Source organism: Carcharodon carcharias, chromosome 15, assembly GCF_017639515.1.
Source record: "Carcharodon carcharias isolate sCarCar2 chromosome 15, sCarCar2.pri, whole genome shotgun sequence".
NCBI lineage: Eukaryota > Metazoa > Chordata > Chondrichthyes > Lamniformes > Lamnidae > Carcharodon > Carcharodon carcharias.
Genome location: NC_054481.1, coordinates 110,000,863 through 110,072,951, shown reverse-complemented (window position 1 = coordinate 110,072,951; position 72,089 = coordinate 110,000,863). Strand labels below are relative to the sequence as shown.

General features: G+C 45.1%; 1 protein-coding gene across 3 annotated transcripts; it reads left to right on the top strand.

Annotated features, from left to right (window-relative positions):
* Positions 1-37,782: 37,782 nt before the first annotated feature.
* On the top strand, positions 37,783-68,799 carry nol9 (nucleolar protein 9). 3 transcript variants are annotated; one of them, XM_041207504.1, is made up of 13 exons: positions 37,783-37,909; positions 47,965-48,556; positions 48,817-49,036; positions 52,774-52,904; positions 55,587-55,731; positions 56,183-56,279; positions 57,532-57,629; positions 59,759-59,920; positions 61,795-62,104; positions 63,152-63,263; positions 64,539-64,716; positions 66,383-66,516; positions 68,389-68,799. In XM_041207504.1, the coding sequence occupies exons 2-13, from the start codon at positions 47,966-47,968 to the stop codon at positions 68,509-68,511; spliced, it is 2,301 nt and encodes a 766-aa protein (XP_041063438.1). In that variant the 5' UTR covers positions 37,783-37,909; position 47,965; the 3' UTR covers positions 68,512-68,799. The 3 variants fall into 3 exon arrangements, with proteins under 3 accessions (XP_041063438.1, XP_041063439.1, XP_041063436.1); XM_041207505.1 differs by having other exon boundaries at positions 37,824-37,909; positions 47,942-48,556; positions 56,186-56,279; XM_041207502.1 differs by having other exon boundaries at positions 37,825-37,909; positions 47,942-48,556.
* Positions 68,800-72,089: the final 3,290 nt, after the last annotated feature.

The window sequence follows — 72,089 nt, the reverse complement described above, 5'->3', positions numbered from 1 at the left end:
ACCTTTGGTCTCTCCAATATAGAGGAGACCGCATTGGGAGCAACGAATACAGTAGACTAAGTTGGGGGAAATGCAAATGAAATGCTGCTTCACTTGAAAGGAGTGTTTGGGCCCTTGGACGGTGAGGAGAGAGGAAGTGAAGGTGTTGCATCTTTTGCGTGTGCATGGGGAGGTGCCATAGGTGGGGGTTAAGGAGTAGGGGGTGAAGGAGGAGTGGACCAGGGTGTCCCGGAGGGAATGACTCCTATGGAATGCCGTTGGGGGGTGTGAAGGGAAGATGTGTTTAGTGGTGGCATCATGCTGGAGTTGGTAGAAATGGCGGAGGATGATCCTTTGAAAGCGGAGGCTGGTGGGGTGATAAGTGAAGACAAGAGGACCCTATCATGTTTCTGGGAGGGAGGAGAAGGCATGAGGGTGGATGCGCGGGAGATGGGCCGGACACGGTTGAGGGCCCTGTCAACGACTTTGAGTGGAAAACCTCGGTTAAGGAAGAAGGAGGACATGTCAGAGGAACTGTTTTTGAAGGTAGCATCATCAGAACAAATGCGACGGAGGCGAAGGAACTGAGAGAATGGGATGGAGTCCTTACAGGAAGCGGGGTGTGAGGAGCTGTAGTCGAGGTAGTAGTGGGAGTCGGTAGGCTTGTAATGGATATTGGTGGACAGTCTATCACCAGAGATTGAGACAGAGAGGTCAAGGAAGGGAAGGGAAGTGTCAGAGATGGACCATGTGAAAATGATGGAGGGGTGGAGATTGGAAGCAAAATTAATCATTTCTCCACGTCCCGACGAGAGCATGAAGCAGCACTGAAGTAATCATCGATGTACCGGAGAAAGAGTTGTGGAAGGGGGCCGGAGTAGGACTGGAACAAGGAATGTTCCACATACCCCATAAAGAGACAGGCATAGCTGGGGCCCATGCGGGTACCCATAGTCACACCTTTCATTTGGAGGAAGTGAGAGGAGTTAAAGGAGAAATTGTTCAGTGTGAGAACAAGTTCAGCCAGACAGAGAGTAGTGGTGGATGGGGATTGTTCGGGAAGAAGCTAAGGGCCCTCAGACCATCCTGGTGGGGGATGGAGGTGTAGAGGGATTGGACGTCCATGGTGAAGAGGAAGCGGTTAGGGCCAGGGAACTGGAAATTGTTGATGTGACGTAAGGTGTCAGAGGAATCATGGATGTATGTGGGAAGGGACTGGACAAGGGGAAAGAGAAGTGAGTCAAGATAACGAGAAATGAGTTCTGTGGGGCAGGAGCAGGCTGACATGATCGGTCTACCGGGACAGTTCTGTTTGTGGATTTTGGGAAGGAGGTAGAAGCGGGCCGTCCAAGGTTGGGCGACCATCAGGTTGGAAGCTGTGGGAGGAAGATCTCCAGAGGAGATGAGGTCAGTGACAGTCCTGGAAACAACGGCTTGATGTTCAGTAGTGGGGACATGGTCCAGGGAGAGGTAGGAGGAAGTGTCTGCGAGTTGACGCTCAGCCTCCGCGAGGTAGAGGTCAGTGTGCCAGACAACAACAGCACCACCCTTATCAGCGGGTTTGATGACGAGGTTGGGGTTGGACCTGAGAGAACGGAGTGCAGTAAGTTCAGAGAGAAACAAATTAGAATGGGTGAGAGGAGCAGAGAAATTGAGACGACTAATGTCACGCCGACAGTTCTCAATGAAAAGATCAAGAGAAAGTAAGAATCCAGAGGGAGGGGTCCAGGTGGAGGGAGAATTTGGAGGTGGTAAAAGGATCCGTTGATTGGGGAGAGGACTCCTGCCCAAAGAAGTGAGCACGGAGACAAAGACGGTGGAAGAAGAGTTCAGCATCGTGCCGAGCCCGAAATTCATTGAGATGAGGGCATAAGGGAAGAAACTAAGTCCTTTGCTGAGCACTGAACGTTCAGCGTCGGCGAAGGGAAGGTCAGGAGGTATAGTGAATACACGGCCGGGGCTGGGATTGGAAATTGGAAGATGGGGTGGGGACGGAGGGACAGGCAGGGGTGGAGGGTCCTAGATGGGTGTTGCTGTCGATCCAACACCCATCCAGGACCCTCCACCCCTGCCTGTCCCTCCATCCCCACCCCATCTTCTAATCCCAGCCCCGGCCGTGTATTCACTATACCCCCTGAGCTTCCCCTCTCCGACGCTGAACGTTCAGTGCTCAGCAAAGGGCTTAGTTTCATACCCTTACGCCCTCATCTCAATGAATTTTGGGCTCAGCACGATGCTGAACTCTTGTTCCGCCATCTTCATCTCTCTGCTCACTTCTTTGGGCAGGAGTCCTCTCCCCGTTCAATGGATTCTTTTACCCACCTCCAATATTGTCCCTCCACCTGGACCACTCCCTCTGGATTCTTACCTTCTCTTGATCTTTTCATTGAGAACTGTCGGCGTGACATTAGTCGTCTCAATTTCTCTGCTCCTCTCACCCATTCTAATCTGTCTCTCTCTGAACTTACTGCACTCCAGTCTCTCAGGTCCAACCCCAACATTGTCATCAAACCCGCTGACAAGGGTGGTGCTGTTGTTTGGCACACTGATCTCTACCTTGCGGAGGCTGAGCGTCAACTCGCAGACACTTCTTCCTACATCTCCTTGGACCATGACCCCACCACTGAACATTAAGCCATTGTTTCCAGGGCTGTCACTGACCTCATCTCCTCTGGAGATCTTCCTCCCACAGCTTCCAACCTGATAGTCGCCCAACCTCGGACGGCCCGCTTCTACCTCCTTCCCAAAATCCACAAACAGAACTGTCCCGGTAGACCGATCGTGTCAGCCTGTTCCTGCCCCACAGAACTCATTTCTTGTTATCTTGACTCCCTTCTCTTACCCCTTGTCCAGTCCCTTCCCACCTACATCTGTGATTCCTCTGACTACCTTACATCACATCAACAATTTCCAGTTCCCTGGCCCCAACCGCTTCCTCTTCACCATGGACGTCCAATCCCTCTACACCTCCATCCCCCACCAGGATGGTCCGAGGGCCCTTAGCATCTTCCTCGAACAGAGGGCCGAACAATCCCCATCCACCACTACTCTCCTCTGTCTGGCTGAACTTGTTCTCACACTGAACAATTTCTCCTTTAACTCCTCTCGCTTCCTCCAAATAAATGTTGTGGCTATGGGTACCCACATGGGACCCACTATGCCTGTCTCTTTATGGGGTATGTGGAACATTCCTTGTTCCAGTCCTACTCCGGCTCCCTTCTACAACACTTTCTCCGGTACATCGATGATTACTTTGGTGCTGCTTCATGCTCTCGTTGGGACTTGGAAAAATTTATTAATTTTGCTTCCAATCTCCACCCCTCCATCATTTTCAAATGGTCCATCTCTGACGCTTCCCTTCCCTTCCTTGACCTCTCTGTCTCAATCTCTGGTGATAGACTGTCCACCAATATCCATTACAAGCCAATCGACTCCCACAGCTACCTCGACTACAGCTCCTCACACCCCGCTTCCTGTAAGGACTCCATCCCATTCTCTCAGTTTCTTCGCCTCTGTCGCATTTGTTCTGATGATGCTACCTTCAAAAACAGTTCCTCTGACATGTCCTCCTTCTTCCTTAACAGAGGTTTTCCACCCACGGTCGTTGACAGGGCCCTCAACTGTGTCTGGCCCATCTCCCGCGCATCCGCTCTCACACCTTCTCCTCCCTCCCAGAAACATGATAGGGTCCCCTTGTCCTCACTTATCACCCCACCAGCCTCCGCATTCAAAGGATCATCCTCCGCCATTTCCGCCAACTCCAGCATGATGCCACCACCAAACACATCTTCCCTTCACCCCCCCACCCCCGGCAGCAATCCGTAGGGATCGTTCCCTCTGGGATACCCTGGTCCACTCCTCCATCAGTCCCTACTCCTCAACTCCCACCTATGGCACCTCCCCAAGCACACGCAAAAGATGCAACACCTGCCCCTTCATTTCCTCTCTACTCACCGTCCAAGGGCCCAAACACTCCTTTCAAGTGAAGCAGCATTTCACTTGCATTTCCCCCAACTTAGTCTACTGTATTCGTTGCTCCCAATGTGGTCTCCTCTACATTGGAGAGTCCAAACGTAAACTGGGCGACCGCTTTGCAGAACACCTACGGTCTGTCCGCCAGAATGACCCGAACCTCCCTGTCGCTTGCCATTTTAACACCCCACCATGCTCTCTTGCCGACATGTCTGTCCTTGGCTTGCTGCATTATTCCAGTGAAGCCAACGCAAACTGGAGGAACAGCACCTCATCTTCCGACTAGGCACTTTACAGCCTTCCGGACTGAATATTGAATTCAACAACTTTAGATCTTGAACTCCCTCCTCCATCCCCACCCCCTTTCTGTTACTTCCACCTTCCTTTTGTTTTTTCCAATAATTTATATAGATTTCTCTTTTCCCTCCTATTTCCATTATTTTTAAATCTTTTATGCCCCGCTAGTCTTTCCACTCCACTCCCACTAGAGCTGTGCCTTGAGTGCCCTACCATCCATTCTTAATTAGCACATTTGTTTAGATAATATCACTACCTTCAACACCTCTGTATTCTTTTGTCTGTGACATATTTTGATTATCTGCTCCTATCACTGCTTGCTTGTCCTTACAACCACACCACCCCCCCCCAACTTCTTTCCCCCCGCCCCCCACCACCTTAAACCAGCTTATATTCCACCCCTCTCCTTATATTCGCTTAGTTCTGTGGAAGGGTTATGAGGACTCGAAACGTCAACTCTTTTCTTCTCCGCTGGTGCTGCCAGACCTGCTGAGTTTTTCCAGGTAATTCTGTTTTTGTTTTGGATTTCCGGCATCCGCAGTTTTTTGTTTTTATCTCTATGCATAAATGGAAACCTATGGATGCACTGTACTTAGATTTCCAGAAAGCATTTGACAAGGTGCCAAAGGTTGTTATGCAAAATAAGAGCTCATTGTGTAGGAGGTAACCTATTAGCATGGGTAGAGGATTGTTTAGCTAACAGGAAACAGAGTAGGCATAAATGGGTGAAAGCAAAATATGGCAGATGCTGGAAATCTGAAATAAAAACAGAAAATGCTGTAAAAACTCAGGAGGTCTTGTAGCATCTGTGGAGAATGAAACAGAGTTAACGTTTCAAATCCATATAGCTGTTCTTCAGAGCATGCATAAGTCATTTTCAGGTTGGAAGCTGTGACAAGTGGAGTTCCACAGGGATCATTGCTTGGGTCTCAACTATTGACAATTTATATCAGTGACTTGGATGAAGGGACCGAAAGTTGATAAATTTACTGATGACACAAAGATAGGTAGGAAAGTAAGTTGTGAAGAGGACGTAAGAATCCTGCAAAGGATATAGATAGGTTAAGTGAGTGGACAAAGATTTGGCAGATGGAGTATAATGTTGGAAAATGTGAACTTGTCCACTTTGGCAGGAAGAATAGAAAAATAGTATATTATTTAAATGGAGGGACACTGCGGAACTCTAAGGTACAGGGGATCTGGGTGTCCAGGTACATGATTCACAAAAAGTTTGTGTGCGGGTACAGCAAGTGATTAGAAACCAAATGGAATTTTGTTGTGTATTGCAAGGAAAATGGAATATAAGAGTAAAGATGCTTTGCTACAGTTACACAGGGTGTTGGTGAGACCATATCTGGAATGCTGTGTACAGTTTTGATCTCCTTACTTAAGAAAGGACAAAATTGCATTCGAAGCAATTCCGAGAAGGTTCACTCGACTGATACTAGGCAGGGGTTATCTTGTAAGGAAAGCTTGAACAGGCTGGGCCTATATCAACTGAAGTTTAGAAGAATGAGAGTTGACCTTATTGAAACATATAAGATCCTGAGGGGACTTGACAAGGTGAATGCTGAAAGGATGCTTCTGCTTGTGGGAGAGACTAGAACTAGGCACACAGTTTAAAAATAAAGGGCACCCATTTAAGATGGAGATGAGGCGAATTTCTTTCTCTCAGAGGGTCATGATTTGTTGGAACTTTTTCCCTGAAGAGTGATGGAGGCAAGGTAGACAGGAAAGTGATGTTGAGGTCACAATCAGATCAGCCGTGATCTTATTGAATGGCGGAGCAGGCTCAAGGGGCCGGTTGGCCTACTCTTGCTTCTAATTCGTATTTTTCAATGTTTCAGACAAATACCTATGCAAACTTACACACAGCTATACAAACAAATACGCTAACATCTATTTTGCAGTAATCATACAGCTCTGCACCAGGGTGACCTACTAGTGGAGTAAATGGCCTTTTTGTGCCATTTTTTTTGTTTAATCTCTCCCTCCCATGTGGTACATTTGCCTCTTTTACTGAGGGAGCTAGTGCACTGAACTGGTCAGAAACCAGCAAAAGATGGCTGCAAAACCCACTGAAGAAAGAACTGTTTCCCCTACTCCATACCCTTCCCCTGGTACCCCAGGAAATGGTGTGGAATCACAGGGGCTGGAATAACAGCAGAGAATGCTGAACAATGTATTCACAAAATCTTGAGAAACTTTATCTCAATAAAAATAGGATAGGGACTAAAACTGGCCATGCAGCTGACTGCTGCCCAAATTGGCTCCAGATAATTCCCAATCACTATCAGACTCATGTCTAAACCCAACATCAGCTTTAGTTTCACTTTTCACTAACATACCTATCACACGTGCCCGGGACTTCCCCTCCCTCCACCAGTAAGTCGAGGGATTGCTGATGGTGTTCTGACTTAGCTCTGGAGTCAGACAGTAAATAGCGACAGGAGACCCTCTCAATGGAATCAAAACTTCAACTGAAAAACAAGATGAGACACTAGTATGTTTATGTGACAAATTTTAATTATTTCCACAATTTTCCAATGCTTCCCTTCTCTCACAAAGACCAGCTGAAGTAAGGCTCCACAGAAACCCTCTCATATATTGCCCAGGTAGCCATGCTTCAGATGTACATCTGGACAGTAAGTATTGATTAATTTGAAGAAAAAGATTACTTTCATTTTATCGCGCCTTTCACAATCTCAGGATGTCCCAAAACACTTCACAGTCAGTGAAGTGCTTTGGAAGTGTAGCCACTGCTGTAATGAAGGAAATGTAGTAAATGTAGTAGCCAATTATACACACAGCAAGGTCCCACAGTCATGTGATCATAGCGAGATAGTCTGTTTTGGTGATGTTGGTTGCGGCAGAAATATTGGCAAGGAAACAGGGAGAATTCCCCTGCTCTTTAAATAGTATCATGGGATTTTTTTTGTCCATCTGAAAGAGCAGATGTGGCCTCAGTTTAATGCCTCATCTTAAAGACAGTATCTCTGACAGTGCAACATTCTCTCAGTGCAGTATTACGAGAATCAACATAGATCATGGATTCAAGTGTTTGGAGTAGGACATGAACCCATGACCCTCTGACTGAGGCAAGTGAGTTAACACTGAGCTGAGGCTACAGTTATACAGAGTGAGACCATATCTAGAGTACTGCATACAGTTTTAGTCTCTATATTTAACAAAAAATATAAATGTGTTAGAAGCAGTTAAGAGATGTTTTATTCGACTGATACTTGTGATGGAGTGGGGGGGTTATCTTACGAGGAAAGGTTGGACTGGCTGGGCCTGTATACATGGAATTTAGAAGATTGAAAGGTGATCTTATTGAAACATATAAGATTCTGAGGGGACTTGACAGGGTGCATGCTGAAAGGATATTTCCCTTTGGGGAGAGACTAGAACTAGGGGACACTTTAAAAATAAGGGATCTCCCATTTAAGATGGAGATGGGAAGAATTTATTTCTCTCAGAGGGTCGTGAATCTTTGGAACTCTCTTCCTCAGAGACCAGTGGAGGCAGGATCAGTGAATGTTTTTAAGGCAGAGGTAGATAAATACCCGACTAACAAGGGATTCAAAGGTTATCGGGTAGGCAGAATGTGGAGTTGAGGCCGCAATCTTATTGAATGGCGGAGCAGCTTGAGAGGCCAAATGGCCTGCTCCTGCTCTTATTTTGTATGTTCATATGACACTGTAGGACTCTGACTACTATCCCACATTAGACAAGTTAATATTTGTGTGGGGCCCCTGCATCAAAACTGGCCTGGACAGTCAAGACATGAAACTAGTTAACTAATTAAGAGAGCAATTTTACTAGCACCAGCATATTTCTGTCCTATTCATTGGCCTATTGGGATGATAGCACCAATGCCAGCAATCAAATAAAATTATTCTAACAAAATTGTCCCCTTTTTTAATGGGCACAAACAATAAACTCCCTGCCCACTAATTGTACAAGGCGTCAAACGTATCAGTGAACATCAAGTGCTTCCTCTCCAGGAAGACCCAATCAGAAACATAACCATAGAAGAGAAACAAGCAGTCGGTCAGACAACCCATTGACCACGCTGTGGCTAGACCTGCTAATGGTCAGCTTGGGCAGCCCAGGAGCAGTCCCACAAGGAGATCCTCCAACTTGCCCATTCCCCTGCACTCTGGGTCGTCAGTACTGTTAGACGTTATGTCCTGAGTTTTGTAGGCACAGGCTGGTTAGGTATGGTCAATGCTCTGAATTATACTAACAAACAATTTAAGATTATCTGTCAGGCTCACAATGTGTATCATTTACACTTGCTAGAAGCTACATATATTAATAAACAGGGACCTGTTCTCTGAAGGCAAAAGAAACATGTCTGGACTTTAGGTCTTTTTTGAATTTGTGGGGTCTGTCATTCCCTGGTATATTTTTCTTGACTAATCAGGGTCAACTTGCCAACCAATCAACATCCTTCTCTCATGCAGTATAAAGTGTTGCTCCCTTTGAAATTTGGCATCCTTGTGTCTGTCCTGATGACTACAATCCCACATTAGACAAGTTAATATTTGTGTGGGCCCCCTGCATCAAAACTGGCCTGGAGAGTCAAGACATGAAACTAGTTAACTAATTAAGAGAGCAATTTTACTAGCACCAGCATATTTCTGTCCTATTCATTGGCCTATTGGGATGATGGCACCAATGCCAGCAATCAAATAAAATTATTCTAACAAAATTGTCCCCTTTTTTAATGGGCACAAACAATAAACTCCCTGCCCACCAATTGCACAGCATGTCTCTTATTTCAGCAGTACTCAAATCCTTGTTTTTGTATGTATAAAGCCAAGGATCCCTTAAAACTTTTGGACAGAGTTCTTAACTCATCCCGCCACTTCAAAATTTTCTGAACATACAGCACAGGTCTCTTTGTTCATTTGGTTTATATTGCCTCTCCTTATTTTTTCCAAAATGAATGACTTCACATTTCTCTAAGTTAAATTTCATCTGCCATGTGTCTCCCCCTTTCACCAGTCTGTTTATGTCCTCCTGAGGTCTTTACTATCTGCTTTGATCACTGCCAACCATTTTAGTACTTCCTCTTTATCTATTTCTATTCAATACAATTTCTCTACTGCCTCCATCTTTGCAGTGACATTGGCAGCGTTGTTCTTTAGTGAAGACAGCCGCAAAGTACTAATTTAATACATCAGTCAAGCTGTATCCCTGCAGATCTCTTTATTGTTGCCAAGTGGGGCCCACCCTTTCTTTGGCTATCCATCTGCTATTTACATAAGAACTAGTTGGAGCAGGGACAGGCCATATGGCTCCTTGAACCTCCTTTGCTGTTCAATAAGATAATGGCTGATCTGATCTTGGCATCAATTCCACTTTCCTCCTATGACCCTGTAGTTCAAAAATCTGTCTATCTCAGCCTTGAATATTTGTTCTGTTGGGAGAGTTTGAAGAATTAAAATACAGGATATCAAAGGTAATTAATCTCTGGATTTTTACCTGAGCCACAGCTATAGGGCCAAGCAGATTAGAGAATTAACAAGTGACTCAAAGAGTTGTGTGGCAAGAAGGGGTTTTGATTTATGAGGCACTGGCAATAGTACTGGGGAGAGAGGAAGCTGTTCCCTCCAGGGATGGGCTCCACTTAAACCAGGCTAGGATCAGTGTGCTGGCAAATCATATAACTAGCGCTGTGGCTAGAGCTTTAAACTAAAAGTGAGGTGGTGAGGTATCAGAAGAAGGAGGATTTAGAGATTTAGAAACATAAAGAGAAGAGTCGAAGCAATAGAACGGTATAGCAATTTGGGTAAAGACAAGCAGAGTGGGACAGGGAGTGTAACTGTAATAGTGCATCAATAAATAAGGTCCTTGCGAAGAATACTAGCTAAGAAAAATTAAAGGCTCTTTATCTGATCGCATGAAGTATTTACAGTAAGGTAGATGAACTTGAGGCACAAATAGAGATAAATGGTATTAATCTAATCACCATTAAAGAGATTTTCCACTCCCGATCATGGTGGGCATCATGCCAGGCGTGAGAGGTAAATCTTGCGAGAAGGCCCAAAACTGGTTTTACAACAATGTAAAACAAGGAAGCAAATGTGCACTTCAGCCATCAATGGCGGGCTGCGTTTCCCACCACGGAATGTCACAAGCTTCATGAACATAAATCAGCATCTCATTATGACGCCTGCTCGCCGGAATCATCCTTCCCCACTGGTTTAAAAGACCAACATCAATGTGCAATTAGAATTATATATTTCACAACAGGATCTTCCTGTTTCATCAAAGGAACAGCTGTCAACCTGCACTTCGCTTAAGACTCCGAGGTTAGTTTGCATATCATGCAGCACTTGCAGGGGTCAGCGCCAGGCTTCGCAGGCTGCACCGCATCAGTTTCAGGGGGGTCTCACAGGCAAGTCTCTACAGCTACCACACCAGAGTTAAGGTGGGGGTGGCTTTTATTGTGCTGCAGGGCAATGGCTCCATTGGGGAAGGGGCCAGACAGGATTGAGGGAAGGGAATGGGCTGCAGGGCAAGAGATCTACTGGGGGCAATGAGCAGGGAAGATTGCATTGAGACACATGGCTGCAGGGGATAATGTGGGGCACTAAAGGGCCACCCAACTAAGATGATAGTTCCAAAATGAAGACAGAGGCACAGCTGAGTCAGATTAGTAGCTGTTGAACTGACATGCAGGGTGTCAGGAAATTGAAGCAATAAGGCCCATTCATACAACACTGATCCCTCGAAGTGGCAATGACTGTTCTCCTAGTTTTGATCCCTCATTCGCAGCCTTCAAATTCACCAGAGTATTATGGAACTGCAAAACTATTGGGTGACTGCACAAGCTTGAGAACCCCCTTGGATATGTGGCCATGCATCACTCACAGAGCCTTCGGACCTCCTAAATTAATCTCATGTAGCCACTGAACATTTGCTCTCATGTTTAGTCCAAACTGCATAGTCTTGGAGTGCAGGTAGATTATCCCAGCACCTGGGCTAAAAGCAAAACATCCAGTCTCCTAGCCAAAGCTATCAGCAGTCAGTCATGTGGGCTGGGGGGTGGAGGGTGGTTGTGATGAATGTTCATGTGCACCCCACACTGGGCATCTTTTCAGGGGCCAGTACTCTCTGGCATGTGTAAGAAGGCCTTGAGCCCATAATCTCAGATGATTCCTTGACTGAAAGTGGACCTTTAGAAACAAACCTTTAGCTTCTTCCTCGAACAGAGGCCCGAACAATCCCCATCCACCACTACTCTCCTCCGTCTGGCTGAACTTGTTCTCACACTGAACAATTTCTCCTTTACCTCCTCTGACTTCCTCCAAATAAAAGGTGTGGCTATGGGTACCCGCATGGGCCCCAGCTATGCCTGTCTCTTTATGGGGTATGTGGAACATTCCTTGTTCCAGTCCTACTCCGTCCCCCTTCCACAACTCTTTCTCCGGTACATCGATGATTACTTCGGTGCTGCTTCATGCTCTTGTCGGGACTTGGAAAAATGTATTAATTTTGCTTCCAACCTCCACCCCTCCATCATTTTCACGTGGTCCATCTCTGACACTTCCCTTCCTTGACCTCTCTGTCTCAATCTCTGGTGATAGACTGTCCACCAATATCCATTACAAGCCTACCGACTCCCACAGCTACCTCGACTACAGCTCCTCACACCCTGCTTCCTGTAAGGACTCCATCCCATTCTCTCAGTTCCTTCGCCTCCGTCGCATCTGTTCCGATGATGCTACCTTCAAAAACAGTTCCTCTGACATGTCCTCCTCCTTCCTTAACCGAGGTTTCCCACCCACAATCGTTGACAGGGCCCTCAACCGTGTCCGGCCCATCTCCCGCGCATCCGCCCTCACGCCTTCTCCTCCCTCCCAGAAACATGATAGGGTCCCCTTGTCCTCACTTATCACCCCACCAGCCTCCGCATTCAAAGGATCATACAGCCATTTCTGCCAACTCCAGCATGATGCCACCACCAAACACATCTTCCCTTCACCCCCCCTGTCGGCATTCCGTAGGGATCGTTCCCTCCGGGACACCCTGGTCCACTCCTCCATCACCCCCTACTCCTCAAACCCCACCTATGGCACCTCCCCATGCCCACGCAAAAGATGTAACACCTGCCCCTTCACTTCCTCTCTCCTCACCGTCCAAGGGCCCAAACACTCCTTTCAAGTGAAGCAGCATTTCACTTGCATTTCCCCCAACTTAGTCTATTGTATTCGTTGCTCCCAATGCGGTCTCCTCTACATTGGAGAGACCAAACGTAAACATAAGCGACGGCTTTGCACAACACCTGCGGTCTGTCCGCAAGAATGACCCAAACCTCCCTGTCGCTTGCCATTTTAACACTCCACCCTGCCCTCTTGCCGACATGTCTGTCCTTGGCTTCCTGCATTGTTCCAGTGAAGCCCAACGCAAAAGTGGAGGAACAGCACCTCATCTTCTGATTAGGCACTTTACAGCCTTCCGGACTAAATGTTGAATTCAACAACTTTAGGTCTTGAACTCCCTCCTCCATCCCCACCCCCTTTCTGTTTCTTCCCCCTTCCTTTTGTTTTTTCCAATAAATTATATAGATTTTTCTTTTCCCACCTATTTCCATTATTTTTAAATATTTTTAAATCTTTTAGGCTCCCCCCACCCCCACTAGAGCTATACCTTGAGTGTCCTACCATCCATTCTTAATTAGCACATTCGTTTAGATAATATCACCAACTTCAACACCTCTGTGTTCTTTTGTTCTTTTGTCCATGACACCTTTTGATGATCTGCTTCTATCACTGCTTGCTTGTCCCTACAACCACACCACCCCCCTCCACTTCTCCCCCCCCCCCCCCCACCCCCCATACCTTAAATCAGCTTATATTTCACCCCTTCCTTGGATTCACCTAGTTCTGTTGAAGGGTCATGAGGACTCGAAACGTCAACTCTTTTCTTCTCTGACGATGCTGCCAGACCTGCTGAGTTTTTCCAGGTAATTCTGTTTTTGCTTTAGAAACAAATGCTGACTATTGTGTGTTTCTCTTTGATACTACAATGAGGAGACTATCGAGAAGATGGAGCCTGGTGTTATTGCTGCTTGCATTATTGCTTATAGGCAGGAGAGAAGTATGCGATGGAGGTTCGCCAAAGGGAGGAGCAAAACCCTCAAGACCAAGGGGCAGCAGGTACTCCTGGGACATGGTAGATAATCCTCAGAGAGCCATCATTTGTATGTGCCTCGCTAGACCCAGGATGAAGAAATGTCACATGTGTTATCTGCATATGAGCGAGAACCAGTGTCGCAGACACCTCCACATGTCAAAATATCTGGTGACTTATATTTGCCACATTCTGCAGGATTTGGCACCACAGAGAATTGGAGGACATCCTTTGCCAATGGCTGTGAAAGTAACCGCCGCACTCAACTTCTACACTAGTGGCTCTTTCCAGGGGTCCACTGGGGACCTCTGCAGATCTCCCAAGCGTCCATCCACAAATGCATCCAGGAGGTCACAGATGCAATTTTTGCAAATTTGTCAACGTCAACAGAGATCAAGCAAGCCAGGAACAAAGAGAACTGGGCTTTGCTGAGATTTCGGTCTTTCACATGTGCAGAGTGCCACCAACTGCACTCATGTAGCTATAAAAGCTCCTTGGCAACAGACTGTCCAGTATGTCAACCGGAAGGGCTACCACTCGCTCAATGTGCAGCTGGTGTGCGATCATAACCAACTTATCATGCAGGTTTGCACCATGCACCCAGGAAGCATCCGCAACTCGTACATCGTTTGCAGGTCTCAGATCCCTGACATCTTCGAGGGACCAGGATGCAGGATTGGCTCCTCAGGGATAAGGGTTACCTGCAAAGGATGTGGCTAATGACGCCCATGCGGCGGCCTCAGACTCCTGCTGAGAGAAAGTATAATGAGGTCCATGCCGCAACCCGGACATTGGTGGAACACACCATAGGGATCCTGAAAATATAATTCCAGTGCCTGGACAGATCTGGCAGAACGCCCCAGTACACTCCCCAGAGAGTGTCACACATCATTGTGGCTTGCTGCGTGCTACACAACCTGACACTGCAAAGCTGGGAGGACTTGGCAGGTGACAAGATGGAGGAGCTCTGATGAGGAGGACCTCAAAGGGGATAATAGTGATGAGGTTGTGAAGCTGAGGATGCAGATGAGAAGAACTTTGCACAGGCCAGACAAGGCAGGCGTACTCGTGAGGCTCTCACTACAAGCAGATTCCAGGAGGAAGATGATGAGATACACTGCGGATCCTCCTGGACAACTCTCCATCATGGGCCAGCATTACTGCCAGCATAGCTACTCCTAGAATTTCACCCATGAGCTTCCAGATGACAGTGCATCGTTGCACAGCACGCCCACATTGCCCTGAAGCTTTGAAGGATGATCAAGTCTAGAGGGCATGTGTCCATGCTGAAATGAAGTGCTACCTGGAGGGCACCCCGACATCAGACATCAGAAAGTGCTGTCTCTTCACACGTCCATCCAGCAGCCCAGTCACAAAAACACCCTACAAGATGCTGGAGAACTTGCATGATCCTCAGTGGGATAGTGGCTGCATACCTTCAATCTGGTAAGGCTCCTCAAGGAGATCAATTGGAACCAATGCCGCCACGCACAAAGTGTTACATTGATGGTGAAACAGAAACAGAACACTTGGGACAAGGCAGCCAATTAAATACCACTGCTGTGACTGCACTTAGAGATGACACAGTTGGCTGCGATACACTCCCCAAAATGACAGTGACATCTGGCAGCTTAATTTAGGGATTCTGAGCTGCATTTATCCTAACCCTAATATGGAGATGGAGCATTTGAGCATGACGAGGTCAGATACTTGACTGCCTGATCTTGAGGTGCCTTCTCTTAACACAACCAGTATGCCCTCATAGCCAGCCCTGGCCCTTGCGACGTCCAAGATGATCAGACAACATGAAGCCCTCCAGGGTGCCGTCATTACTAATGAAGAGCACTGTTCTGCTTCATCACATACTCACTCCGATCCCATTACTCCCCCCAACATTGCCTGAAGCAATGATGTGCGATTCCAGAGCACACTTAAAGACTGTTTGGCCTCCAGAAGTCACAATTTGGAAGTAGAACCAGTAACCTTTTGGAGTGTCAAGGCGATGGGATGCACAGCGCTGTCGACTAACTTTGTGACGAGACGCTTCTCCCCTCAACAGTCACAACTACAGGGTGAGAGACACTTAAGGTTGGACGTCTCAGCGCCAGAACACAATGTGTTATTGTTTTGTCACCTTGAGGTGGCAAGGTGCTCCCACCTTTTGCTGAGCTCAGCAGATTTACACTGGGAAGGTCGGAAACCTGTTTGGCTGAGGACAGAGCTCATAAGCTCTGAGTGTAGGCTCATATCATCAAAACCCTGCCGAGAGACAGCATGCAGACAAAGTTGGATGGTACATTAGCCTTCTCTGTGCTTGATTCCTGGATGATTCCTGCAGGCTGGCCTTATATGGATATGCAGATGTATTCCAATGAAGTTCCCAATGTCCAATGGCGGGGAACACGACTCGGCATCGACGGGCTGTGCGGACCATCACAAACTGGTTTCACAACATTGTGAAGCTAATTTCTGGTCTTCTCACCAGAGATGCTGTGAGCACATCTCTCCTTAAACACCACACCTTCACCTTTCAAGAATACAGACAAGATAGGGGCTCACCTCTACCTCAATCGTATAGAGCTAAGAACGCACATGACGGAACCCTATGAGGCATGGGAATGAGTTTCATTCCACAAGCACATTTAACATAAAGGTGCGGGCATTATTGATATGGAGAATGATGTTGTAACAGGACACTCACTGTGGTGAGATGGTAGCACACTGCACAGAAAAGAGGCCCAGTTTAGGGACCGTCACCATAAGTGGGTGCAAGAACCAAGGTATCACATGTGATTGACAGTAACACAGCTCATCATAAGAAGGAGGCATAGACAAGAGGAGATATGAAATGATTGCGAGTCTATTTACATTTGTAAACATGATATACTTGTGGTTAACACCTGTGTCAACGTTGCGCAACTACGGGTGGAATTTTCCGTGCCTGCTGGCATTGGGCATGCTGGCGGCATGAGTGGACAATATGGCAAGAAGGCCAGAAATTAGCTTCACAATGTTGTGAAACCAGATTGCGATGGTCCGCACAGCCCGTTGATGGCGGGCCGTGTTCCCCGCCATTGGACATCAGGAACTTTATTGCAATACATCTGCATATCATTATAAGGCCAGCTCCTGCAGGAATCATCCCCCTCGCTGTCCCCGCTGGATCGTCTGGCCACCTCAGCGTGATTGCACGCCGGTGCACAACATGTCTTGATGAGTGTGACTTGCAGAAATTGGGATTTACCTCCAGGGCCTTGCTCGCATCACAGGTGTTGGGGGGAGGTTGGGAGGGGGGAAACTAAGATGTTGGGGGGAATGAGATTGGGAGGGGGGAGGGAGTATGGGGAGCATAGGAGTAACAGGGGAGAAGCAGGCACCTGGGGAGGTAGGTGTAAGGTGGGGTGAAAGGTGTAAGGGAAGGAATTCGGAGGGGGGAAGGAGTGCGGAGAGGGGAGGGAGTCCGGGGGCACGAAGGAGTGCAGAGAGGCGAGGGAGTTCGGGGAAACAATATGGAGAGAGGAGGGAGTAAGGCTGGAGGAAGAAGTAAGGGTGGAGAAAGGAGTCGGGAAAGGAGAAGGAGTAAAGCTAGAGGAAGAAGTAAGGCTGGAGGAAGGAGTCAGGAAAAGGGAAGGAGTAAGGCTAGAGGAAGAAGTAAGGCTGGAGGAAGGAGTCAGGAAAAGGGAAGGAGTAAGGCTAGAGGAAGAAGTAAGGCTGGAGGAAAGAGTCAGGACGGGGGTAGGACTAAGGGTGGCGAAATAAGTAAGGGTGCCCGAAGGAGTCAGGAAGGGGGAAGGACTAAGGGAGGGTGGAACCCATGGGTGTGATGGGGTGGGGAGGACTAAGGTGAGGAGAGTCCTGGATGGGGGTGAAGGAGTTCCAAGGAAGGGAGGAGTCCAGAGGTGGGTATGTACAGGTGAATGTGCAAGGCAGGACTCTGATGAGTCCATGACTCCTGGGGAGTGAACTGAGGGTGGGTGTGGAATGAGGGATTGGTGAGAATGACTGAGGGTAGAGTGAGATCGTTAGGTGGGAAGGTGAGGATTCAATGATAATGGTAGAAGGGTTGGCAAGGGTGGTTGGTGGGGACTCAAAAGCAGACACGGACCCTGGGGGTGGGAAGGAGGAGGTCGGGGAGGTGAATGTGGATGAGGTTGGGATTTTCGGGAAGGAAGGGAGTGTCCACGTTCATCTGGACATCCCCGAAGGAAAAGGGTTGTGATTGGTAGGTCAAGGAGGGGAGGTGGAAGGTGATGCCGGGAGGGGTGGTCAACAGTAATGGGGGGGGAAAGGAAATGGGTGATGGGGGGAGGGGAAAAGACAGGGGAGAGCACATGAAAAACTGAATCACGATCATGCTGTCTAAGTCAAAAGTGAAATGAGAGTAGTGGTGGGTGAGATCAGGTGCTGCATGGAAATATGATTATTGGGTGGGCTGAGATGCAGGTCAGCTCAGATGGACAACTGAAAGTAAATCCCAGCAGGCAGCATTGGAAATGCTCAGGAGAGTGAGATGAGTGTGAAATGGGAAGGATCTGCGTGCGTGTGAGAGTGCTTGCACAAGGCTCTGAAAGGCCCCGCCATACACACACACTTCTCCCTCCAGAATCACTGATTGGCCAGCTGCTCCTTCTGCGATGACAGAGGACAAGGTTGTGGGGCTCACGGGCAAAGGGCACTCAGAGGGAAAGGGCAGTCTCTGAGATTACTAAGTGGATGACCCAGGGGTGTCCAGCTGCTACTCCTCCTCCCTTCGGGTGCCTGGGGGCCCCAGCCTGACTCCTTGAAGGGAAGGAGCACTTGGGGGGACACTGAAGTGCTCCCTTTCCCTCTCGCATTGCCACTGCAGGAACTCACCCATGGCTCCCATGATGGAGCGCAGGTGTGCACACATTTCCACGTTCTGCTAGACCAGGGTGTCTATGGCATCCGCCATCTTCCCCATAGAGACCTCCATACGCACACATGTGGGCACACCATTTCATCAGAGAGCAGGCAGACGCACTCCTCTGACTTGTGTATCACTCTGAGGGCTTCCAACAGATCTATGTGATGTTTCCACAGATACTGCTTGCTCTCCAGGATGAGTTGGAAGACCAAATCCAGAGGCTCATCATCTGACTTGGACCTCACAGATGCCTTTTCCCCAGCAGTCCTGAGTGCTGGGCAGCTTGCCCGAACCTGCCTCCTCCTGCTGCAGACATGTGTTCATGTAGTGACCACCAGATTGTGAACCCAAGCCTTCTCTAAATCTAGACTCTACCTAGATGTGTGTCTGTGCGCTGGTGGAGGGTGTGGGTAAGTGCTGTTTATTTCCAGCTCTACAATGGAGGAGGTGTCCTCTTGGCAGTAGTTGAAGATGTAGATGGAGCTGAGGGACTGGCTGGGTGAGGGTGTTGGTCATTTGGCAGACCTCCCTGTGAATCAGAGTAGAGATAATTAATGCATGGCAGCACAGTCAAAAACAGGAGAGAGAGCACTCACAGTTGCGTGGAGAGAGGGATGATATGGTGCAGGATCCTCACAAGGGTGTTCACTGCCGACCCCACCCTTGCCGCAGGCATGGTCCATGTCCTCATCAGTCAGCACAATCGTACAATTCTCAAAGTGAGTGAGGGGCCTAATGTGGGCCACTCCACCCTCGGTCTGGGACTCCTCCCTGCTGATGTGAACAGGCTTCTCCTGCGTGGAGATGGAATGTGAGCAGGGCACATCGCACTGTGTGGAATATTTTTGTCATGAGTGGAGCCATGGACAGGATGAGGACGCAAGCTCGAGAGGGTGTGAGCCTGATGGAGATGTAAGGGTGTGTGTGAGAGTTAATGGTGTTGTCCATTATTGAAATGTGAGATCCCTGTGGATATGTGATGGGTTTGTGAGTGTTTGAGTTGAGAGTGATGAGAAGACTGTTATCCTAGTGGATGAGACCATTCATCCTATTGTGACACTGGGTGGCTGTCCTCTTTTGCAGTGCATTGGCGCTGACCACTGCTGCCACCGCCTCCTATGCTGGATCGGTGATGCAGCTGCCCCTCCTGCAGCAAGAACGGGGGTAGAGGACAACACAGCAGGTCTGCACGGAGTCCAAAAGGCACTCAAGGGATGTGTCACTAAATCAGGGGGCTGCAGTCCTTTTGCCTTTCGGGACCATACTATCTTCCATGCGGCAGTCCAGGGCTGGGAGCACTGAGAGCTGTGCACGCAGCTGCACTTTAAATATGGTGCCCAGCGTGATGAAGCGGTGAAGTGATGGCATGCTGGGCGAATGAGAGTCCACCAGCATGTTTCCTGGTAATGCATAATTAATGCAGCGGGTTTGGGATGATACGGCGTGAGAAGCTGCCATTGCGGCCAGCGGGTAAAACGTCATTTTTCCCGCCCGCCACTGCATTTGGTGCAAAGCTGGGATGATTCCACCCTTCACCTTTTCCACTTTCCTTAACTTGCTGTTACGTCTTGATGCTCCCTCGCACAGCAAAGGTGGAGGTAGTCTGCTGACTGCTACGCCCTGTTGTGTGTGATGACCTTGGCGGGCATCCTCTGGAGGTCCAAGACCTGGAGGGCTCTGGCCTGCTCTGGGTATCCTGCTGTGGGGCAGGTGCACCCTCCTTGGCCTGTGGAGCTGGAGCTGATAGGGGTCACAGGAAGAGGGGATTTGGATCAGCTGGACACTCCTGGAGTCACCTGGGTGGCACACCCTCCACCAACACAGAGACATGCACTTCGGTGGCATCTAGTTCTAGATTAGCTTTGGGGTCACAATCTGAACACAGCGCACCATCTGGTTCACAGCAGGTGGAAGCAGAGACTCATGGATGCCCTCAGAAGTGCTTACAAAAAGAAAGGAGAGATAATTAGTGCATGACAGGTGTCTCTGAAACAGGAGAAATCACTCATAGTATGGTCATCCATTGCAGTGCAGGATCCTCACCTGGGTGTGCACCACCAACCTCGCTATCAGCACAGGCACAGTCTACGTCCTCTCCAGCCAGCTCTATGGCTCTGTCCTCTATCCATGAGAACCTTGATGACATAAGGAATGTGAGAATGGAGCTTCGTTCTGAAGCTCACGGGGTAGAATCAGTAAGGGTGGAGATCAGGACTAACAAGAATCAGAAAACACTGGTGGAAGTAATTTATAGGCCCCCTAATAGTGGCCATACAGTTGGATGGAGCATTAACAAGAAGTAGTTGGAGCTTATAACAAAGTTAATGTAACAATTGTAGGGCACTAAAATTCTCACATAGACTGGACAAATCAAATTGGCAAAAGTAGTTTGGAAGATGTGTTTATAGAATGTTTTCCTGAAACAATATGTGGCAGTTTCCTGGAACAATCTGTGGTGGAACCAACTAGTGGTAAAGCTATAACAAAAACAAAAATAAAAACAGCTGGAAAAACTCAGCACATCAAACAACATCTGTAGAGAGGAACACAGTTAATGTTTTGAGTCTGTATGACTCTTCATCAGAACTAAAGAAATATAGAAATGTGGTGAAATATAAGCTGGTTGAGGGGGTGGGACAGGTAGAGCTGGATAGAGGGCCAGTGATAGGAGGAGGCAAAGAAGAGATCATCAAAGATATCATAGACAAAAGGACAAAGGGGTGTTGATATTATCTAAGAAATGTGCTAATGGTGACATTAAGAGTAGAAAACAGGACAAGCAAGTGACAGATGGCCCTAGTGGGGGTGGGGTGGGGGGGAAGGGATTGAAATGGGCTAAAAGGTGGAGATAAAATGATAGATCAAAATAAATTTAAAAATAGGTGGGAAAAGAAAAATATATTTTAAAAATGATCAATTATTGGAAAAAGGGGATCGGAAAGGGGATGGGGATGGAGGAGAGAGTTCATGATCTGAAGTTGTTGAATTCAGTGTTAAGTCCAGAAGGCTGTAGAGTGCCTAGTTGGAAGATGAGTTGTTGTTCCTCCAGTTTGCGTTGAGCTTCACTGGAACGTTGCAGCAGGCCAAGGACGGACATGTGGGCTTGACAGCAGAGTGGTGTGTTGAAATGGCAAGCGATAGGGAGGTCTGGGTCATGCTTGTGGACAGACCGAAGGTGTTCCCAGTCTGTCCGCAAGCATGACCCAGACCTCCCTTTTGCTTGCCATTTCAACACTGGTGAGGCCACAACTGGAGCATTGTGTGCAGTTCTGGTCACCACATTACAGGAAGGACCTAATAGCTCTGGAGAAAGTGCAGAGGAGGTTTACAAGAATGTTGCCAGGGTTAGAAAAGAGTTGCTACAAGGAGAGATTGGATAGGTTGGGGTTATTTTCCTTAGAACAAAAGCGGCTGAGAGGTGACTTGATTGAGGTGTATAAAATTATGAGGGGAATAGATAGAGTGGACAGGATAAAATTGTTTCCCTTGATGGAGAATTCTAGAACCAGGGGACATAGGTTCAAGATAAGTGGCAGAAGGTGTAGGGGGGACATGAGGAAGAACTTTTTTACGCAGAGGGTAGTGAGTGTCTGGAATTCGCTGCCCAAATTGGTGTTAGAGGCAGAAACTTTAAACTCTTTTAAAAAGTACCTGGATCTGCACCTAAAGTGCTGTACGCTGCAGGGCTATGGGCCAGGTGCAGGAAGATGGGATTAGAAAGGGCACCTGGGTGTCCTCGGGCTGGCATGGATGAGATGGGCGGAATGGCCTCCTTCTGTGCTGTAACTTTTCTATGGTTCTATCGTTTTATCTCCACCTTTTAGCCCATTTCGATCTCTTCCCCCCACCCTGCCCCCCACTATGGCCATCTGTCACTTGCTTGTCCTACTTTCTACCCTTAATGTCATCATTAGATAATATCACCCCGTCGACACCCCTCTGTCCTTTTGTCTATGACATCTTTGGCAATCTCTTCTTTGCCTCCTCCTAGCACTGACTCTTTATCCAGCTCTACGTGTCCCACCCCCCTCAACCAGCTTATATTTCACCACGTTTCTATATTTCTTTAGTTCTGATGAAGAGTCATACAGACTTGAAACGTTAACTGTTCCTCTCCGCAGATGCTGTCAGACCTGCTGAATTTTTCCAGCTATTTTTGTTTTTGTTTCAGATTTGCAGCATCCGCAGTATTTTGCTTTTACCTTAGTGGTAAAACTCTCTAAGATCTAGTATTGTGAAATGAGGCAGGTTTAATTAGGAATCTGATAGTAAAAGATCTCTGAGAAAAGGTGATCATAGTTCAATTGAATTCCATATTAAGTTTGAAAGCAACATACTCAAGTGCCAAAAATCTTAAACTCAAATAAACAAAGCCAATTACATAGGCCTAAGAGGCTCACTAAGGTTGATTGAGTAAAATAGATTAAAATGTATGGGAAAACTTTTAAAGAAACAATCCAAAATGTTCAGCAAAATACATTCATTTAACAAACAAAAAAGCAGCAAGAAAGATCCATCTGTGGCCGACTAAGGAAGTTAAAGATAGTATTAGATTAAAAGAAGAGGCTTATAAGGTTGTAAAGAATTGTAGTTAGCCTGAGAATTGGATGTGTTTTAGAAGCCAGCAAAGTGTCACCAAAAGTTAATAAAAAAGGAAAAATTGGAATTATGGGAGTAAACTAGCCAGGAATATAAAAACAGGGAAAAGAGTAGCTCAAGTAGACATTGGCCCCTTAGAGGCAGAGACACAAGAAATTATCGTGGGAAAATGAGGAAATGGCAAAGAGGTTAAACAAATATTTTGTGTCTGTTTTCTCAGTAAAAGACATATATTACATATCAGAAATAGCAGGTAACCAAGGGGCTAATAAAAATGAGGAATTTAAGGTGATTAATATCAGCAGAGAAAAAGTATTGGAGAAACATAAGGGACTAAAAGCTGACAAATCCCCAGGACCTGATGGCATACACCCTAGCGTTCTGAAAGAGGTAATTGCAGAGTTACACTGGTTATGTTTTATCAAAATTCCCTAGAATCTTGAATGGTCCTATCAGACTGGAAGTTAGCAAATATAACTCTGCTATGCTAGAAAGGAGGGAGAGAAAACAGGGAACTACAAGCCAGTTAGCCTGGCACCAGTCATCAGGAAAATGCTGGAATCTATTATTAAGGAATGCACTTAAAAAATCATAGTATGATTAGACAAAGTCAACATGGTTTTATGCAAGGAAAATCGATTTTGATTGATTTATTCTAGTGTTTTTGAGGATGTAATTGGCTAGATAAAGGGAACCAGTGGGTGTAATATAGTTGGATTTTCAAAAGGCATTTGATACGGTGCCACACAAAAGGTTAATATGCAAGCTTAGGGGTCATGGAGTTGGGGGCAATATATTAGCTTGGATGGAGGTTTGGTTAACTGACAGGAAACAGAGTAGGGATAGATGAGGCATTTTCAAGTTGGGAGGCTGTAACTAGTGGAGTGCCTCAGCTATATACAATATATATTAATGACTTAGACAAAGAGAGGTAGAGTACTGTCTCCCAGCTTGCTGATGATACAAAGCTCGATGGGAATGTAAGCTGTGAGAAAGACAAAGGGACTGCAAAGAATTACAGGTCAAGTGGGTGGGCAACAAGATGGCAGATGGAGTATAATGTGGAGAAAGGTGAGGTTATTCATTTTGGTATGAAGAATAGAAAAGATAATAGTGGTATATTCAAACCACAATAGTAGAAAGGTGATAGAAACAAAATTTACGGCTCAGAAGGCAACCTTGTACAGGCTGAAATGGTGTGATACAACCCAATGTTACTTTCCAACTCTTGGTCTGTAGTGCTGTAGGTTAAAGCACTTCAAGTGCACTTCCAAGTATTTTTTAAGTGTGATGAGAGTTTCTGCCTCTCCCACCCTTCAGGCAGTGCATTCCAGACCTCCACCACTAACTCCCTTCCAATGTCTCTACCAATTACCCTAAATTTATGGCCCCCGATCACTAACCTCTCCGCCAAAGGAAGCAGGCCCTTTCTATCCAGTCTACCTGGGTCTCTCATAATTTTATGCACCCCAATCAAATCTATGCCCCAGTCTCCCCCAGTCTAGAGAAAATGACCCCTGCTCACCCAATAACTCCACACAGCTAAAATTCTCCAATCCTGAATTCTCACAAATCTGCCCTGTGCCCCCTCCAGTACCCTCACATTCCTCCCATAATACAGTGACCAGAACTGTACACAGCACTCCAGCTGTGATCAAACCAGTGTTCCATACACCTCCAGCATAACCTCCACCTGCGGGAAGACTAGAACTGGGGGTCGTAAATATATGATAGTCACTAATAAATCCAATACTGCAATGAATTCAGGAGAAACTTCTTTACCAAGAGTGCAGTTAGAATGCAGACCTCACTACCATACAGAGTTGTTGAGATGACTAGCATAGATGCAGAGAAGGAGAAGCTAGATAAACTAGAGAAGGAGAAAAGAATAAGAAAAAAGGAGAGAAGTTATATGTAGATGGAGTTAGATCCTTGTCCTTTTCCATAATTACTGTAAACCTAATGACATTGTGATCATTATTGCCCAAAGGAATTCTCACTGAAACATGTTCCACTTCATTTCCTGGAATTTAGATCCAGATCTGCTTCCTTCCTTGCTGACTGGAAACATACTAACCTAGAAAGCTCATGTGTATACATTTCAGGAGTTCCTCATCTTTTTTACACTTTAGTCTTTTACTATATTAGGATAATTACAGTCCCCCATTATCACAATTCTAAAGTTATTGCATCTTTCTACAATTATTCCTGTGGATCTGTTGCTCTATTTTCTTTGGCCTTTAGCCCAACAGTCTAATAGCTCATCTTTTGCTCCTCCATTCTGATCAAAATGGGTTCTGTCTTTGAACCTTCAAGCACATCATCTTTTTCTAGTAGTGGAACGGTGGGTTAGATTTTTTCGGCGTTCTCTAGTTCCGCCACTGGGACCAGAAGGAGGCAGTTCTATCATTTGCATGCGGGCAGCCTGGGAAACACGATTATGCAGTGGCCAGACAATTAACAGCCAGCAGGCCGAGGAGGCACCCAGTCATGTGACTGGGAGTGCCGGGGTTGCCAGCGCTCTTTTGAATTGCTGCAGCTGCAAATAAGACAGAGATTGACAACAGCAGTAATCAGGCTGATGCAACAATGGCAGAGGCAAGATCACGGGTGGCCCTACAGTTTAGTGATATCTTCTTGCAAGTTCTCCTCCAGGCTGCTCGGGCATGGGAAAAGACCTGTCTGCCAGACCAAGGAAGCCTGGATGGAGATTTCACAGGAACTCAGCAGCTGTGGGGTCACCCCTAGAACCTGGCTGCAGTACCACAAGAGGATGAATGACCTCATGAGATCTGACACTCGTCTTAGGGGTTTACATGTGGCGACGCATAAGTATGAGCTAGTTAGAAAAGATATCAGTTAATAAAGTCCCCATCCCATCTCAGGTAACTCTTGCACTGCCACTTCTGAATGGCCACATGCAGAATACATAACTGTGGGTCAATCATAGGCATCAAACGGCCAGCATCTTAGACAATGCATATATCTTTGTCGGGTGATTAACAATGGTCATCTGTGTGCGTACGGAAAAAGACAGCCCATAGTGCCCTGAAAAGTTTGAAAACCAGTTGTGTCCAATGGGGGCAGTTCTACCGCAGGTGAGATGGGAATGGAAAGGCAATAGGGAGTGGCCTAATGGATGGGCACAAACATGAGGCATAGTTCTTCTCTGTCCACTATTGGTCAGATGGAACTCCATACAGGGGTAGAATGAAGGACATGATGGAATGCTCATTTTCCTCCAATTTGTCTTTCACACAAGTTAAAAATGAACAGCCAGCTGCAGGGACCGGGGAACTGCTGTCCACCTCTAAGCAGAAGGAGGTGGAGGTCTCAGAGGATGCACTGTCACATCACATCACCCCACACCTTCCACCAGCATAGATACTTTCAAGTCTTCTCTGCCTGACTGTCTGGATCAGTGCAAAAGTGCACATATGGGCTGGCCCTTTGGAGCATGGCATTGATGACCATCTTGATGCAGCATTGAGCTGAGACTGGGACACCTCACACATATGTCCAGTAGATCCCTGGAATTATCTAGAGGAGTAGAAATTCAGTGTCACAGAGATCTTCTGCACCACTGGCATTGGGTAGCCATCATTCCCCATGAAATCAGCTTATCCTCCATCTTGGCACATAGCTCTGTGATGACCTCACTAAATAGGTGCAGTGTTGACTGCTGCTTTGACAACTGAAAGTACTTGAGCTGCAGTCTGTACATCCTCTGGTGAGTAACTCCTTCTTTGTACAGGAGGCTGGTTATGTGCCTCTCTGTAAGCTTCTTGTCCATCCCCTCCCCTGCGGCTGGTGTAACTGCTGCCCCTCTGGTTGCTGCTGCCCTGTGCTGCTCCTTCTGACTGGAGGAGCCGAAACCTGAATAAATGAGGCCAATGGCCTCCATATTCATTAAGTGCCCAGCCATACAAATGCCTTTTCCCCTTCTCGCTGTTTATGCCAATGTTGCACCCTCCCTATCAAAGCTCACGATGGCTGTCAGAACTGACCTCTTGCTTGTTCACTGCCTCGTTATACTTGACGAGGCTTTAAAGTCACGTGGATTACATGCAGACCTGGAAAAATATAAAAACTCTGTAAAATTTAAGTTAGTTGCCTTTTCAATAAACTTAATTTCCTGCATCACATGGAAGCACGACATCTGACCTCCCTTTGCAATATCCAAGATGTGGGCTTCAGGCTTGATGTATTCATACCCAATATTCTGACTCCTGCCCTTTCCTAGCCAGTCTCTAATGGGCGGGGAAATTTCAACCCAGTATCTTTGATCAAAAATGCCACCCTTTCCTTTTTCCTTCCTTATCTTTCATAAATACTTTGTGGACAAGAATATTAACTGCTCATTCCTGTTGAGTAAGATCTCTGTTACTGTCAAATTATCACAATTCCACATAGCCATTTGTGCCTGCAACTCACCAAGCTTATTTTCCACACCCTGTACACTTGCACACATGTGCTTCAAACTCATTTTAGCCTGCCTTACATTTCTCTGCTGTCTGATCCCTCCTATTTCTGAACTATTACAAATGCTGTTTGTCTTTCCCAGTCCTCTGTCCATTTGTATCTCCTCTCTATCGCTTCATCCTTGCAGCCTTCTCTATGCCAAATTAAGTTACAGCCTCCCTAATAGCACTGGTTAACCTTCCTGCAAGGACACAGGTGCCAGTTCTGCTGAATGCAACTCACCCAACTTGTACAGGTCCCTCCCACCCCAGCACTGGTCCCCATGCCCCAGGACCAAGTTAGGACTAATGGTTAAAGTTAGTGATCAAGGTGAGCTTTTAAGGTTATAGTTGAAAACCACTGTTGACCCAGCATTATTCTCGAAGATGTCCAATTCTTTTTAAATCTGGTGATGTCCTGCTGAATGAACTATGGCCCTTCACCTGAGTTTATTAATACAACAGTAAACCAGCCAGAGATGATGTATTTTACCTGTCTCTCCCTCTCTTCCCAAGACTCTGTGGATAGGATCTGTGGTCTGGGAAGTCCTATGCAATGACTTAGTGAAACGTAGGAACTGTTCAGTCAAGGTTTTCACAGGCCTCTGATCATCAGCTTGGTCAATGTTCTTGTTGATTTGATCGTCTGAGTGTGTATGAGACCAAAAAGGAAAGAAACAGAGAAAAAACACAAGAAAAAAATCATTCAGGAAATGTGTGTGAAACAGAAATAACGAGCTGGAAAATGTATGGAGAGGAAAATAACATGAAAAGTTACCCTTATCAAATGTAGATAGTCACAGAGAAAAACATATTTAAAATTGGTGAACATTAAGAACTATGGTTTAAACATCTAATTACAGATTGAGTTGTTTGTTCATAACTAACCTTCTGCTTTTTGGGAAAGCAAAAGACATACGAAAATAACGACTAAATAAGCACACATCTCCGAGTTCTCTCAATGACACGAAAGGGTCAATATCAGTCACAGATTCCCCCGAGTTAATTGAATTGAGTGACCGACAGGGGGAGAAAGAACCTCCGACTCCGGGACCCCCCGATCCCATTGTTGGGTCGGCAAAGATCACAAAGACATTTCTTGTTAGCGTTCGGGATTCTGCTCGTTCGCAAAAGCGCCCTTCACTGAAAAAAGTCGACCAACAAATAAAGATCAATACAAAAAAAAACAAAAACAGAATTACCTGGAAAAACTCAGCAGATCTGGCAGCATCGGCGGAGAAGAAAAGAGTTGACGTTTCGAGTCCTCATGACCCTTCGACAAAACAGATAAATAAAGATCAATGTTGGTCAAACTCCTCGGGAACGGGCAGAGGAAAACAAAATAAGTTTTAAATTTATAAAGAAAATAGAACCTTCACCGTACAACACTTCCCGTAGCCTTGCTAAATATGTGTTCATCCGTATACATCAATTCGCAAACATTTATTTACTCACAGATGTAGGATCAGTAAACTTGGAGTTAGTGGCTTGGATTAAGGTTACAAACTACCATGGGCCAGCGTTGTCACGAGACGCACTAATTTTTTTGTCCACAGTTGCTTAAAGATAGAATTATAGTAATGCACGAATAACTTTATTTATGTATTGGTGTTTATTTATATAGTTATTCATTTATAATTAATTACTATCTACAATTATTGTTTGTAGATGATTATATACGTTTCTTATTTCTTTATTCTTATGATAATTGATCGGGTATGGTAATGTAGTGGTTGTACTGGTAATCCAGCAGCCTGGACTAATCTGGCAGATGTGAGTTCAAAATCAGTAGTTGGGGAATTTCAATTAATGAAATAAATCTGAAGTAAAAAGCTGGCATCAATAATGATGATATAAAAGTAGAATACTGAAAATCTGAAATAAAATGCTGGAAATACTTTGCAGGTCAGGCAACATCTGTGGAGAAGAACAGAATTAAGCGGAATTTTGCGGTCCCTCCAGCAGCAGGAAGCTGATGGGCGGGGAATTTAATTTGGCAAGAGACCAAAAATCAGTTTTCCAACGTTGGGATGGGCTGTCGGAATTCCGTTTTTGGGACTTTAAGGGTGGGTCAAGTTCCCCAACAATGTCGGGAAGTCTTTTTACATGCATTTGCATTTGATGTGAAACAAAAATACCTAGAAAAACTCAGCCGGTCTGGCAGCATCTGCGGAGAGGAACACAGTTAACGTTTGGAGTCCAAATGACTCTTCAACAGAACTAAGTAAAAATAGAAAAGAGGTGAAATATAAGCTGGTTTAAGGGTGGGACAGGTAGCACACCACCCCCACCCACCCCCAACCAGCTTATATTTCACCTCTTTTCTATTTTTACTTAGTTTTGTTGAAGAGTCATACGGACTAGAAATGTTAACTGTGTTCCTCTCCGCAGATGTTGCCAGACCTGCTGAGTTTTTCTAGGTGTTTTTATTTTTGTTTTGGATTTGCAGCATCCACAGTTTTTTGCTTTTATCTTAGCATTTGATGCGTGCTCATTAAAAGGCCACCTCCCCGGAATTAGGTTACCCTGCCAAATTAAGTTCCCTGCCATCTGGAAATTAGACTATTCGCTTTTGTGACTATATACAAATGGTGTGCAGCATCTGGCCAGCTTCTCTCCTTCAATGACTTTGAGGTCAGAGGACACTGTTTTTGCCTTCTTGGGGATTGCTCATAACTTTACACAGATCTGGTGCCCATAGCACAAACTGCATAAAGGCTGGAAGGGAATGGAAGGGTGGAGCAGAGACTAGACCTGGGAGGCTGGCTAAGTGGGAAACAGAGGGAGGCTGTCCAGGTGCCCTTTAATTCTGCACCCAGACCTTCGAGCCCATGAGGTGAAGGCAGGGAGGGTGACTTCCTACCTACTCCCACTATGATAATGTGCTCCACATGGATGCATCAGTAATGAGCTGAACAAATCACTCGCACTTCTGCACCTGCAACCGAACTTAGACTTCAGAGCAGAAGATTCTGCCCAATGTTTCAGGTCAATAACCCTTTATCAGGACTGAGGAAAGATAGAAATGTAATAGGTTTTGAGCAAGTGGGAGTGGGAAGGGGGGAAGGAACAAAAGGGAAGGTTGATGGTACAAGTGAGGGCAAGAGAGATTAAATGACAAAAGATTTCATGGTACAAAAGCCAAAGGGAGCAGTAATAGGTTTGGTAAAGAAACGAAAGATGTGTCCAGATGAGATGTGAATGCCTGCAAAGCCATCGAAATGCAAACTGAAGGAATAAAGAAAGAAATGAGAGAAAAAAAGATGAAAAAGCAAAAAAAAAGCATGGAGAGAGGTTATGATCTAAAATTGTTGAACTCAATTTTGAATCCAGAGTGCTGAGTTGAAAGATGAGGTGCTGCTTCTCAAACTTATGTTGAGCTTCGCTGGAACACTGTCATTGGCCTCAGAATACCCAGTCACACATGCTGCTGTTAAAAGTCACCTTTGTCCCAGCACAAGTGTCCCTTCATGCATCTGTTGCCTGTGTGCAGATTCTTGACTAGGGACTCTCAGGTTCAAAGCCCAGTCCCCCGCACCAATTCTCCATCAGCACAGGACTTGGCAAATGAATTTCGGGTTCAGCACGATGCTGAACTCTTCTTCCGCCGCCTCTGTCTCTGTGCTCACTTCTTTGGGCAGGAGTCCTCTCCCCATTCAACGGATTCTTTTACCCACCTCCAATATTCTCCCTCCACCTGGACCCCTCCCTCTGGATTCTTACCTTCTCTTGATCTTTTCATTGAGAACTGTCAGCGTGACATTAGTCGCCTCAATTTCTCTGCTCCTCTTACCCATTCTAACCTGTCTCTCTCTGAAACTTACTGCAAACAGTTCTCTCAGGTCCAACCCTAACATTGTCATCAAACCGGCTGAAAAGGGTGGTGCTATTGTTGTCTGGCGCACTGACCTGTACCTCACGGAGGCTGAGCATCAACTCGCAGACACTTCCTCCTACCTCTCCGTAGACCATGACTCCACCACTGAACATCAAGCCATTGTTTCCAGGACTGTCACTGACCTCATCTCCTCTGGAGATCTTCCTTCCACAGCTTCCAACCTGATGGTCACCCAACCTTGGATGGCCCACTCCTACCTCCTATCCAAAATCCACAAACAGGACTGTCCCATAAGATCGATCGTGTCAGCCTGTTCCTGCCTCACGGAACTCATTTCTCGCTATCTTGACTCCATTCTCTCTCCCCTTGTCCAGTCCCTTCCCACCTACATCCGTGATTCCTCTGACACCTTACGTCACATCAACAATTTCCAGTTTCCTGGCCCCAACTGCCTCCTCTTCACCATGGACATCCAATCCCTCTACACCTCCATCCCACACCGGGATGGTCCGAGGGCTCTCAGCTTCTTCCTTGAACAGAGGCCCGAACAATCCCCATCACCACTACTCTCCTCCGTCTGGCTGAACCTGTTCTCACACTGAACAATTTCTCCTTTAATTCATCTCATTTCCTCCAAATGAAAGGTGTGGCTATGGGTACCCGCATGGGCCCCAGCGATGCCTGTCACTTTATGGGGTATGTGGAACATTCCTTGTTTCAGTCCTACTCCGGCCCCCTCCCACAACTCTTTCTCCGGTATATCGATGATTACTTCGGTGCTGCTTCATGCTCTTGTCGGGACCTGGAAAAATGTATTAATTTTGCTTCCAATCTCCACCCCTCCATTATTTTCACATGGTCCATCTCTGACATTTCCTTTCCCTTCCTTGACCTGTCTGTCTCAATCTCTGGTGATAGACTGTCACCAATATCCATTACAAGCCTATCAACTCCCGCAGCTACCTTGACTATAGCTCCTCACACCCCGCTTCCTGTAAGAAGTCCATCCCATTCTCTCAATTCCTTTGCCTCCATTGCATTTGTTCTGATGATGCTACCTTCAAAAACAGTTCCTCTGACCTGTCCTCCTTCTTCCTTAACCGAGGTTTCCACCCACGGTTGACAGGGCCCTCAACTGTGTCCAGCCCATCTCCCACACATCCGCCCTCACGCCTTCTCCTCCCTCCCAGAAACATGATAGGGTTCCCCTTGTCCTCACTTATCACCCCACCAGCCTCCGCATTCACAGGATCATCCTCCGCCATTTCCGCCAACTCCAGCATGATGCCACCACCAAACACATCTTCCCTTCACCAACACCCCCCCCCCCACCCTGGTAGCATTCCGTAGGGATCATTCCCTCGGTGACACCCTGGTCCACTCCTCCATCACCCCCTACTCCTTGACTCCCTCCTACGGCACCTCTCCATGCAAACACAGAATATGCAACACCTGCCCCTTCATTTCCTCTCTCCTCACTGTCCAAGGGCCCAAACACTCCTTTCAAGTGAAGCAGCATTTCACTTGCACTTCCCTCAACATAGTCTACTGCATTCGTTGCTCCCAATGCAGTTTCCTCTATATTGGAGAGACCAAACGCAGACTGGGTGACCGCTTTGCAGAACACCTTCGATCTGTCTGCAAGCATTACCCAGACCTCCCTGTCGGTTGCCATTTTAACACTCCAGCCTGCTCTCTTGCCCATATGTCTGTCCTTGGCTTGCTGCATTGTTCCAATGAAGCTCAACGCAAACTGGAGGAACAGCACCTCATCTTCCGACTAGGAACTTTACAGCCTTCCGGACTGAATATTGAGTTCAACAATTTTAGATCTTGAACTCCCTCCTCCCTCCCCACCCCCTTTCCGTTTCTTCCCCCTCCTTTTTGTTTTTTCCAATAATTTATATAGATTTTTCTTTTCCCACCTATTTCCATTATTTTTAAATGTATTCCACCCATTGTTTATTTCACCCTATTCACACTAGAGCTACCTTGCTTGCCCTGCTCTCCACTCTTAATTAGCACATTCTTTTAGATAATATCACCACCTTCAACATCTCTTTGTTCTTTTGTCTGTGACGTCTTTTGGTTATCTCCTCCTATCACTGATTGCTTGTCCCAACAAAGCCCCCCCCCCAAACCAGCTTATATTTCATCACTTTCCTATTTTACTTAGTTCAGTTGAAGGATCATGAGGACTAGAAACGTCAACTTTGCTCTTCTCCACCGAAGCTGCCAGACCTGCTGAGTTTTTCCAGGTATTTCTGTTTTTGTTTTGGCAAATGGATCCTGGCAGAAGCCTGTGCGTGACTTTGTTTAACGTGGTGACCTTGGGGACACCGTCATTGTCCACACAATCTTGACAGGTTGTTGGTCAGATATAGATGACATGATCACCAGAACACTGTAGCAGGCCAAGGACAGAAAAGTCAGAGTGGAAGAAAGGTGGAGAATTGAGATGATGAACGACAGGTACTCAGGGTCGTGCTTGAGGACTGAACGGAGGTGTTCCGCAAAGCGATCACCCAGTCTGCATTTGGTCTCCCAATATAGAGGCGAACACATCATGAGCAGTGAATGTAGTAGGCTAAAATGAAAGAAGTACAAGTAAATTGCTGTTTCACTTGGAAGGAGTGTTTGGGGCCTTGATTGTTGTAAAAACCTACTTTGTTTATTCATGTCCTTAAGCAGAAGGAAAATACTATCTTTACCCAGCCTGTCCAAGAGCAAAGTGGTTGATTTCTAACTCCCCTCTGAAATGGCTTAGCAAACTATTCAGTTGTGTTAAAACTGCCATGATGGACAGCAATGGTTCATGACAATATTAGAAATGCAGGTCTCTTTAAGAGTGAACCAAAACAAGCTTCAGAGTGAATTGAGAGCAGGTGATTCTAACTGAAGCCTGTACTTCATTTAGGCTTTCCCCTAGGTTTCCCCCCAGTAAGAGGGCTTTTGCTTCTGGATAGGGAAAGGATCCAGAAGGGAAGAGTGGAAACTGGTTTTCATACTGAACTATAGTTTAATAATAAAACAGATCTGATTTACAGAATGTCATCTGCTGCCTAATTTGGTGAATGGATATCTGCCTATTTGACAAATGAAAGTAGCTCAGCATCACCTTCTCAAGGGTAATTAGAGATAAGCAATAAATATTGACATTGTCAGTCATGCTCACATCTCATGAAATAATAAAAAAGCTCTTATTTATATTGTAAAGATACACAATTACTTTTTCCTATATAGTGATTATTTGAATATAGTTATTTATTTTGATATTGCTATGTAACCTACTTACAAGTTACAATTAGTTTAAGTATAAACTACTGAACATAAGAACAGGAGTAGACCATTTAGATCTTTGAGCCTGAACCGCCGATCAATGAGATCATGGCTGATCTGTGACCTTTACCCTATAACATTAAAACCTTTGGTTAACAAAAATCTATCGATCTCAGATTTAAAAATTAACAATTGATCCAACATCAAATGCTATTTGCAAAAGAGGGTTCCAGTCTTCTACCATCCTTTGTGTGTAGAAGTATTTTTATTATTTCCCTCCTGAAAGATCTGGCTCTAATTTTTAGAATATACCCCCTAGTCCTAGAACCCTGAACCAGCGGAAATAGTTTCTCTCTATAACCTATCTCGTTCCCAATAATATCTTGAAAACTTTGATTAAATCAGTCTTTAACCGTCTAAATTCAAGGAGCTATAACCCTAATTTGTGTAATTTGAAAAAGCTCTGGCTGGTAAAAGTAGGGAAAATCCCATGATATTCTTTAAGTATATCAATGGGAAGAGGATAACCAGGGAAAGAGTAGGGCCCATTAGGGACCAAGGGGGCAATCTATGGGTGGAGCCAGAGGACATCAGTAGAGTGTTGAACAAATGCTTCACATCCGTCTTCACCCAAGAGAATGAGGATGAAGGTATTGAACTCGGGGAGAGAGACTGCGAGGTTCTTGAGCAAATTAATATAGGGAGTGACAAGGTATTGGAGGTGTTGGCAAGCTTAAAAGTGGACAAATCTCCAGGTCCGGATGATTTGTGTCCCTGAGTGCTAAGGAAGGCAAGGAAGAAGATTGCAGGGGTTCTGACCCAAATTTTTAATTTGCCTCTGGCCATGGGGGAGGTGCCAGAGGACTGGAGAACAGCTGATGTGGTTCCGCTATTTAAGAAGGGTTATAGAGATAAGCCAGGGAACTACAGGCCAGTGAGTTTCACGTTAGTGGTAGGGAAACTATTGGGGAAAATTCTGAAGGAGAGAATCTATCTCCAATTGGAGAGGCAAGGTTTGATCGTGGATAGTCAGCACGACTTTGTCAGAGGGAGGTCATGCCTAACAAATTTGATTGAATTTTTTGAGGAGGTGACCAGGTGTGTAGATGAGGGTAGTGTAGTTGATGTAGTTTATATGGATTTCAGCAAAGCCTTTGACAAGGTCCTATTTGGGAGACTTATAAAGAAGGCAAATGCACATGGGATACAGGGTAATTTGATAAGGTGGATTCAAAATTGGTTTAGTTGTAGGAGACAGAGGGTGATGACAGAAGGATGCTTTAGTGACTGGAAGCCAGTGTCCAGTGGCGTACCACAGGGATCTGTGCTGGGTTCCCTATTATTCATCATTTATATAAATGACATAGATGACTATGTGGGGGGTAGGATTAGTGAATTTGTGGATGACACAAAGATTGGCTGGGTGGTTAACAGTGAGGTTGAGTATCTTGGGCTACAGGAAGATATAGACGGGATGGTCAAATGGGCGGATAAGCGGCAGATGGAATTTAACCCTGAAAAGTGTGAGGTGATACACTTTGGAAGGAGTAATTTGACAAGAAAGTATTCAATGAACGGCACGACATTAGGAAGTTCTGAAGAACAAAGAGACCTTGGTGTGTGCATCCATAGATCTCTGAAGGCAGAGGGGCATGTTAGTGGGGTGGTGAAAAAGGCATATGGGACACTTGCCTTTATCAATCGAGGCATAGATTACAAAAGTAGGGAGATCATGTTGGAGTTGTATAGAACCTTGGTGAGGCCACAGCTGGAGCACTGTGTGCAGTTCGGGTTGCCACATTATAGGAAGGACATGATTGCACTGGAAGGGGTGCAGAGGAGATTCACCAGGATGTTGCCTGGGAAGAAATATTTAAGTTATGAAGAGAGGTTGGATAGACTTGGGTTGTTTTCGTCAGAACAAAGAAGACTGAGGGGCGACCTGATCGAGGTGTACAAGATTATGAGGGGCATGGACAGGGTGGATAGGGAGCAGCTGTTCCCCTTAATTGAAGGGTCAGTCACGAGGGGACACAAGTTCAAGGTGAGGGGCAGGAGGTTTAGGGGGATGTGAGGAAAAACTTTTTTACCCAAAGGGCGGTGACAGTCTGGAATGCGCTGCCTGGGAGGGTGGTGGAGGCGAGTTGCCTCACATCCTTTAAATAGTACCTGGATGAGTACTTGGCACATCATAACATTCAAGGCTATGGGCCAAGTGCTGGTAAATGGGATTAGGTCGGTAGGTCAGGTGTTTCTCACGTGTCGGTGCAGACTCGATGGGCCAAAGGGCCTCTTCTGCACTGTGTGATTCTGTAATTTCTCCAAGGCCAACATATCCTTCCTAAGGTGTGTTGCCCAGAACTGCTCACAGTACTCCAGATGTTGTTTAACCAGGGCTTTATATAGCTGAAGTAAAGCTTCTACCCTCCTGTATTCATTACTCTTTTTGATTATTTTTTTGTACCCATTCATGACATTTTAATGGTTGGTCTACCTGCAGGACCCAAGTTTCTTTAGACCTCCACTGTTTTTCAACATTTACAAGATATCCGGTTCTATTTTCTAGGTCCAAAGTGGATGGCCTCACCTTTGCTTACATTGAAATCCATTTCCAGTTTTACCTAGTCATTTAATCTTTAGTATCTCTTAGAAATTTTATGCTTTGGTCTGCACTAGCAATGTTACCTATCTTTGTGTCATGGGCAAATTCAGATATCCCACCATCTAAGACATTAAGAAAAATGATGATTAACTGAGGTCCCAACACAGGTTCTTGTAGGACATTCTGCCACCCTGGCCATTGTCCCAACTCTGTCTTCTGTCGCACAGCCAAGTTCCCCCACCAAGTCGATGTTTAGTCTTTATAACTGATAAAATGTGACCAGTATTAAAGAGGCGAAGTTGTTTTGCTCCTTGCTTTTCTTTTTTTAAAAATCGCTGTTATTTATTAATCCTGCTTAGTTTGCACTTTTAAGCGCGCTGACCATTTCCCATACTCGGTAGTCTATCCCTGCAGGTTTATTTTATGTGACTGGATAACTGCATCTCCGTATGGCCAGATGTATCTCTGCAGGTTTACTATAATCTGACTGTGTTGATGCGTGGTGTATTTCTGCATGTGTACTATGCCTGCCACGAGATAGGTACATAGTATATCTCTGACTGCAGGTGTACTGCTGCTGCTTGTTATTTTTGTTCCCGCCTGTAATTGTCCGCTGAATCAGGAAAGCCCGGGACCAGATCTTGACCTCCAAATTGAAGTTTTGCCATTTGAGTTGCTGGCTCATTCGGTCCTCCCACCACCAGGGGTAGCCACATAGAAACAACCCTGGGAGCGGTGTCGATTGGCCAGCCCCACATCCATTCTGAAGTCGCCGGGGCTAGGGCCAGTAAGAGCAGGCCTGGAGTTGAAGACCGATTTTGTGGGTCCATCCCTGCCCTTTCCGTTAACAGGTGTGCTGCAAGAGCGAAAGTGGGGAATTGCCGCAAAAACGGGTAACGCGTCGGGGGTTGGGGGAGGAGCTAGAGGGGCTAACATGTGAGACGGGCAGAGAGGCGGTAATGCTAAGGAATATCGCATCGGCGCAGAGAGATGGATAGTATATGTGTGGAGTACAGAGAGAAAAAGAATGGGGTAACGGGTGGAGAAAGGAGGCGGGGAGGAGCAGGAGAGGGTTAAGAGGGGAGGATGAGGTGCGGAGGAGGTGGGGAGGAGGAAGGAGTAAGTGGTGAGGGGCCTGAGGCCAAGGGGTGAGCAACACACGGCGAGGAGGAGAAAAAGGGGCGGGGGGCGGGGTGATGATTGGTGAGGTGAGGGGCTGAGTGTTGTGCAGGTTAGGATGGGATGAGGTAAAACAAGGGGTGAGGAGGGGTTGGATGAGGAGGGGCGGCATTGTGTGTCATGATGATTGTGTGGGGTGAGGTGGGAGCAGGCAATGTGCAGAGTGAGGGGGCACTAGTTGTACAGGCCAAGCAGGAGGGAGTGGTGATGTGAGGGGGAATGCGTTGGGCAATGTGAGGTTTGGGGGGAGTGGCATTTTGGGTGGGTGATGTGAAGAGTGGTGGGGTGGGCGACATGGGTGGGCAACGAGAGATGTGGATGGGTGGGTGCGACACGGTGAGGATTAGGGGCGTGAGGTGAAATGGGTTGGGGGATGATTAGAGTGAGACGTGAGGCGTGGGGCGTGGGGGGTGGGCAATGCACGAGATAAGGGGTGGTGAGGATGGGGGTGGATGATGCGTGGGATGAGGATGGGTTGGATAGCATGAGAGTGAGGAGAGTTTGGACGACGCACAGGGAGGAGGACTACGAGGAGGATGGTAGTGAACGTGGGTTAAGGACGAGGTGGGGGTGATTCATGGGGCGAGGAGGATGAGGACATAGTGGCGCAAAGGGTGAGGAAAAGGAGGAAACTGATGTGTTGTGGGGAGGGAGGGGTGCGGTCACGCAGGAGAGGGTAGATTGCACATAGGAAGGAGAGGGTTGGGGTAGAGGGGAGGTGGGATGGGTGGGGGTTGTGTGGGGTAGGCGGGATGGAGGAGGTGGGGATCACATGGGGTGAGGGAGGGGATTGAGAGCATGGGTTAAGTATTAGCAGGTGGAAGAGGGGCGACTGTGGGTTTTCCTGCACTACATGGACCAGCGGTTCATGAAGATAGCTGCCCATCACCTTCTCGAGGGCATTTAAGGATGGGCAATAAACACTGGCCTAGCCAGCGATGCCCACATTGGATGAATGAATTTAAAACTGAACACGTGGGGTGGGGAACACAGTTGTCTTCGAGAGAGGATGAGTATCGTGGGGCGCTGACTGAGAGAGGGGAGTTATTGCACAGATGTGATGAGAGATGGGGTAATGCATGAAAGAAGGAGGGACGTGGTAGTGTAGTGGTATTGTTACTGGACTGGTATTCCAGATACCCAGGATAATGTTCTAGGGACCTGGCTTTGAAACCCACCACAGCAGATGGTGAAATTTGAATTCAATAAAAAAAATCTGGAATTAAAGGTCTAATGATGACCATGAAACCATCGTCGATTGTCGCAAAAACCCATCTGGTTCACTAATGTCCTTTAGGGAAGGAAATCTGCCATCCTTACCCGGTCTAGCCTACATGTGACTCTGGACCCACAGTAATGTGGTTGACTCTTAAATGCCCTCTGAAATGGCCTGACAAGCCACTCAGTTCTCAAGTGCAATTAGGAATGGGCAATAAATGCTGGTCAGCTGGCGATGCCCACATCCCATGAACGAATAATTTTAAAAAACGTGGTTGGGTCAGAGTGGAGCTACGAAGGGGCTCATGAAGAAGGGAAGTTACAAGGGCAGTGGGAATGTGGGAGGTATTGGTGTGATTAGGGTATTGTTTCGGACATACAAGAGGTTCTGGGGTGATGGCAGTATGGGAAAAGGAACAGGGAGTAATTAGGATTTGTCATGGTGCAGGTGTTATAGGGAATAATTAGGTTCGCAGAGGATCACTGGAGGTTTAGGGGTATTATAGAGAATTATAATTCTGCAGGGCATAATGAAGAATTACAGAATCACAGAGTTGTTATAGTGCAGAAGGAGGCCATTTGGCACATTGTGTCTGCACAGGCTGTCCGAATGAGCGATTCATTTTGTGCCATTCTCCCCATAACTCTGCATGTTCTTTCTTTTCAGCTAACAGTTTAATTCCTTCTGAGTGCTTTAATTGAACTTGCCTCCACAATACTCTCAGGCAGTGCATTCCAGACCTTAACTATTCACTACATAAAAAAGTTTTTCCTCATTGCTTTTGCTTCTTTCACCAATTACTTTAAATCTGTGCCCTCTCGTGCTCAATTCTTTCACAAGTGGAGGCAATTTCTCCCTATCTACGCTGTCCAGACCCCCATGATTTTGAAGGGATTATAGGTAATTTATGGGCTGCCTGATCAGGTAGGGTCACCTGAGCAGGGGGATGGGGTCGGGGCTGGAGAGTGCAGATGCCAAGCTGTCAATACTCAATAGAAAATGAAGGGATGAAGTTAAAAAGGGAATTAGGAAAGCAAAGAAATGAGCAGGTAAAAATATCAGCATGTAAAATCAAGGAAGCCCCAAAAAATGCTTTATAAATACATAAAGAGCAAGAAGATAACTAAGAAGACATTAGGACCAATTGGAGACTAAAGTTAACTTTTGTGTGGAGATGGAAGATGTGGGCATGATTTTTAATAGAATCTGGAGTAGACCATATGGCCCATCAAGCCTGCTTCGCCATAGAAACAGAAAATGGGAGCAGGAGTAGGTCATTCAGCCCTTCGTGCCTGTTCCACCATTCAATATGATGATAGCTGATCTTCTATTTCAACATCTCAATGCTGTACTTCTGTGCTCTCCCCATACCCCTTGACTCCTTTAGAGTCCAGAAATCTATCTATTTCTTACTTAAATATATTCAGTGATTTGGCATCCATAGCTTTCTGTGGTAAAGAATTGCATAGGTTCCTCACCCCCTGAGTAAAGACGTTGCTCCTCATCTCAGCCCTAAATGGTTTACCCCGTATCCTCAGATTGTGACCCCTTGTTCTAGACTCTCCAGCCAGAGGAAACATCGTTCTTGCATCCAGTCTGTCCATCCTTGTCAGAATTTTATGTTTCAATGAGATCTCCTCTCATTCTTCTAAATTTCAGTGAGTACAGGTCTAGTCAGCCCAATCTCTCCTCATACGACAATCCCGCCACCCCAGGAATCAGTCTGGTGATCCTTCGCTGCACTCTCTCTATGGGAAGTATATCCTTTCTTGGGTAAGGAGATCAAAACTGCACACACTACTCCAGATGTGGTCTCACCAAGAACCTGGAAAGCTGCAGTAAGACATCTTTGTTCCTGTTCTCAGTCCTTTCGCAATGAAGGCCAACATACCACTTGTCGTCTTAACTGCTTGCTGCACCTACATGCTTGCTTTTAGTGATTGGTATATAAGGACACCTGGGTCCCTTTATACATCAACATTTCCCAATCTATCACCATTCTGTTTTTCCTACTAAAGTGGATAACTTCACACTTATCCACATTATACTGCATTTCCATGTATCTGCCCACTCACTCAATCTATCTAAATCACTTTGAAGGCTCTTAATACCCTCCTCATTGCTTATATTCCCATCATGTTTCGTGTCATCAGCAAACTTGCAAATATTACATTTGGCACCCTCATCAAATCATTGATATATATTGTGACTAGCTGGGGCCCAAGCACTGATCCTTGCGGTACCCCATCAGTCACCATCTGCTACCCTGAAATTCAAACACCCATTTATTCCTACTCTCTGTTTCCTGTCTGGTAACCAATTCTCGATCCATGCCAATATATTACCCCCAATCCCATGAGTTTTAATTTTACACACTAACCTCTTATGTAGGACTTTATCTAAAAGCTTTCTAAAAATCCAAACGCACCACATCTAATTGTTCTCCCTTATCTATTCTGCTAGTTATGTCCTCAAAGAACTCCAGTAGGTTTGTCAAAAATGATTTCCCTTCATAAATCCTTGTTGACTGTGTCTAATCCCTTTCATATTTTCTAAGTGCCCTGTTATCACATCTTTTTAATAGACTCTAGCATTTTCCCTACAACTGAGGTTAGGCTAACCGGTCTGTAATTTGCTGTTTTCTCCCTCTTTTTTTAAATAGTGGGGTTACATTTGCTGCCCTCCAAACTGCTGGGACAGATCTAGAATCTATAGAATTTTGGAAAATGAAAACAAACACATCCGCTATTTCCATGGCAACCTCCTTTAGTACCCTGGGATGTAGATTATCAGGCCCTGGGGATTTATCAGCTTTCAGTTCCATTACTTTCTCCAGCACTATTATTTTAGTAATACTAATTTCCTTCAATTCCTCCTCCTCATTAGACCCTTGGTTCCCTAGTATTTCTGGGAAGTTATTTGTGTTTTCCTCTAAGAAAACAGAACAAAAGTAGTTGTTTAATTGCTCTGCCATTTCCTTGTTTTCTATTATAAATTCTCCCCTTTCAGACTGTAAGGGTCCTACATTTGTCTTCACTAATCTTTTTCTTTTTACATACTTAAAGAAGCTTTTACAGTCTGCTTTTATGTTCCTCGCAAGTTTACTCTCATACTCTGTTTTTCCCCTCTTAATCAATCTCTTGGTCCTCCTTTGCTGAATTCCAAACTGCTCCCAATCCTCAGGCTTCCTACTTTTTCTAACAATTTTATGTGACTCCTCTTTGGATCTAATACTATCCTTAATTTCTTTTGTTAGCTGTGGTTAGGCGATTCTCCTGTTGTGTTTTTGCACCAGAAAGGAATATATAACTGTCGTAATGCATACATTCGTTCTTAAATATGAGCCATTGTCTATCCACTGTCATGCCTTTTAATGATGTTTCCCAATCTATCTTAGCCAACTCTCGCCTTGTACCTTCGTAGTTTCCTTTAAGTTTTAGGACCCTAGTTTCAGATCAGACTACTTCACTTTCCATCCTAACTATCATGTTATGGTCACTGTTCCCTTAAGGACCCCACGCAACAAGATTATTAATTAAACCCTTCTCACCGCACAATACCAAATCTAGGATAGCCTGTTCCCTAGTTGGTTCCTCGACATACTGGCCTAAAAAACCATCTTGTACACACTCCAGGAATTCATTCTCCACAGTTTTGTTGCCAATTTGGTTTTCCCAGTCTATGTGTAGATTAAAGTCACCCATGATTACTGAAGCACCTTTGTTACGTGCATCTCTAATTTCTTATTTGATCCTGTCCCCTATCTTATCATTACTGTTTGGAGGCCTATAGGCAATTCCCACTAATATTTTCTGCCTTAGCTCCAGCCAGACTGATTCTACATCTAGATTTTTTGAGCCAGCATCCTCTTTCACTATCTCATCAATTTCATCCTTAACTAACAACGCCACGCCACCTCCTTTTCCTTTTTGCCTGTTTGTTCTAAATATCAAGTACTCTTGGATATTCAGTTCCCAGCCTTGGTCACCCTGCAGCCACATCTCCATAATCGCAATCATATTGCACCTGTTTACATCTATTTGCACTGTTAATCGTCTACCTTATTGCAAATGCTCCCTGCATTCAGATTAAGTGCCGTTAGACTTGCCTTTTTAACATTTTTACACTTTTTTTGTACTATTTGCTGCTAGCCCTTGTTTCCTCTGATTTCCACTTTTGCTTTCTACTTTTCTGTCTTTCGTTCCTATCTTTGTTTCCCTCTCCTGTGTCTCCCCAGGAGGTTCAGGTTTCCACCCCCCTGCCAATCTAATTTAAACCTTGCCCCACAGTACTAGCAAATACCCGTTGTGAGAATATTGGTCTCGGTCCTGCTGGGGTGCAACCCATCCAGCTTGTACAGATCCCATCTTCCCCAGAATCGGTCCCAATGCCTCAGGAATCTAAATCTCTCCAGCCATGCATTCATCTGGTCTGTTCTCCTATTCCTGATCTTGCTAGCATGTGGCACTGTGAATAATCCTGAGATTACTACCTTTGAGGTCATGATTTTTAATTTATTTCCTAGCTTCCTAAATTCTGCTTTCAGGACTTCATCCCTCTTTTTATCCATGTCTTTGGTACTGATATGGACCACAACCTCTGGGTGTTCACCCTTCAGAATGTCTTGCAGCTGCTCAGTAACATCCTTGACCCTGACACCAGGGAGGTAACGTACCATCCTAGTGTCATGTCTGCAGTCGCAGAAATGTCTATCTGTTCCCCTTACAATAGAATCCCCTATCACTATTGCTCTCCCACTCTTTATCCCCCCCCCTTCTCTGCAGCTGAGCCACTCGTGGTGTCATGAACTTGATTTTTGCTGGTATCATCTGAGAAATCATCTCCCTCAGCAGTATCTGAAACAGAAAATCTGTTGGAGAGGGAGATGGACCCAAGGGATTCCTGCACTATCTGCCTAGTGCTTTTACTCTGGCGCTCACCCATTCCCTTTCTGCCTGTGTACTCTTTACCTGTAGTGTTACCACCTCACTGTATGTGCCATCCATGAAGATCTCACCCTTGTGTATGCTCCATGGTGTCTCCAGGTGCAGCTCCATCTCTGGAACACAGATCTCAAGTAGCTGCAGCTGGAGACACTTCCTGCACACATGGCTGCCTTGGACATTGGAAGTGTCCATGACTTTCCACATCACACAGGAGGAGCACTCCACTTGGCTGAACTGCCCTGCCATGACTCACCCTTAAATTACTCCCTTTACTTTTACTTCCTGTAGTTTAGAGAATATTAAGGACAGAAGAAATACTTACCAGGTCCTAGTTACCAATGCCACCACTCTTCTTACGGAGGAAAGGCCAAAAATGAAAGGATCACCTCCTTCCCTCTTCACCGAACTGCCTCTCTCACCAAACTCCAACTGAAACACTCTAATGCAGCCTGAAGCAGCACTCGTGACTGATCTTGGGCTTCAACTCCACTTTCCTGCCTGCTCCTCATATCCCTTGATTCCCTGAGAAACCAAAAATCTGTCTATCCCAGCCTTAAATATATTTAATGATGGTGCATCCACAACCCTCTAAAGTAGAGAATTCCCTTTGAGTGAAGTAACTTCTAAATGATCGGCCCCTTATCCTGACTCTGTGGCTCATGGTTTAGATTCCCTGACCAGTCTCTCAGCGTCTACTATATCAAGCCCCTTCAGAATCTTGTATGTTTCAGTGAGATCACCTTTCATTCTTCTAAAATACAGAGAATATAGGTCCAGTTTACTCAGCCTCTCATTAGAGGACAACCTTCTCACCCCAAGGACCAATTTAGTGAACTTGCGTTGTGCAGCCTCCAATGCAAGTATATCCTTAAATGTGGAGATCATAATTGCACACAGTATTCCAGATGTGGCCTCACCATAGCCCCGTACATTTGTAACAAGACTTCTTTATTCCTGTACTCCAAACCCTTGCAATAAAGGCCAGCATGCCATTTGCCTTCCTATTTGCTTGCTATTGCATGCTAACTTTGAGTATCATGTACGAGCACATCCAAGTCCCTCTGAGCATCAACATTTACAAGTTTGGCACCTTTCAAAAAACACTCTTTTCTATTCTTACGACCAAAATTAATAACTTCACACTTCCCAATATTATACTCCACCTGCCATCCTATTTTCCACTCATCAACTTGTCTACATCTCTGTATCCTCCCCAGACTTTGCGCCTGTCTTCATAAAAGAGGAGGATGAGGCAGACATTGTAGTTGAGGAAGAATGTGAAGTATTGGGTGGTGAAAGCATAATGAGAGAGAAAGTATTAAGAGGTTTAGCATTTGGAAAGTGGATAATTTGCCAGGTCTGGATAAAATATACCCCACAATACTAATGGAGGAAATAGCGGAGGCACTGACCATCATTTTCCAATCTTCTCTGGCTATGTTCGTGGTGTTAGGATTGCTAACATTGTAACTATTTAAGAAGGAAGAGATAAACCAAATAATTAATAGGCCAGTTGGCCTGACCTCGATGGTGGGCAAATTATTGGAAAAAAATTCTGAAGGACAGCATAAATTGTCAGTTAGAAAGATATGTACTAATCAAGGACAGGCAACGTGAATTCTTAAGGAAAAGTCGTGTCTGACTGACTTGATTGAATTTTTTGAGGAGGTAACAAGGGTGGATGAGGGTAGAATGATAGATGTAATCTACATGGATTTTAGCAAGGCTTTTGGCAAGGGTCGCAAATGGCTGACTGGTCATAAAAGTAAGAGCCCATGGGATCCAACGGAAAGTGGCAAATGAGATCCAAAATAAGCTCAGTGGCAAGAATCAAAGGGTAATGTTCATTGTTCATTTTTGTCACTGGAAGACTGTTAGTATGATTCTGTAGGGGTCAGTACCATTTCCCTTGCTTTTTGTGGTATATATCAATGACTTAGACTTAGCTGTAGGGGAGGGGGCATGATCAAGAAGTTTGCAGATGATACAAAATTGATCATGTGATTGCTAGCAAAAAGGCTGTAGGCTGCAGGAAGATATCAATGGACTGGTCAGGTGGACAGAGAAATGGGAGTAAAGCATTTTGTGTGGAAAACAAGGCAAGGGGATACACAATAAAAATGGTAGGAAGATGGTTGTGGTTTTGGAGGTCAATCAGCTCAATTCCAGGACATCACTGCAGGATTCTTCGGAATAGTGTCCTAGGCCCAAACATCTTGAGCTGCTTCATCAATTACCTTCCTTCCATCATAAAATTAGAAGTGAGGATGTTTGCTGAAGATTGCACAATGTTCAGTATTTATGACTCCTCAGATACTGAAGCAGTCCATGTCCAAATGCAGCAAGACCTGGACAATATCCAAGCTTGGGCTGACAAGTGGCAAGTAACATGCCACACAAGTGCCATGCGATGATCATCTCCAACAAAAGAGAATCTAACCATTGCCCTTGACATTGAGTGGCATTACCATCGCTGAATCCCCCACTATCAACACCCTGGGGGTTACCATTGACTAGAAACTGAACTGGACTAGCTATGTAAAAACTGTGGCTACCAGAGCAGGTCAGAGGCTAGGAACCCTGCGGTGTGTAACTCACCACCTGACTCCCCAAAGCCTGTCTACTATTTACAAGGCACAAGTCAGCAGTGTGATGGAATACTCTCCACTTGCCTGGATGAGTGCACCACCAACAGCACTCAAGAAGCTTGACACCATCCAAGATGAAGCTGCCTGCATGGCTGGCACCCTATCCACAAACATTCACTCCCTCCACCACCAACACACAGTAGCAGCAGTTGTACCATCTGCAAGATGAACTGCAGGAACTCATCAAGCCTTCTTAGACAGCATCTTCCAAACCCACAACCACTACCATCTAGAAGGACAAGGGCAGCAGACAGATGGGAACATCACTATCTGGAAGTTCCCCTCCAAGCCACTCACCTTTGTAACTTGGAAATATATAACCGTTTTTCATTGCCTCTGGGTCAAAATCTTGGAACTCTGGCTGAGGGGAGATTTAGTTGAGGTGTACAAAATTATAACAGGCCTAGATAAAATGGATAGGAAGGACCTATTTCCCTAAACAGAGATCAATAACCAGGGATAATCAATTTAAAGTAATTGGCAGCACGATTAGAGGGGGGTTGAGAAATAATCTCACATGGAGGTGATGGGGTCTTGAACTCTTTGAAATGCACTTGAAGTGCTATAACCTCTGCAGGGTTATGAACCAACAACTGGAAAGTGGGATTAGGCTGGATCGCACTTTCTCAGTTGGCATGGACATAACGGACCTAATAGACTCCTGTGTTGTAAATTTTCTGTGAAGTACAATAGCCAGTGGTAAAAATGAGAGAGGAAGCTTGAAATCAGGCAGTTTTGGGAATTGTGGACAAGGACCGCTGTTTTCCTGGTCCTCAATGCCCATGGAATTATTTTGTACTGTACATTGATTACTTGGGTGGGATATGGACAGACTGAATTGTAGATGTAGAAGTGACTGATTTTAATCTTATTTCTTCCCTTAAACTGCTGGATTGTGCTGGGACTAACACAAGAATGAGGGTCAGTAATCCAGGAGCAGCGTGTCTGAAGCAGGCTGTTCCCATGACAGCTCGACGCCGCAGGTGGAAACGCAAGGCCATGTTGGTGCTGACTGATGTGTCTGGGGCCAAGCAGCTGAGTGTGCTTACACGCCGCTGCTGCCTCCTTGCACCCTGTCGCCGGGGAGTGAAGAGACCACGCCACAGACAGAGCACAAAGAATGCTGCAACCTGGGAAGATGCGGAGGAGGTGGACAAGGAAGACGAGATTATGCGATCAAGGGCCACTGAACAAGACGAAGAGCAAGAGGAGGAGGAAGAAAATAATACTGAGTCCCCTCTTTGTAATACAGGGGGAAAAATTAATGGTTCGCTTAAAAGCAGGAGTCAAAAAAATCTGGCCTGCACAGCTGCAGAGACTGATGGAGAAGCAGTGTATCAGCATTTGTATGCAGACTCGTTTGCCCTTAATGGGATTCTCAACAGTGAATCGTCTCAAGATTTCATTGATGATGATGCTGTTTCCTCTGGAGCAGGTACAAGGCTGTGTCTCACTGCCGTAAACATCGGGAACGAGCAGAGCATCGTCCTCATGTCCCCGTTACAGGTAGGAGAAATTTCATCTTTTTGCAGTCTTTCTCCTCTTCTGCTAAAGGTGCTGATTTTCACTGGGGTTCAGGCCCCTCATGCTTTCCTGAAGGTGCTGACTTTCACTGGGGTATGGTGTCCTTTCATTACCTATATCTTCTTGTGTGCGTTCATACATTCACTTTTGGAAGACAATACAATCATGGATTCTTGATTTAGAATTGAAGGTAACCTTTTGTCATGGTTTTCATAGTGTTCCTGTTGCTGCTTTCTCTGCAGAAGTTGACGTTTCGAGGAAGGTGTCGCATGACTTGTCTGTACGGGAGTGTCCAAGTGTTAGGATTTACAATTGGACAGGGACAGCCCGCATATTGCCTGTACTCCTTACCAACACACGCTGCCCTGAACATCGAGGCACTGCCTCACTGTAAACCAGGTCGTACTAAGCGAGAGATGAAAATGGAGGTGAAGGCAGTTTTCCGACAGCACGTACCGGCAGGTGAGGGTCTGGCATCCATGAAGAGAAACAGGCCCCTGTCTGTTAGACAGAGACACTTCATAGGTACACTGTAACCCAATATAGTGGCTACAGCAATTATCAGAAGTCACTGAACGATCCACATTGGTACCCCTGGGTGCCCAGCTCGTTCTGTTATAGGTGCCTGATTTTGATAAATAAAATTTAGATGGTAGAAATATTATAGATGAAGCAAATGGGTAAAACTGTGGCAAATGGATTTTAGTGTAGTCCACTTTGGGCCTAAAAAGAATAAAACAGGGTATTTTCCAAATGGTGATAAATTAGAAACAGCAGAGATCCAAAGAGGAGGAAACAGAGTTAATGTTTCAGGTTGATGACCTTTCATCAGATGTTCTGGGTACAAGGGGATCGAAGTCATAGTTCAGCTATACAAAGCAAGCACTGGTTAGTCCACACTGGAGTTCTATGAGCAGTTCCAGCACCACACCTCGAGAAGGATATATTGGCTTTGGAGGGAGTGCAGTGTAGATTTACGAGGAGAGATTACACAAGCTAGGGTTGTATTCTCCGGTATATAGAAGGTTAAGGGGCGATTTGATCAAAGATTTCAAGACATTAAGGGGGAACAAATTGGGTAGATAAAGAAAAATATTTCTGCTGGCTGGGGTTTCTAAGTCTTAGGGACGTAGTCTAAAAATTAGTGCTGGGCCTTGCAGAAGTTAGGAAACACTTCTCCATTGTGAAAGTTTGGATCTCTTCTACAAACGGCAATGCAAAGTCAACTGTTAATTTTAATTCTGAATTTGATAGATTTTTGTTAACTAAAGGATATGGGACAAAGTTAGGTTACAGATGAGCCATGATCTCATTGAATGGCAGAACAAGTTGGAACTAAACAGTCTAATCCTGTACCTTTGATCTACAATTTAGTAAATAGTGCATGGATTTTGAGTTGGGCATGAGTAGTTATCAGAATAGGGGATAACTGTTTGAACACTGCCCCGGCTCGCATCCAAACTCGTGGGATGAAAGTCTCCCACTCCTGAGGTATGAGGGTCACAGGTCTGATGAGGTTGGGACAGTCTAGTTGATGCTTAGGGTCGTTATGAATCTATAGCATAAAACTACCCCTAACTCAGGAGTTACACTGAGTCAACAGCACAGAAACGGACTATTTGGGCCAACTGGGCTGTACCAGTATTTATGCTCCACATGATTGATTGCCACCAAAAGCTGCCAATGTGCTTAAGAAGGCCACAGAATGCTTTGTGCAGGAAATAGAACTGCTGAAGGATCTCAGTTCTGCTGGGAAGTTAAGAAGGGTTATTGGTGACATAAGGAAAAGCTTTTTTACCCAAGGTATGGTTAGGATCTGGAATGCTCTGCCTGACAGTGTGGTGGAGGCGGATACAATCGTGGTATTCAAAAGGATATTGGATAATTATCTGAAGAGAGAACACTTGTAGGGCTATGCGGAAAAACTGGGAGAGTGGGACGAGCTGCATTGCATTTGCAAACAGAATGGTTCGAATGATGATCTGTGATGTAACCACCTCGTGTGGAGGGAGCTTTACTCTGTATCTACTAACCCATGTTATTCCTGCACAGGGGGTGTTTTGGCCACACTGTTGAATTACAGAAGGGATACTGCACAGAAGGAGTCCATTCTTGCTCTCTGAAGGATAATCCGGCTAGTCTCACTCCCTTGCCCTTGCCTTGCAATTTTTTTCCCTTCAAATACTTCTCTAATTCCCTTTTGAAAGCCACGATGGAATCTGCCTCTATCACTCTTTCAGGAATTGCATTTCAAATAATAACCAGTTGCTGCATAAAAAGGTTTTTTCCTTATGTCATCTTTGGTTCTTTTGCCAATCTCTTTAAATTTGTATCCTTTCATTGTAGACCTTTCAACCAATGGAAATAGTTTTTCTCTCTCTTTTTATAATGTCTAGACCGGTGATTCTCAAAACATTTTTGTTTGAAGGGACCCCTTTCAAATGGATTAGTAACCCCCCAATCTGAATTATAGTGCCATATAATATTCATAATGTGAGAGTGTTGCTTGTAAAGCATGTTTAATAATGCTTTTAAGAAAACTGGTAATTACTTAGGGTAGTAATTTGAGAACAACTTCATGGATGTAGATAGTAATGAGACCGACCAAATAAACCAGAGACAAAAGGAAAGGTCACCAACATTCTCTTGCATTTCAAATAAACTGCTTTTTATGTGGTTAAAGATTGCCTATTAATGGCATACAAACCCAGTCAGCTCACAGATCACATTCAATACAACCATCTGGCGATCAGAACAGTATCAGCAGCAGTTACACCATATTTAGCTGCTTAGCAGACTCAAAATAAGTTACTAATTTAATCCCCCATTTGAAAAAATCTTGCCATAAACAGACCAGTTTTCTTCCCTCCCATTCTGTCATGTTATAGTGAGTACTTTACAATATTCTCGGGAATACATATCTGTGCAAATCCACCCCAGTTTCTCAGTGTTATTTAAATTTGCAGGGAATTTATATTATTGAACATGGTGAAAGATGCAAGTCGAACTGGCAGATTTTTCACAATTCAAGAATCAAACCAGTAAGAGATGCACATAAACAAAATTCTAGAATTACTCAGCATGCCAGGGATTATTGTAATAGCACATCTCATTGTATGAGCCCAAATTAAATGCACCCTGGTTTCACAGCTGTATCTGATCTCCTGACCCCCCTCGCTGAAAGTAAGCGGGAGACTCACTGCTGAAACCCATAGCAGCCAAGGCGCACATCACCATGAAGACGGCCACGTATTTGGAAGCTTCAGGGGTGAATATCTTGTCGGATACTTGTGCAGGACTAGCACTAACTTGTTCATTTATACAAAGAAGACAGCTTGCACTTTTTAACCTTTCTTCCGCTTTGTATTTTTTTCCCCTCTCTGTCTCAAGCGTGTGTGAGAGAGAGAGAGAGAATTTCATGGACCACTAGAAAGGATCAAAAGACTTCTAGGGAACTATGGACCCAGTTTGAGAACCACTAATTTAGATCCCTCATGATTTTGAATATTTCTATCAAATCTTCTCTCAACCTTACTTGCTCTGAGGAGAACAATCCCCAGTTCTCCAATCTATCAACATAACTGAAGTCCCTTATCTTGAAACCATTCCAGTAAATATTTTCAGCACCCTCTTTAAGACCTTCACACCTTTCTAAATGCCTGGAATTAGACACAACAATCCAGCCATGACTAATCAGTGTTTTATAAAGGTTCATCAAAACTTCCTTGCTTTTGTACTTTATGCCTCTGTTTATAAAACTCAAAATTCCATATAATGTTCTAACCACTTTTTCAACCTACCTTGGCATCTTCAATGATTTGTGCAGATATATCCCCAGGTATACCTATTCCTGCACCCTATTCAGAATTGTAGCTGTTTGTTTATATTGCTTCTTCTTTTGCTACCAAAATGAATAATTTTGCACTTGAGTGAAACTTCAACTGCCACATGTCTGCTCATTCCACCAGCCTGTCTATGGCTTATTGAAGTCTATCACCATCGTCCTCACTTTTCACTGTGTCTCGAAGTTTTGTGTCATTGCAAATTTTGAAATTGTGCCCTCTGCACCCAAGTCCAAATATATCACTACTGTGTATATAACCTGTGCTTACCTGACCTGGGAGTGCTTGATGGAACAGTGTAGAGGGGGCTTTCTGTGCTGAAGTGATACCCCTAATTTCTGTGTCTCTTCATTGCAGCTTCAAGACATAGTTTGATGAAGGAGGTGACCTCGTCGTGCTCGGTTCTGCTATTCGAGCGTCTCGACACCCCAGGCACTGTTTTTCTCTCTAGCTTCCCAGAATACAGGGAAGTCTTTGCTTCACGTTCAGTAAGTTATTCAGGAGAGTTAGAGGCCAAGCTGAACATGCTTTCTGGATTTTGTGGTGTTTGCAGGCATGTGCATGTGTTCATGACATGAGCTTTGTTGAGCCTGTTGTTTCAGTAGGTAAATGCATTATTGCCTTAGGTGCTGCAGCATTTTCAGTCTCTGATCTGCACTCAGTGCTCTTTACAAACATATGAAATAGGAGCAGAAGTAGGCCGTTCAGCCCCCTTGAGCCTGCTCTGCCATTCAATAAGATCATGGCTGACCTGTTTGTGTTTGGAATTCCACATTCCCATCTATCCCTGATAACCTTTGATTCCCTTGCCTAACAAGAATCTATCTACCTCTGCCTTAAAAATATTTAATGACCCCACTTCCACTGCATTTGGAGGCAGCGAGTTCCAAAGTTGTATAACCCTCAGTGAAAAAACTTCTTATCTCTCCTAAATGGGCAACTCATAATTTTAAAACAGTGCACCCTAGTTCTAGACTCACCCACAAGAGAAGACATATTTCCATGTCCACCTTGTCAATACCACTCAGGGCCTTATATACTTCAATCAAGTCACCCCTCACTCTTCTAAGCTCCAGTGGAAACAAGCCCAGTTCATCTAACCTTTCCTCATAAGACGAACCCACTCATTCCAGGTATCAATCTAGTAAACCTCCTCTGAACCGTCTTCAATGCATTTACATCCTCCCTTAAATAAGGAGACCAAAACTGCACGCAATATTCGAGATGTGGTCTCACCAGTGCCCTGTATAATTGAAGCGTAACATCCTTCCTTTTATATTGAATTCCTCTCATCATAAAGGTTAGCATTTCAATAGCCTTCTTAATTTCTTCTTGTACCTGCATACAAACTTTTTGTGACTCATGCACTAGAACACCTAGATCCCTCCGCATCTCGGAATTCTGCAGCCATTCTCCATTTACGTAAAACTCAGCTTTTTTATTCTTCCTGCCAAAGTGAACAACTTCACATTTTTGTACATTATACTTCATCTGCCAGATTTTTGCCCGCTCACTCAACCTATCTGTATCTGTCTGCAGCCTCCTTATGTCCTCTTCACAACATACTTTCCTACCTATCTTTGTGTCATCTGCAAATTTAGCTACCATGCCTTCACTCCCCCCATCTAAGTCATTGATATAAATTATAAATAGTTGAGGCCTGACCACAGACCCCTGCAGGACTCTACTCAGCACATCCTGCCAATCAGAAAAAGCCCATTTATGCACATTCCCTGTTTTCTGCCAGCTAGCCAATCTTCTATCTACTTTTGTTGGGCTATATAAGTTGCCGGAGGTTGGGGGGGGGTGGGGGGTAAACCCTAGCCACGGCTTCTGATCATTAACTAGGGTTTGTAATTAAATTAAAACTCTCAGGCACCATGAGTAGGATGCTCACTGGATCATAAGTTGATAGGAAATAGAGTGCTTGTGAAATGTGTAATATCTGATTATGGGAGATGTTGAGCAGGGTCCTGCAGCAACTAGATAATAAAACTATTTGAAAACTTGTCCAATATGCTAGTGAAATAAAAATTCTCCATAATCTATTGATTAGTCTGACCAGAATGAGATTAATAGTGACAGGATAAAGCAGAAAATTTACAGGGAGATTTACATTGGATATGCAATTAGATGAAAATGGTAGATGGAAGTCTAGCACTGGTTAAACAAAGAAATAACTTGCATTCGTATAGCGTCTTAAGAAGAGTATAGCTCAGAAGGAGGTCATTCAGGATGTCCTAAAGTGCTTTCCAGCTAATGAAGCACTTTTAAACATTACTTACTGCTGTAAGACAGGATGTGCAAACTATTGTACATTAGCCATAAAAATGTACATCAGAAGCATAGTAAGCATGAAATTCAGTTAATCACAGTGAGTCTCAAATGGACCTGGATTAACAGACTCATTACTTTCAGTGCTGCAAATGATGGTAAAGCAATTTTTTTAAAAAGCCAACCCTCAACCAGAACACTTAATACAAGTGCATAGAGGTGTGCTTGGATTTGATGTTGGTAAAAGATCATTTAGATACTGTGGGCAATTCTGGGTATTGCACCTCAAAATCTGCCAAAACGGCAGTTGGACACCTGTTCATTTAGTCAATCAGTGACCAGTATTTTACCAGCAATGAGCAGGGAAGCTGGTAAAATGCTAGGGAGCCTTCAGGGTGGAGGGCAGGCTCAATGAAACAAAGAGGAGACCTCGGGCAGGGAAGGCTGCCCCTGCAGCCCCAACAATTTCTCCAAAGAGGTTTCCCCTCTTACAATTATGCTTAACCTTCTGTAAACTGAGGATTCCAGTCTGCCTCAGCAGTGGCCATCTCTCCCGGTGGCACTGCTGAGGCTTCAGAACTGCCAGCCCTCTGATTAGGCCAGCAGCATGGAAAGCCTGCCCATTACCCCATTAGATGACAGGCCTGGCGGTGGCCAATTAAGAGGGCCACCTCCAGAATAATTGCTGCTGCAGTCCCTCTGCCCACTCATATAGCATGTGGTCCCAATGCTGGAACATTCAGCCCAGTGTTTAAGTTGCAGTCTGCCTTGTAGTAGTTTGCTGCCAAAAGCGAGATCACTGTCCCTGTTATAGCCCCATCTCTGTGCACAGTTTGACATTTCCAATACAAATTGTGCAGTGAAGTTAATTTTTGGTTTTCATTCTCACCTTTCAGAAAAAGATGAGTTCTGGAAAACTTCCATTCCTTGAATGCTCAGCTTTGACCTCTATTGGGATGGTTCCTCTTCCTGATGATCAGGGGGTAACTATGTCAGAGAGCTGGATGACCACTGTGCAGGAACTCTTAAAGACATGTCTGGGTGAGCTGTTCGAGAAATGTGCTGCAGAGGAAAGAAAGATTTTGATACAAAAGGCACGTGAAACTCTGGTTGTTCTTGCCCATGTCCTGGCCCATTGGAATAACTATCCGTTTTACCCAATCATTTACTATGGCATATAATTATTTAACTACAGAAGAACATTCGTGATTATTTTTCACAGTTGAATTGGACAAACTTTACAAATTATAAACTCATGCCACTACATTGTACTGGCCTGGCGTTGAAATTGTATAACTCCCAGTAAACCAGAACGAAGAGAGGAGGGGGGCATGGATCGACTGCCTATGGCGGGGAGCGGGGTGATATGTGCCGATCATCTGCTGCTACAGATGTGCTGGGGCAGGGAATGTTCAATATGGTGTTAGTGCAATAATTTTCTGATCTTGTTGCGAAATCATGCATTTCTGTAGACCTTTTGGTTTGCTTGCAGAAGATGACGACGGATGTCCCATCATCCTGGTATGTGGAAGGAAGAATATTGGGAAGTCAACCTTCAATAGATATCTCCTGAATTCGCTTTTAAACCAGTAAGTTTTCAAAGTCTTGTGATCCTTGGCATTAATTCTGCAATGATTGGCGAACACTTTGTGTCCAGAATTTAGAATTTGAACTTTTTGGGTGCATCACATCACCAAAGGTAATAGAAATCTAGATGTATTGATACCCAAAGGTTGGTGATCTGCCTCATATTAAATTGGTGCTGATGGTTAAAGTCCTGGGTGTTCTGGAACAGGATGTGGCTAAGTGAGCCAATGCTGGTGTGGAACTGAACCCCGCAGAGCAGCAGTTCCCAGGTTCAGTCCCTGACCTGTGCAAAGTTAGCTGTGTCAGCAGGACATGATCTACAATTGACATCGGGATTCCTGAGCCAAGGAGGTGACAAAATGAGCTGGGATTCCTGTCCCTGATCACCATTCATTGATTCTCGTCAGAAAGTGTATTTAAACGACTTGCCGGAGATTTTAAATGAGATGATAGAAGGTCGATGAGGGTAATGCTATTGATGTGCACGTGGACTTCCAGGAGGCATTTAAATAAAGTGCTGCACAACAGACTTGTATGTAAAGCTATACCTCATGGAATGAAAGAGACTGTATCAACATGGATACAAAATTGGCTGGGTGACAGAAAACAGAGTAGTGGTTAATCGATGTTTTTCAGACTAGAGGAATGTTTGTAGGGGAGTTTCCCAGTGGTCATTGTTGGGACTCTTGCTTTTCCTGATATATGTTAATGACCTAGACCTTGATGTACAGAGCACAATTTCAAAATTTGTGAATGATCCCAAACTTGGATGCATTATAAACCATGAGGAAGGTGGTGTAGAACTTGAAAAAGACATAGAGGTTGATGGAATAGGCAGTTAAGTGGCAGATGAAAGTGGCAGAGGAATGTGAAGTGGTTCGTTTTGGTAGTAAGAATGTGGAGAGACAATAAAATAATGGGGTGAAGGAGCAAAGGGTGTATATGTGCATAAATCAGGACAGGTTGAGAGTGCGGTTAATAAAGCATACAGCTTCCTGTAGCAGCCACCTCCTGAGCAATAGCAATTCTGTGATTCTATGGTGTGGAGGCTAAAACTGCATATAGTCTTTAACTGTATAGTCTCAATGTTTTTTATAAATTTATCATTAACTATATATTTTGGTTATCTATGCCCACTGTTTAGAAACTAAAAAGCTGTTGCCCTATTTATGATTTTTATCTACCTGCAGATTTGGGTCCTATCTAAAGTGTTATCACGGGCTAATAACAAGTGAATACTCTCTTTTCTCACAGTGTTCCATGCGTGGAGTTTCTGGAGCTTGATTTGGGTCAGACAGAGTTCAGTCCCCCTGGCTGCATGGCCCTACACTTGGTGACTGAGCCAGTTCTCAGTAAGTAGACAATGGAGCAGTGTTGAGACAGACAAGCAGACTGTGGATTATTTGCTGGTGTGCTCAGTCACAAATAGAACATGACAAGGTTACACATTAAGGGAGAAGATAACTCTACAATGAAGTACCATCACTGCAACTGTTAGGAGCATAGCTTTTTTTGAGGTGTCAGGGGATAGAGTAGACTGACTCACTTCTCCAAATTTCTCTCCTTCCTCTTTCTGGGAGAAGCTGTTCAAGATCATGATATGCCATATACGACCACGGTGTGAGTATATGGGGATAGATGGGTTAAAAGGAACAAACCTCCTGCCCCTCCATTCTGATGCGACCCTGTTTTCTCCAATGAAATGCTGCTCTCTGCTAGCCCAAAGGCCTTTTGTACTTTTAAAGCTATATTTAGTTTTTTTTGGTGTGCTGTTTTGTCGAATGCTTTTTCAAATTCTACAAAACAAACATACACATCCCATCCAATCGCTAAACTGCATTCACTCATTAATCTTATTATGCCAATTACTTCTCTCATCCTTCTTCCTCCCTGGAATCCAAACTGGTCATCTCTGATGTAGTTATATGTGTCTTGCCGACCACTCTCTGTTACAAAGCTGAACATGGCATTCGCTGCATGGACAGTCAGAGTACATGTACAATAGGCAAAACATCGGCATGCCTTTGTAGGTTTTGAAAACCCATTCAATCAGGTTCACTGGATTAACTCTTGATAGTGCTGAAAAATATTGGAATAGACTGGATAGATAGATGACTCATAAGAAACCTGTAGATGGGACAGACAGCAACAGAGCAAGTAGCCAACAGGAAGCCGGAACCATGTGTTTTGGAAGAGGAGTTCGTCCAGGGTGTTGTTTATCACCAGTCCTCTTCGATGTCTGTGCAGAAGCAATGATTATCAAAGCATTTGAAGACACAAATCTGGCGTTAAGATTGGGGGGGTGAATGGTAACATCAGTTAGATTTGCAGATAGCAGAGCACTTGTAGCAAGCGAAGAAGAAGAAGGATTACAAGAACTAGTAGATTAGTAACAGCAGGCATGAACTTTGGAATGAAAGTGAATATTGACAGAACCAAAGTGATGCACATCTCAAAATCATCAAGAAATATGAATATATTCATAGAAGGAAAAGAACTAGAGTAGGTTCAGGAATTTAAGTATTGTGGAAGCATAGTACCTGCGGATGGAAGGTGCAACAAAGAAATAAGAACCAGGATAGCATTGGGAAAGGCTGTATTTAGTAAGAAGAGATAGTGCTAACCGGAAAGCTGAATAAATTCAAGAAGCAACTTGTGAAGAACTAGATTTGGAGTACTATTTTGTATGGATGTGAGACATGGAACTTATGGAAAAAGGTCAACTTGCTAAATAGCTTTGAAATGCAGGTTTGGAGGAGAATGGAAAGGATAAGCTGGACAGAAAATGTAACAAACTATGAAGTGCCAAGGAGAATGAATGAACAAAGAAATTTGCTGAGCATAATTAGGCAAAGGCAGAGACTGTGCAGAGCACATCTTAAGAGGAAAAGGACTAGAAAGAGACATTATAGAGGGAAGATTTCAAGGGAAAATAAAGGAAGAGAGTATCAATGCCGGATGGCTTGAAAATTGAAGGAAGTTATTGAAAATGATAAGACTGCACAGGAGAGAAAGACATAGAGAAGACTATGAGCCAAGGACCTACCTTTGTGCAGAGCTTACATGATGTTTTTGTCAAGCCCTGTGTATACTTACGTCAAGTGATACTGAGGGGAGCAGGCTTGCTGGAGTTCATAAAAGGCGAGGGGACTCTGTGGTCCTGCTTGGTATCATTAATATCTGTGGGACTCTGGATCACTCGTGGCAACTTTCCACTCCAGTATCTTGTAGCAAATAACTCTGGATACTGAGGAGCAGACGAGGAATGAAGAGTGTCCAGATATTGTTTTAATTAGCTGCAAAAGCAAGCCAAAGAGTGCAACCCCTGATCCTCCACCACCAGGTTTTTGTCTTGGTGTAAGATGATAACCCTTAATACCAACATTACCTATTCTTCAACATTGGAGCACCTTCTGACAGATGTATGTGTTTTGTGCTTGTTCTCTCATTTGCACTCTAATTTGTTCTATCCCTTTAATAGGCCCTCCTTACATGCACCAGTGTGAGCCCCATAAGATGGTGTATTATGGTGATGTGTCCTGTGAGCGGGACTTGGATCGATATGTGGAAACTGCAAAGTATCTATATGCGGGATACAAGAAGGAATCACCATTGGTCATAAACACTATGGGCTGGGTCAAAGGTCAGATTAAAGCTCTCAAATTAAATCTAACCAGTATTGGTAATAGGTTTTCATTTTTGTTTTTCCCTGTTGATTGTCTCCCATCCTCCCTGAGGGTGCTGACTTGTGCTGGGGTTCAGGTTTATTTTAATCGCTTCACTATTGGTGACCATGCCTTCAGCTGGTGTGGAGCTTTACCTTAGTAGCTTCTCTCTGCTTATCCAGCTGGGACCACCCTACTCATGGGTGTGTTAACTTACAGGGTTACCTGAGGCCAATTGGAGGAAGCCCAGCCACAAATGACAGGTCCATTGATGAGCCAGAGTCCCTGTGAGTATTAGCAGTGCCCTGGAATTATGCAGATGTGGCAGGATATCAGATCACTGAGTCTCTGTACAGGGTAATCTGAAGGGTAATCTTGGACCCAACTTGATTGCATATGGAAAATAAGGGTGTTTTGTTGGGAGAAGGGGACTGGTTGTGGCTGGGTGCGGTTGCTGTATGCATAATACAATGATGGAAGCAGTGGTTGAAAATTTTTTTTCACTTATGGGAAGTGGGTGTCACTGGCTAGGCCAGCATTTATTGCCCATCCCTAATTGCCCTTGAAAAGGTGGTGGTGAGCTGCTGCCTTGAACTGTTGCAGTCCATGTGTTGTAGGTACACCCACAGTGCTGTTAGGGGGAGAGTTCCAGGATTTTGGCCCAGCGACAGTGAAGGAAAGACGAGATATTGCCTGCTGTGGATGTTAAAGGCAGGGGCCACACTCGGTATGCAGGCATAGGTGGTGTGATAATGGTCAGAGACTAACAGGTGAGGAAAGGGTGGTTGGAGTTTTTTATTCTGCAGTGAAGACTTCTGCTCCAGATGCCCAGAAGTGAGTTCAGGTTTACTTGGTTATCCTGTTTGGAGGCTTAATCTTCTGTTATTGCTTTGCATCTTGCAGTTGCCACCTTTTCAACCGCAAAGTGCCCCTGTATGTAGGAGGCACTGCAAGTTTCTTTCTGGAAATTGTAGAGGCTCTGTTACTGGACTAACAAATCAAAAATCATGAGTTGGAATGTTACTATGGCAAGTTGCAAAACTGCATTCATTATATGTGGTACATTCCCCACCACTTAGAATGTCCCTGTTTATCCTCGTTAGCTGCCTCTATTGGACAAATGGTACCGACCACTGCATATACCATTGGCATGAATTATAAACTATATTAAGCAGGTCAGCTATGGCAGGAAGTTCAAGCAGCTCTTTGCACTTAGTGATCGATTACTTGTCATTAAGTCCTTAACTCCCTGTGACCTCTAGAACTTATGTCACTGCTGCAAATCTTTCTTTCTGAGCTGGACACTTTTTGCATCAATGATAAAAATTAAACATGAAGTACTCTGAGGACGTGGAAAAATTTTGAATGCAGGAATATCTTTTAAAAATGTCACTGTCTTGTGCTTTTGTTCACTTTGTTGGGTACTGTTAAATTTAATTTTGATATAACTTTTGACAATAAATGGATTTGAAGGACACATTAGACCTTCATTGAGCCCCCTTGGTAAATTTAGGTGGTATTTGTGATGTGGAGTTGAATTATATTAATGGATAAGGAGTTCCAGCTTTACTTCAACTGTTATACTGGCCATCGCATATCACGAACAAATTGGATCTGCATGTGACTGCAGTCCCACACCATGTAGTTGACTCTTTATGATCTCTGAAGTAGCCTAGAAAACTTATATAAAAAAAAATGTTTTTGTTGAAACTCCAGGCACCGAGCAGAAATAGCCCCACCCATGTGTCCTTGTCTCATTGAGAGGTGAGGTATGCCTGATGCTTGTGACCTCAGCTCCTCTCAAATATGTCTGACTTTCTTTGCATCCTCCCCCTCCCTTTCTTCCCAATAGGATTTGGTTTGTCAATTTTGGTTGACCTGATTCGGCTCTTGGCCCCAACACATGTGGTGCAGCTTGGTAGTGCCGAGAGGAACCAGGACCCTGTGGCTCTCACACCTGAGTTCATGCAGACAGCAGCTGGCTGGCAAACCAAGGGAAAACACCACATTCAGCAAAAGCCTGTGGATTTCAGGATTCCCTTGAGCTCATTGTCAGAGGAGGAGGAACAGGAGGAACATCTGAACCTGCACGGAGGATTCCAGGGGCACAGGCTGATGCGTGTTCAATCTGAGTTTCCTGGAGTGGAAGATGGAAGCTGTTTGTAAGTATAGAACTGAGTTAATGACCTTATTGTGTTAATATACCCATGTTAACACAACCTCCCAAAAGAGGAATACAGCTAATTACTCTGCAATAAAGCAGACTATTTAGCTTGAACATCCACACTGTCCACCACCATAACTACAGTGTGTACTATCTACAGGATGTACTGCAGTAACTTGCCAAGGCTTCTTTGGCAAGAGCTCCCAAACCTGTGACCTCTACCACCTAGAAGGGCAAGGACAGCAGTTGCATAGGAACATAATCTCCAAGTTCCTCCCCTCCAAGTGTCTCATCACCATCCTATCTAGGTCCCTGACCCTTTCATGTCTCTGATCAATGGAGAAGGCTGAGGGTTTTGTGTGTGCCTGCACATGTGCTTCTGTGTGAATGTGGAAGCTCGGTGCTGGGAATGGGGGAGAGACTCTGTGCAGTATATGAGGATATTGGGGTTGTGGGGACAGGGGTTAGGGGCTCCATGGGAGTTTACAGCGAATTACATAGAATATCTAGCACAGAAACAAGTAATTTAACCCAACCAGTCCATGCTAACATTTATGCTGCAATTCAAGCTTTCTCCTGTCCTTCCTCATTTAATTCTATCAGGATAGTCCTCTATTCACTTCTCCTTTATATGCTTATCTAGTTTCCCCTTAAATGCATCTACAGGATTCACCTCAATGACCCCCTGTGGTAGCGAGTTCCACATTCTCATCACACACAAGTTTCTTCTGAATTTCCTATTTGATTATTTGGTGACTATCTTGCATTGATGACCTCCGGTCCTACTCTTCCTCACAAATGGAAACACTTGGGTTTACTCGATCAAAACATTTGATCATTTTAAAAAGCTTTATGAGATCACCTCTCAAACTTTTTCAAGAGGAAGGACAGTTCATCCTTTCCTGAAGGGCATAGCTTCACAATGCTAGTATTGGTATTGGTGCCAATTACAGGCAGAGCTCGATGTAATGCATGTTTACAAATGCAAACAACATCTGAAGCTTGATGTTCTAACATCCTCTTGCTGTCGATTTGTGTTTTTCAGGAAGTCCCGCAGTAATGTGCTGAGAGATTTGGCTCTTTTGAGTTGTTTCAGCCAACTGCAGCCATTGGACACTGGGTGCCCTTTGTCCTTGCACAGCATGCTACCCTATCAGGTAACCGCCACTCCTTTACAAATTTATCTCAGCTGCATGTTTGAAGATGTAGTGCATAATTCTCAGCATGGGTGTTCCCCTGAACATCCTTTGTGTGGCGCAGTTTACTACAGGGTGTACTTTCGTTGAGAATTTAGGTTAACTCTCCTACCTTGTAGATAAACCTTTAGTCTGACTGTTCACTTCTTGGAGACCCAGCATTCAGAGCCTCAGATAAGCCAGTCCGTCCATCAGCAAGCAACCCAGGGTGGTGGATGTAACATCATGGCATGGAAATTGGATCGTTCGGAACATGGGGTGGGATACAAGTGCAACACACAGTGTGAGACTGGCGATGGAACAGTGGCAGATTGGTCTGCCATTTTCATTAGGAAAATATGGGCTAACTATCAGTATCATTCTTAGACATTGGCTGAGGACCTTGGGTGAATTCTGAGTGATGGATTTGGGAGGAGGTATGAGCAGTGGCTAGCAGCAGCCCATGTTTTTAATGTGTTTTCAGGAGGAGCACTCCTGCCTGCCTTTCTGTTAAGGTAAATAAAAGTAAAAAAACTAGTGTGGCCTATTCCTTTACGACCCTCTAATTTGGCTGCTGTTCATCTGAGAAAACTGAATGCAGAAGGCATGAGATATGCAGCCTTTCTCTATTTACTCATAATGGTTTTGATAGTGTCTGTATGTCCGTATGTTTAAAAATCTGTTAAATCCCCCCCCCCCCGCACCCCCCATCCTGTACGTGCCCTCTATTATCTCGTAATTAGTTTGCCACACATCAGCATAGCAAGAGATAAAAGACAGAGATGTGGTTGTAGTAATGTGTTTTCTGACGGGCAAGGGTGGTGCATGGGTACTGAAGAGTGGGGCATCACCATCAATGAGTTGACATTGTCTAATCTTTCCCTGATTGGGCCCTAGACCTGATGCTTTTTGTGCCATGCAGCTTCTTAGGATTGAGGGAACTACCTACCTGATTATTAGAGGGGGAGGGAATTGGGTTATAGCATTCTAGACAGGAGCATCATTGCTGGATAACAACATTAGTAAATAAAATTAAACTATGGTAGAGTTGATACTTTTTAACTTGATGAATCAGGTTGTTTTCCCTTTTATCAGAAGATAGTGTTGGGAGTCATGCCATGTAGATCATTTTGGGAATAATTTTGGGCCCTGTGCAGCATTGGATGTTGGACTTCTGTTGTGGCTGGTGATAGGTACTTTGAGGGTGTTGGACACCAATAGTCCATTTTCTGAAAATAACTGGCTTTTGTTTTCTAGGTGCCATTTAGTGCAGTAGCTCTGCATGTGTTACACTGTGATGTGACTCCTACCCACATTTTGTACGTAGCCAATGCCAGTTTAGTTGGACTATGCAGAATACCAAATGGTGTCAGCTCCCAGGCAGACGGGCCTGTGTTGCTCCCACAGGCTCCAATATGTGACTGTTTTGGTGTCGGTAAGTACTGAGAGACGTGTACCACATCACATTCTGGGGGTCAGAAATGCACTATTCGCTGCCCAATCTCCTTACATCACCAATGCATGGGGTGGAAGGTGAACAGTTTTACAGAGCTGAGGTGCAGGATAAGCTTCAATTGTGCACATAATGATGCTAGTGAATGTTTTAGGATTCATGGAACAGGAATTTGACACACTGGTCACTCATGTTTGGACACCCCAATGTGTCACTTGCTTGCACCAGGCATGGTGATGTCCAGATCACCGAATTACTTTTGAAGTCTAGTCAGTGATTTTTACATAGTCAAATGCAGAAACAGATTGTACACAGCAAGGTCCCATAGACAGTAGATATAATGTTGATTGGGGGAGTAATATTGGCCAGCACTCTGAGAGAATTACGTACATGTGAGCGGACTGAAGTCCCTCGGTTTAACACCTTTTGCGAAGACAGCATCTCTCAATGCAGCGCACTCTCAGGGCTGCACTACAGTGCAGTTCTAGATTATGTGCTCATGTCTATGGAATTGGGCCTTCAGTCGATATCAACTGAACCCAGCTGCTGTACAAGCTTGTTACAATATATGCCGTTATAATGACATTGCCTTCCAAATCCTGCTCAGACCAATGGGGTGAATGTTCCCTCTTCCTCTGTCTGCAGGGATCTTACATGAAATGAATTTGCAGTTTCAACCCATTTCCTAGTGGATGCTGTCAACAGCACAAAAAATACCCTGATTTGGCCTTTAATCTCATTCCAAAGCCTGACTGAAGAATATATGAATTAGGAGCAGGAGTAGACCACTTGGCCCCTCAAGCCTGCTCTGCCATTTGATAAGATCATGGCTGATCTGATTGTAACCTCCCGCCTACCTCCAATAACCTTTCACCCCCTTACTTATCAAGAATCTGTCTACCCCTTGCCTTAAAAATATTCAAAGACTCACTTCCACTGTCTTTTGAGGAAGAGTTCCAAAGACATTTAGCCCTCTGAGAGAAAAAACTTCTCCTCTATCTTAAATGAGCAACCCTTTATTTTTAAACAGTGACCACTAGTTCTAGATTCTCTCACAAGAGGAAACATCCTCTCCACATCCACCTTTCAAGACCCCTCGGGACCTTAAAGGTTTCAATCAGGTCACCTCTTACTCTTCTAAACTCTAGTGGATACAAGCCTAGCCTGCCCAATCTTTCCTCATAAGACAACCCACCCATTCTTGGTATTAGTCTATCAGTTCTCTGAACCGCTAATGCTTTTACATCCTTCCTTAAGTAAGGAGACCAAAACAATACACAGCACTTTGGATGTGGTCTCACCAATGCCCTGTATAACTGAAGCATAACCTTCCTACTTTTATATTCAATTTCCCTCGCAATAAACAATGACATTCTATTAGCTTTCCTAATTACTTGCTGTACCTGCATATTGGTCTTTTGTGATTAATGCACTAGGACACCCAGATCCTTTCGAATCTCAGCAGATTGGATTTTTGTCTCCGGAACTATCCATTTGTGTGAGGGTGTCGAATTCACCCCTGATGTGTTTGTGCTAGACTCCAGTGATCTCTATGCAGTAAAGTTGACGTTATTGAGTCAGTTTGTGTTTACTCTAGGGTATCTGGATGTTCTGTATTTGAGATTAACTATAGACCTTTTCACCATAGGAATTATTCGTGGGATTAACCTGGAAAAGAAATTGTACTACATACTGACCCCGGTTCCTGTGGCAAGACTGAAACAGGTTAACTGCTTGCTGATGGGGGCAATTACCACACCCCATTCACTCTTCAGGAACCAGGTAAGATAGGCTTGCAGGAACAAAGCTGCCAACAGTCTCTGGGCTGAGGAGTGGGATTGTTAGCACTGAGGGCGCTGCACTAGTTATGCTGCTGTTCAGGAAACCTGAGAAGCTAATACTGGGATATTATTGAGACTTTTGATATGAAGAAACAGCACTGATGTCTTGTTAGATTTTTTAAAATAATGAATCATGCATTGGATAACATGCTGGATGGGGAACGTTCCAGGGGTTCAATGTTGAATGGTGAACGTTGGGGGGCTGTAATGGGTTGGGTACATTTTGATGAAGGGTATTGGTGCATTAACTGGGTATTGGTACATCTGCAGGGTTAATGGGGATGCTGTGTATTTGACTGGGATCATTCGCTGGGGTAATCGCATTTTTTGGATGCACGTTTTTGTTTTTAATTCTTTCATGAGATGTAGGTGTCGCTGGCTAGAATTGCCCATCCTAATTGCCCTTGAGAAGGTGGTGGTAAGCTGCCTTTTTGAACCTTCGCAGTCCATGTGTAGGTACACCCAGGGATATTACAGAGGGAGTTCCAGAATTTTGTGGATGGACTTCTCCACCTAAGCACTGACACTTTGACCCAATGACTGTGAAGGAATGGTGATATACTTTCAAGTCAGGATGGTGTGTGACTTGGAGGGGAGCTTTCAGCTGTGGTATTCCCATGCATCTGCTGCCCTTGTCCTTCTAGGTAATAGAGATACAGGTTTAGAGCCTTGTGAGTTGCTGCAGTGCATCTTGTAGATGGTAGACACTGCTGCTACTGTGTCGGTGGTGGAGGGAGTAAATGTTGAAGATGGTGAATGGGGTGCCAATCAATGGGCTACTTTGTCCTAGACGGTGTTGAGCGTCTTGAGTGTTGATGGAGCTGCACTCATCCAGGTAAGTGGAGAGCATTCCATTAGACTCCTGACTTGTGCCTTGTAGGTAGTGCACAGGCTTTAGGGAGTCAGGATGTGGGATTATTGTTAGATGGAACTGACTGCTTGTAACCTTTCACACTGGAATTGCTGTGAGGCTTTTGCTTGCTAGATCTGTACATGCTTCAAATATATCTAACTCATTGCTTTCTCCTGCTATTTATGTTGCGGAAGTGTATGGTCTTTCACCGTCACACAGTGATCCTGACACACACATCAAGGGCATGAGGAGCAGGAGGAAGGGGAGGGAAAGGAGAGAGGAGCACAAGTGGGGGAGGGGTGTTAAAAAAGTAGACGGTTTGCTGCCCATTGCGGTTTCAGTCTTGCAGCATCGCAGGAAAATGAAGCATGCTGCAGCAGTGGCATTTGTTTGCCTTTGATTAGCAGACTGCCATCCCAGCTACTGTAAGTGCAGGGAACAGCAGCGCAATCAATCCAGGTCTGTCATAGATATAAACAACTTCCTGCTACTTTTACTTGTTTAAACTTGTCGTCTTCTCTTAAAATCTAAAATAATATTGCAGATTAAACTTTCCATTCCTTTTAACTATATTGTACACCTTGACAAACTCTCCTTGGGATATGGGTTCCATCGGTTCCACGCATGCCTGATACATCACCGGAAAAGCAATTCTAGATGTGTGAGCCTCGGTGGGACGTGCCGCAGAGCATTTGGACTCTTTGAAAGGGGTGGAGGGTATGGTCAGTGTTTCTGGTGAGGGCAGTTTATTGTTTCTGCTTTAGGTTACCCAGTTCTTTGGCCCAATAAAAGACTGATTGATGAGAAGCCAAGGCAAAGTGTGAAGTACGGGTTCTGGTGACAGTGAACCATCATTCTATCTCCAATACTGTGGAGCACAGACCTAGAACAGCCTGAAACTTGGAAGTGATGGCCTGGCAAATTCCCCACTGTTGCTGACTATTTTTGATTCTCTTTCAGCCTGGAGTGATAGGAGAGGTGCCGTACTTAACGTCTGACTATTCCTTCGATATTTCTGGAGCTGGAAAAATTAAAGTTGGTAAACAGCTGAGGAGGCGGGAGCAGTTTAACGCTGTGTCATAATGGGGAGAACAACTGCTCATGCTTAAATAATGGGGGGGATATATGGGCAACATTTGGTAACGTGGGCTAATTGGCACTGTGCCTTATTGCAGCATTTAGGATTTAAAAATGAGGGTTTTGAGGGGTGAAGTGTTAAGGGTGTACAGACACTTGTTTGTTTTGGCCCCGTTTCCCCTACTCTTTCTCAAACCTCTGACTGTCACTCAGTCCATGCTTGAATGGGGAAATCTTTGTTTTAAAGTTAGGCACTGAGCATTTGTTGTAAATAAAGGATTACGCGGTATCCCACCCAGCTGCTGCTCTGGTTTTATTTTTGATAATGTGTAGAGCTTGGGGAGAAAGTGTGATTTGTTAATGAATGCCCTCTCAGGTGGGTATAAAGAAAAAGAGCAGGGGAGTTCTCCTCAGTGTCCTGGCTAATGCTTATGCCTGAAATAACAGCTAAAAACAGATTATCTGATCATTACCACATTGCTGTTTGTGGGAGCTTGTTGTGTGCAAATTGACTGCTGCTTTCTTTCTCCTTGCAACATTGATTACACTTCAAAAGTACTTCATTGGCTGTAAAGTGCTTTGGGACATTGAGGTTTTGCAAAGTGCTCCATAAATGTAAGTCAGTTGTTTCTTCTTCAGCTCTCTTTTTCTATTTAATAATCAGAAATGCTGTTTGCCACATCTGCATTTCCAATTAGCCTGATGTGGCTAACATATTGGACAATACTGGCTGAGGCCAACTCCAGCTGGGGCCATGGATAATCTTTGCTGCAATCACAGAGACAAACTCAAGGGGGTACTGTTGCACCATACCTCAGCAGGTGCTGTCTGAGTTAAGGCCACATGTTGAAATGTTCCTGACAAAGGAGACTATGCACAAAGAAACTAGGGAGTATATATATCAGGATAAAAAATATGCAGACTGGACCTCATTTCATAAGTGTCATTAAATGCGATTTATTTAGTCGAAAATTTTGTGCTGATCTGAATCAGGTTTGGGTGCTAAATCTGCCTCAGTACCCAAAAGTAAGCGTAAACAGTCACAGTTCCCACACCCATCATTGTTCCTTAACTTAAGCGAAAAATGCCCATCCGTGAATACCATGTGAGGACAGGATTGAATGTTACTAGTAATTGTCTTTAACACCCTGCCAGTTCGTTATGTGTTTAGGATCCTACAAAACGAATAGCCCTTTGGTTATATACTGGCAAGTGGATGATGCAAATGAAGCCCAAACCCCAATGAGAGTCCACAACTTGGGGATGATGGCAGCCAAAAGGAAAATAACATTTTTAGTGTGTTGTGTGTGTATGTCTGACTGGGGTCAATTTAAACCTGTTGAAATCAATGTTCAAAACACAGCCCTCTAAGTGGAATTGATAAACTTCAAGCCCTGGAAATGTCGATGCTCTGGCTCCCATCATTTTTAAAGGGACCATCTCATGAGCAAATGATCTGTATCAAGACTCGGTCTCAATATCGGGCAAATTGTGTCCTATGACGTAGCAAGAGCCCCAGTTGCAATTTACATGGACAAGGCATGCACGACCCTGATCTGCAAAAATAGTGTGGGTCACTGCTGTCCAAAGATTCCGCCGAACACACTTCCCACCACCACTCCCTGCCTGCCACCCACTCCCAGGAGTTCCCTGCAGGTATGCAATGCTTCTGAATCGCCCGATATTGCCCCATTCAGAACCCTGCGAATGGCTATTCCTCTCTCCCGCACTCTCTTATTCCCACTCACAAACTCCCTCTGAAGTGCGCACGCCTGCTTTCTCTCTCCATCATGTGCACACCTGCTTTCTCTCTCCGTGTGCGCGCCCACCTTCTCTCTCCCTCGTGCATGCGCCCATCTTCTCTCTCACTCGTGCGCGTGCCCGCCTTCTCCCTCGTGTGCACGCCCACCTTGTCTGTCTCCCTCATGTGAGCACCCGCCTTGTCTGTCTCTCTGCCGGGCGCCCATCTTCTCTCTCCCTCCGGGCAACCGCCTTCCCTCTCCCAAGCGCGCCCGGCTTCTCTCTCCCTTGTGCGCGCGCCCGCCTTCCCTCTCCCACGTGTGCGCGTGCCCGCCTTCTCTCTCCCTCGTGTGCGCATGCCCGCCTTCTCTCTCCCTCGTGTGCGCGTGCCCGCCTTCTCTCTCCCTCGTGTGCACGTGCCCACCTTCTGTCTCCCTCGTGCGCGCGCCCGCCGGCGCTCTCCCCCGCGCGCGCCTGCCGGCGCTCTCCCCCCCGCGCACCCGCCGGCGCTCTCCCCCGCGCGCGCCCGCCGGCGCTCTCCCTCGTGCGCCCGCTGGCTCTCTCTCTCCCTCCTGTGCTGGCACCCACCTTCTCCCTCCCTCGCCCGCCTTCTCCCTCCCTTGCACATGCCCACCTTCTCTCATACGAAATAGGAGTAGAAATAGGCCATTCAGCCCCTCGAGCCCACTCCGTCATTCAATAAGATCATGGCTGACCTGTTTGCATTGCGATTTCTACATTCCCATCTACCCCCTTCCACAACCTTTAATTCCTTAGCCTAACAAGAATCTAACTACCTCCTTTAAAAAATATTCAGTGACCCAGCTTCTACTGCCTCCTGAGGCAGAGAGTATCAAAGTTGCACAACCCTCTGAGAGAAAAGATTTCTCCTCATCTCTGCCCTATAAGGGCAATCCCTAATTTTCAAACAGTGTCCCCTAGTTCTGGCCTCGCCCACAAGAGGAAACATCCTCTCCATGTCCACCTTGCCAAAACTATTCAGGATCTTATGTACTTCAGTCAAGTCACCCGTCACTTCTAAACTCCGCGCAGCCTGTCCACCCTATCCTTATAAGACAAGACAACCCAATCATTCCAGATATCAATCTAGTAAACCTTCTCTAAAACGCCTCCAATGCATTTACATCCTTCCTTAAATAAGGAGACCAAAACTGCACACAGTATTCCCCAATACTGTGCCCTGTGGGACCTTACACATCACATCCTGCCAATCAGACCCATTTATGCATAACCTGTTTTCTGCCAGGCAGCCAACCCTCTATGCAGTCTAATACGTTGTCCCCTCCATCATGAGCTTTTATTTTCCGCAATAACCCTTGATGTGACTGACACCTTATCAAATGCCTTTTGGAAATCCAAGTACAGCACGTCTACAGGCTCCTCTTTATCCACAGCACGTTACTCCTTCAAAGAACTCTAATCATTTGGTTAAACATCATTTACCTTTCACAAAACCATGCTGACTGCTCCCGATTGCCTGGTGTTTTTCTCTATTGCCAGCTATAACCTCTTTAATAATTGACACTACCACTTGCCCTTTACCCCCCGCTCTCCTTGTCCCCCCCCCCGGCTCTCCTTTTCCCCCCCCACTCTCCTTTTTCCCCGCACGCTCTCCTTTTTTCCCCCACGCTCTCCTTTTTCCCCCCATGCTCTCCTTTTTCCCCCCACGCTCTCCTTTTTCCCCCCCACGCTCTCCTTTTTCCCCCCACGCTCTCCTTTTTCCCCCCACGCTCTCCTTTTTCCCCACGCTCTCCTTTTATCCCCCTGCGCTCTCCTTTTATCCCCCTGCGCTCTCCTTTTATCCCCCTGCGCTCTCCTTTTTC

Bases quoted from the DNA above. Each gene is read 5' to 3' on its own strand.
- nol9 (XM_041207504.1), top strand. From the start codon at position 47,966: ATGAGGGTCAGTAATCCAGGAGCAGCGTGTCTGAAGCAGGCTGTTCCC. The intron at 62,105-63,151 runs GTAAGTATAGAA...TGTGTTTTTCAG, and splicing joins GTGGAAGATGGAAGCTGTTT to GAAGTCCCGCAGTAATGTGC. The intron at 63,264-64,538 runs GTAACCGCCACT...TTTGTTTTCTAG, and splicing joins ACAGCATGCTACCCTATCAG to GTGCCATTTAGTGCAGTAGC.